Below are 61,380 nucleotides of genomic sequence, written 5' to 3' on the forward strand. Positions count from 1 at the left end.
GATTTTTTAGGGTTGAATACAAGGAAATTGTGCCACTTTATTTTGATTAAACATGCTATATATTCATACTCAGATCGTTAGTCATTTGAAAAACTATCAAAATAATGAAATAGAAGTAAATTGACCTGATTGCAAGATGTATCACTGTAAAACAAAATCGTGGACTAATTCACACGTTCCTTTGGCTAGCTTAAACAAAAATGAATATATTAGTTAATAGCAAGACGATAAAATGGGTGCGATACATTAATTATTTTCTTCGGTTAAAAACTGCAGGCAACACTACAATTTTTTCGTTTATATATCAACAGAAATTACTTGATATATATCCAATGACATTTTACACTATTTCCTTTTACAAAATAACTAAAACAAAATGTTCATGTAAATGAAAAACTCTTAGAATACTGAAAGTTTGACCAAATTGTACAAACCTGTTTCTTCCTTGGTCAAGAAGTGAATCTGTAACTGACAGCAAATCACAGTATTGATAAGAAATTGATCTTAAATTGCAACACGCAACAGTTGTCTAAATGCGCACCTTCTTTTTTGAATAATTACACACCTTCTTTTTTGAATAATTACATACATTACGCATTCAATCAATAATAGTTTATAGACATATGTTTTCGTCATTACAATCTGTTTCAGTTTTTTCCATTTATATAATATTTCTATTGAATTCTATTTTTTGTGATCAACGCATTTTGCAAAATTTAATTTCTTTAGCATTATATTATTTGTTTATTGTTCGTGTCAGTTAGGTTCTTTTTACTACCTGTGACGAGGATGGAGAGTAATATTTTCATTTTGCTAGAAATTGACGGGTAAATGTTAACCATGAATATATTTCATTGTGCAGATAGTGGACATTGTCCCTACACTGAAGGTAATTGATTCAGAATCCAAATCATAACCAAACATTGCTGCGTACTTTCACACCCCGCACAACCAAACGTAGGCACTGACTATAATGTTCGATTGAGCAATACCTCATGTAGGCTCGTTTGTGAGATTGACCATGTTTAGGCGTTTTTATAAACAAACGTTGACCTGGCGTTAATGAAAATCACACACTTTAGCGCCCTTTTACAACTAGATATGTCCATTCAGTTGACGACGTTAATTGGACACGTTTGGGGGAATTAGACACTTGTTTTGTTTTGTTGGTTTTAATTTGGAGGGGGAATTGGACACGTTTCTGAGTGTAACTTATATATATATATATATATATATCGGGTTATATCATGTTGAACACGTTGGAGTATGTGTTTTGACTTTTGGAGCAAATCTATTTTCTCACGTTGACATTAACTACACTACAAGAATATTCTATTATAGAATTAGTGTATGCAAACACCGGGTCTTAGAAAAATGCAGATAATAAAGTTTTGAGAAAAAACGATAGACATATTGTTCAATTGAAAATAAAAAAAAAACTTAAAAGTAACAAAAATTATAAAAAAAGTGGTTAAAGTATCTTTATAGCATAAGAACATTCCTATTTGTTTTTTTAGACTGGTCCGAGAACACAGTTAGAATACAGTGTAGTGTACTACAAGTGAGACAAATAATATCAAAACCATACACTAGAAGCCCGATTTCAGTCTGAAACGGCCATTTTGGTCTGATCACATCTTGATTGACTGGATTTACCGCTAGAGAAATTCGTCCAGATATTTCAGATCGTTTAGTCGCCGTTCAGATCGATAGCCTCATCAGGTAAATCAGTTCGTTAAGGCGTATCAAGACGGAAAAGACTGAATCGTCTAGCGGGTTGTTTAGACCCGTTAAGACCGTGTCAGACCAAAACAGACCATTGATACAAAATTACGTTCAACATGTTCAGACCCTGTTTAGATCCGTTTAGTATACCGGTTTGATAACACGAGTTGCGCCCCTTCTACTCGATAATGCATTTTAGATTAATTTGTATATATGTTTTTTTTTATATTAGGATTTGTTTGAAGTATTATTTTGATTAATTACAAAGAAAAATTAAATCTTCTGTTGATTCTTTATTTTTTTTCTTGTTTTGTCAAGGAACTAATAAATTATTCGTCTATATATGTTGTTTATTTTTTAATAAATGTTAGTTTATATAAATGTATATTGGTAATTAAATGCAAGGACGTATGTTAATTGTATACACACCAGAATGTATGCCATAAACCTTAAAATGTTGTGAACACGGGTGAAAATGTTTTTCGTATTTGAAGATTAGTAACGGAAAATCCTAAACGTAACCTAAAAAAGTTAAGGATCCACAGAAATGCACCGGAGGCAAATTAACACATGCATATTTTGGTTTTATGTATGACATTTGCTTTAATTCGTTTTCTGTTGATATATGTCCTAGTTAACCGTTGAAGCTGTTGCTTTTTGTTTGCATGTGTATTAATTTAGTGAGATTTACTCTATTTAAGTTGGAAAAAAATATTCCCGATATCCGGAAATTCGAAAAAAGACTTCTCGGATCCCGAAACCTGATCATCATACTGCATTCATTCAGTCTCTGTCGGGACAGTGTTAAAGTATCACCGTATAATATGCATTTTCTAATCCATATGATAGGTATACTGTACTTAGTATACATATGGCGTTAACTTAAACAAAATCTATTTTAGTTAAAATGGTTGAGTTCGATGGCACGTGCTAGTAATCAACCGGGTCAACAGGTAACAAAATCAATGATCCGTAACGTAAGAAAGTACATGCCTATTATATATTACAATTACTCTCATCATCATTCTTAATAGAAAGGTGCCGTAGGGCTAAACGTTAATAAAGAATTAATGAATTTGTGTATACACGTATTAGTGATGTCTGATCGTCAGCTTTTATGTTTTCAAGATTTTAAATTGACCAAAAAAACATGAACTGTTCGGAAGTTTGTTAAGTATTCAAAAGAAACTTTTCGCTTCTCTACTTATATAGTTTACAGAGTATTCCTTTAAATTATGTCAGTTAAATAAAGTAGTGTGTATTTGTATTCTATTTATTTTGCTAATTGTATCATTATAATATTCATTTTGTATTTCACTACTATATATACTTTAAGTTGTAGTGTGATTGATTGTTGGTTGTTAAAAGTCCAGTGGCAAATATTTCATGCATTTTCAGGACCAGCTGTAAGTTGAAGACATATATGGAACTCGCCGGTGTAGTTTTCACGTGTTATAATAGATAAAAGAATAATTAATTTCTAAAATATCGAAACATAAAGGAGACAAGGCGCATGGAATACCCGCACTTATCAGTTCTTTTCTCTGTTTTGTCTTAAAAAAATAATGTTATTTTTTTTTTTTATATGTTTAGATAATTCACGATAACTGCGGTGTATACGTGCTGTCAGACGAAAGATAAATATGTGCCCTTTAAATGTCTTTTTTACCATGGATCGCTTGCTTTCGTCGTATTGAATGGAAGCTGCGCTCAAAGTAATATTCTTTGGCGTATAACGACCAACCATGATGTGAACAATCTTCTAAAGATTAATTTTGAAATGTCTGACATTGTACAGTTCGTCTACAGTAAAACTTGTAAAATGCATTTTTTTGTACAAAAAACACTTCATTTAGTTATAAAAATTTTAGTTCGAAAAAACCTTTTTGTTCATACATTTTTTGTTCGATTTAAAGCCAATGTTATCATTAACTACGTTTCAATATTATTTTACAAATATTTTATTATATTCCATCCAAAATAAGAGACTAATTTTCATGTTTTAAAAAATTAAGGTGTTGCAATACTTTTTTCCATGTGTATATATGTTTCTGCATGGGTGATTTGTACAGTTATATAAATACAGATTTAATGTTTTTACAAAATGCATTCATTTACACGTAATGAACGAATTTGGTAATTGTCATTGTTTGTCGGGAATACACGTACTTTTAATAATTATCCATTCATTTGACTGTTTTCCCCCGAGGGCTAATCATAACCTATGCCATATGGCATGGAGAGATTAATAGAATAGTTTGAAAGGGTTTAAGCTATTATTTCGGGCGATATCTATTTGTGCCAAAAAGTAACTCATTTGCGCCACAACTTAATTGCGCCAATACTTCTTTGGCGCCACTTAATTTTCAAAACTATAGGTATCATTTGCGCCAATAAAATAATCATCTAATTGCGCCAATTTTTTTTTTTATTTATATAAAATAACTAAATGATTGACTTCCCTCCTTCTTTATCTGGGCTCGGGATCGGCAGTTTACCGACTGGCGGAGTTAAAGTCATTTTAATAACAAAAAGTATGCTGAATTAAAACGTTCACTTGTATAAATATACACAGTTACACCTTAAAATGTCTCTGTACATCATTTAAACTAAAGGCTGGTATTTGTAGTTGAGAATAGACACATATATAATGTCCTATCTTGAAGCCATGCATGTATAGTATAAAATTGTTTGAAATATTTTGGACAAATTTTATAGATACCAGCAAAAACTTCCTCTGAAATTGTACACAGAAATTTTAAATTTTAAATTAGCTTTGCATCCTAATAAAATGATCCCGCTTTCTGGATCGTTACACAATACAAAGTCATCATCTTTGTTTGTAACAACACCAATAGCATCCACTATTCAGTGAAATTCGGCTGGAATTTAAGTTGAGCCGGTGAAGTTTTCTTCTCTCCATATACATATATACGCACATATTTTAAATCTTTCTTTTCTTAGTTTTCTTCTTCAATTTTGAAGAGCTCTGGATTTATTATTTTTTTAAGGTAGCTTTGACAACATACCATTTGCTTTTCTTTTGCTATAGGTAAAAAAATATTTACAGGTTAATATGGCGCAATTTCATTTAATTAATTGGTAAAAAATAAAGGTTCCGTCGTCAGCATTCACGCCGACTAATTCAGCATTTAGGTTCAGTCTGTGGTTAAAGTTTTGTTTTACATCAAAATCGTTGTCAAACATAATGGAATTTCGGGAAATTGGGACATTGGCTTCTTTATGTCCAAAACACAGTATCCAGGGGAAAATTTTGCATATATTTATTTTCATTTTTCCGTATTTTACTACTAGATGGACTTCGTTTTTCCTGAACAGTTAATTTCATGTTTTGTCTGAGGTTAAAGATTTTTGTGCAGCCATCAATAACCGGTTTGTTTAACCGTACAGTTGCAAGTTAAATGCATAGATCCATGCAGGTCAAGATCATGATAATGATAAATGAATGTTGAAACTATTTTGTTCTACATGGCGCTGGACTTTCACTCGTTTGTTCAAAATGCAACAGTCAGACTGAGAGCATGTATATATCTTATAAGTGGGTGTGGCTTTTTTCCACCTCTTTTCAAACTTGAAAGGAGACCTCTTTCAGTGACACGAGTCTAGAACATGTACATGTGGCAGTTGCAAGTAATAGCTATATAAATATAAAAGAGAAGATGTGGTATGATTGCGAATGAGACAACTGTCCAAAAGAAACCAAAATTACACAGACATTAACAACTATATGTCACCGTACGGCCGTCAACAATGAGCAAAGCCCATACCGCATAGTCCGCTATAAAATGCATTTCAAAGATACTATAATTAGAATGAAAGGTTATAGAGTATATTAAACGTACTTACAAAATATGTCATCTTGTAGAATGTGATTTCACAAATATATTATTTTCAAATTCGCAGTCCAAGTCAACGTAAAATCAGTTACACACATTTTTCATGCTATAAATCCATTTCAACAATATCATTTCAAACACACACTAGCTTGCCTTTTCATTAATTTAAATAATACAAATTCAGCTAAATTTTGTTTATTCCCATCAACAGAGAAATCTCACACTTATCCTAGACGTTAATAATACTCATGCACTTCAATTTTATTAAACAATTTATTGATACGGATGACAACACTTTAAAAATACGGTTACATCAGGGTGTAAAAAAAGTGAATTTGTTTTAATTTGAATTCAAAGATAGATTAAACGGTAGCTTTAATAGTGAAATGTACTATTTTTTGAAGACTCGCCTAAATGTATGTTGCATAGATGTATTTGACCCCAACAATTTTATTAAGATCATGCTGTAAATTATATTTATAAAACCATTCATTTGTAAATACCGCATATATCTGCTAACTGTTTGAATATAGAAACTTGTCGATTTTATAATATTGAGACATATCCGAGATTTTGTATTATGTGTGATAGACAAGTAATTGAAGATGAAAATCATTTTATTTTAGTATGTGAAAAGTAATGAACTTCGAAAGAAATTTATCAAACCATATTGTTGGAGGAAACCGTTGAGTCATAAACTTATAAGACGATCAATGCATTTGAACGGGGACATATAGTTGGAACTCGCTCCTTTTTTGTGTGTGATCGGTTGGGACCCCAATACAGGCTCATAGTATTTTGAAGCATTTTTGAAGTAATCAAATATAATAAACCAGAGACATATATAACTTGTAATTTATGTCTCTAAATGGACGAATGATATTTTTTACGAAAAGAAAGAAAAAGCAAGTCTATCCGAAAGGTGATTGTCTATTTGATATTTAAAAGGAAAATGTATAACTATAGTGTGTTCATTTTAACTTAAACCATAATGCATAGAATTGTCTCTGCATGTTTATAATAGTCACAAGTCACTTCTAGAATTAAAGGTCAGCGATCGATTAAAAATTCGTGCAATTATATTTTGTCAAAATTTTCCAGAACACGTTAAATTTAATATCAGAGCCATATAATACATGTTATATATCTTTGACTATTATGCTAGTAGACTAGTATAGTTTTCTCAGGTTATATTCTCCGTTGATATGTATCTTTCCTTTAAAGTCTTGTTTTTTTTTCTCTAACACTTTAGAATAGTATATACGGGACAACTTCCGAAAATAATCTTTCAAAATGCAAATTTAAAACTTGTATGTCAAATAATTTGACCACATGACAAAAAAATTCTACAATAAACATTGGTCACGCTCGACAGATTTCGATATGAGACAGTCACACGTGCCGTCACAATAGCCAGTGTACACGCATCAGCGCACACATGTATGTCAAATAGGTCTGATTGGAGGAATGTTTCCGAAAACACGCCTACCTCAAACTAATACCCAATCAAACGCCTTTACCAGAAACATAAATAATACTTGGAGATTTGGTTGCGTATTATATTCTTTTATTATTTTATTATTTACTTAATCTTAAATTTTTTACTTTTTTTATTCATTTATTTATCCAAATTTTTGCTTTTTAAATTTTTGTTTTTATTAAACTTTCTTATCATTCTAAATTATTTAAATTACCACATGGTAAACATATTAAATTATTTAATGCCCAAAAAGGCGCAAGCCAGGGCCGACCGTGCAAGGGCTGTATAGCCAGTCAAGGTCGTTAAAAACTTACATTTGTTGGTTGCGTATTCAACATTTGAAAAAGTTTATAACTCTCTTTAATTCGAGCTAAGAAGCAAAGAATATGCCCGAAATGCAAGTTTCCCAATAAATTTCAGCTATCTAGTGATGAAAATAAATAAAAAAAAAAAAAAAAATACAAATTAAAAGTTTTTCGAGTTATATAACTATAAGTCTTTTATCTGGCAAGAGCAGCCCAATTTAGCGGACAAGCAGTCAAGTTATTCTTTTTGCTGTTACTGAATAAATCAAGAAAGAAAATAAATCCCGATATTAATTTGAAACTTTGTTACTGAATACTTTAAAATATTCACATCTCTTGGTAACATGCATGTCGGAACAGAAAATTCTCTTGGGACGTCCAGTAGCATATATATAACGTGCATGTTGGAACAGAAAATTTGGCATATAGTACTTCAGAACGATGTTCACATTATAATACATTATACCCAACAATTGTGATGACGAATTCCTTCCTTTGTTCGAGAACAATTTTATTTAAATAGAAATCTGTGATTTTACTTTGTCCATTACTTCGACGAACCAGAGCAGGTTAAATATCGACCTGTTTTTAATTCAAATTGGTTCTCTTCTTCTTCTTTTGGTATACAATAGTCCATCGACATCCCATGATAACATGCTCAGTGGCGGATCCAGGAATTTTCGTAAGTGATGGCCCACTGACTGACCAAAGAGAGGGACCGCTCCAGTCACGGTTCAGTGATTCCCTATATAAGCAACCAATTTTTTTCCCAAAAAGGGAGGGGGCAAATTGCATGTTTATTTATGTTTAATTGTCATTTTGCTTATTTTCTTTGGTTACATCTTCTGACATCAGACTCGGACTTTTCTTGAATTGAATGAATTTTAAATGTACGTATTGTTATGCGTTTACTTTACTACATTGTCTAGAGGTATAGGGGGAGGGTTGAGATCTCATAAACATGTTTAACCCCGCCGCATTTTTTGCGCCTGTCCCAAGTCAGAAGCCTCTGGTCTTTGTTAGTCTTGTATTATTAAATTTTAGTTTCTTGTGTACAATTTGGAAATTAGTATGGTGTTCATTATCACTGAACTTGTATATATTTGTTTAGGGGCCAGCTAAAGGACACCTCCAGGAGCGGGAATTTCTCGTTACATTGCATTGAAGACCTGTTGGTGACCTTCCGCTTCCTCTTCGATACATTCCCCATTTCCATTCTCAATTTTATTTCTTTCTTATGTTCAATGTAAAAATGTATATAATTTTAAATTGCAACTATCTATAGTTCCGTAACTTTCTATCAAGGCGTATAAAAGAATGGTCGTTAAGTGCGTATATATATATTTTTGTTAAATCAATTTTTCTTGTATGTTTCAAACTGGCCTTTACTTTTGACAACGAGTACTTACATTTCCCCAAATTTACCATTGGAAAAAATGTGTAAGCAAATTTTTATTTTATCAAATCTCTTTTTTGGAATTATTTAAATTTTTATGAATAATATTCTTTACACCAGAAATGTTATTTATAAACAGTAATGACTAGTGTATCACTATCGGACACGCAGGACAGAGATGTATATTATCAAATGATTACCTATGCACCTGAAAGTTTAAAATGGAAAGATTCAAGTTTTCGGTCGTGTACACTGACAGAAGTGAAATGATGCATGAACTTGCAAGTCCGACAGGAAATCGCTTGAATACCTGGAGGTGTCACCTGCCAATACATCTGGGAGTAATACCTTTAGCCATGCTGGTGATCAGACAGGTGAAGGTCTGAATTTATTTAAATAAGTTTATTACATAAAAGAATTATGGACAAATTAGATTTTTTGAAAACAATTTTCACGGAACGTCAGGGTAATACTTGTACAAGACATTAGTTAATTTTATTTACTTTACATTAAAGTAAATAAACCCAAGTCAGGAGCCTGTTATTAAGTGGTTGTCGTTTGTTTTTGTGTTACATCAAGGATTTGTATAGTGAGACACTATACAAATCCTTGGTTACATATTTGTTTTTGTTCATTTATTTTCATAAATAAGGCCGTCAGTTTTCTCGTTTGAATCGTTTTACTTTTTCTTATCGGGGCCTTTTATAGCTGACTAGGCGGTATGGGCTTTGCTCATTGTTGAAAGCTGTACGGTGACCTATAATTGTTAATGTTTGTGTCATTTTGGTCTTTTGTGGAGAGTTGTCTCATTGGCAATCATACCACATCTTCTTTTTTATATTTAAATAGTCTCCCCTTAATTTTTTGTCTGTAGTGTTTTTGTTGATTGCTGTTTATCACATATTTGTTTGTTTGTAGCTCATGTATACTAGTATAAATCAAGTTGTCATCACTGTTGGGTTCTCGTCTGAATTTTTTACATTAACTCTGTTAGAAGCCTAGCTCTTTCCAAGCAGAGCCATTTATAGGGTACTCATCATGAAGTTTAAGTTTTTGGTCTTTGCTGAAGGGTGTGCAGTAACCTATTATATAGTGACTAAAAAGAAAATCACTTGGTCTACATGGTTTATAGTTTAAGTAATGCAAGTCGTCTCATCAAAATTCATACCCAGTGGTGGATCCAGGGGGAGGGTTCAGGGAGTTGGAACCCCCCTTTTTTGGACGATCATGGAATGGGGACATATAGTTGGAACCCCCCTTTTGTCTTGGGTTGGGAACCCCCCCTTTTTTAAATGGTTCGATTCACCCCTGATACCATATCTCCTTAGGCAAAACAAAAATAATGTTTGTTTCCAACATGTTCAATGTAGCTTACAGCTTCTGAGAAACAATTCAAACATTGATGACCTTCTGCTGTTGTCTGCTCTGTAGTCAGGTTGTTGTCTTATTGGCACATTCCCCATTTCCAGTCTCTAATTTCATTACGAAGTATCTGAGAAACAAACCTAACCATGTTAACATTGTATTAAACTGAAATAACCTAAATCACTTAGATTATCCATGAAATAAAATTAAGGTCAGGTCAACCTAACCTGATAGACAAGTAGACCTTGCAAGGTACTCATATACAATAAAATGTATCCAATTACATGTAATAAAATGTAACAGTATATTTTACACTCATTCCCTGAACCAGCTCTTTTAGCTTTTATAAATGTAAAGCTCTATTAAAAATAGCTTACATCATCACCCCAAGACTGTAATACATATTTCTTGCATATATACAACCAACTTTCATGACTTTCATGTAAGGCGAGACAAAATAAATTGATACTTTGAAGTACATGTATTGTTTAATATGTTCGACTACTACATGTACTAGTATAAAATGCCAGTTTCAGAATGAACAGTAATTTAGAAGGTTGTCACCATACATGTAGATTCATTCAGACTATTTGAACTACAAATGTATACAGCAAGCTGTCATTTGACTCTAAGTGCAACCAACAACCGTGCCAGGGCTGTAAAGCTTGTCTAGGTTGGTGAAACTTCCATAATCATGCATATATGACACTAACCAATTGTGACGGACCGTGACAGACCCTCACGAAAGGTCAAAAAGGTTTAACACTCCCAGCTGGTGGTACATGAAGCCAACAGTAGCAACGCCAGCACAGAAATTCTTATTATATCCAAATTCTTATTTTAAATGTATAATTATCCAAGGTGAATTCAGATATATATGATCATGATGATGCACTTGTAGTATTGACAATGATCATGATGATTGTAAGATAATCACTGAAACTATGAATTTTCATTATTCCAATTTCCTACTTTTTTTCCTATGAATTTCAAGTTTGCTATTTGTTCAATTCACAATTTCCTTTTTGTCCAATCAGAACATCCCATCAACATCATGGCATAATGCTGTTAGCTTTATCAACGTTATTTCCAATTGCAATAAGTAACTCAAAATTATGAATGAATCCACCGTTTCGCAATTTACAGCTACAGAGGTGAGGTACCGTATGAGAGTAATTTAGTGACACTATATATTTCCTATGTATATATGATATATATGCCCCTTCATAATCTTGCTGGGAATCATGCTCAAACCAATGTGATATCTTATCTACAAAAAAAAATTACATTAAGAATTAAGTATTTATAACTTGTATTGCATGCGACTTCTATAACATGCATAAAATTAAATAAGTCAATAGCATTAATACTATTTTATATACTACTGTCAATTCAGAAATTAATGTGAGGTTTTTATTATTGCGAAAAATGCGACTGAGTTGTAAACGCAATAACTTAAACGCACATTTTGTGATATTTTATATGAATTAAACAGGATTTTTCACAAAATCGTAAAAATTAAAATCGCATTTAAGTCTAAAATGAAAAATTCGCAATAATTTGCAAGCAATAATTTCTGAATTTACAGTAACTACATGTATTTGATTTGTGATATTTGTAGTAATAATAATTCAACAAATTCTTTTAATAATACTTTTTTATTTCAAAATAGAATTTGTAGAATATTACTACATACATGACAAAGCAATGGTATGCATAGATTATAACATGTTATATTTAAGTTCTACAAAATTTAGAGCAAAACAAATCATTGATAACAATTCAGGGGAGAGTCCAGCCATTTTGAAAACCAGGACAAAGGGGGGTTCCAATTACATGTCCCAATTCAAATGCATTGATCCTCAAAAAGAGAAAGGGTTCCAACCCCTGGAACCCCTCTCTGGATCCGCGCCTGCAATTTAATGAAACATGCCTGGAAAATTATCTTAAATTTCTTATCACAAAAGTGTAAAACATTGTCGTTAAGGACGCAATGCTGTCACATCATTTGGAATCAGGGCACAATATCAATATACTCTTTTTTTTGCCCCCGGCAATTTAGAGGTTATTGCATATGCAAACCCAAGCCTTGAATGTATTCATAACAAATATGTGATAAATTATAATTATTGTACATCACCCACCAGTGGCTATATAAATAGGTGCATCATCATTGTAACATACATGTGAAGATTGGTTGGTTATGAGTTATAAAAAATCCAGTGACAGATATTTTATGCAAATTTTAGGACGTGACAGTTATCAATACATTATTAAACATACAATAAATATGAATATGTAGGGTTACTCTAGTCCAAATAATTATGACGTTTGGCAAGGCTATTTAAATTTTTTTCTGGGACGCCTTCCTACAACGTCCTAGGAAGGCGTCTCAGAAAAAAAATAAAATAGCCTTGCCAGACGTCATAATTATTTGGACTAGGGTTACTCCATCAGGGGGTTAGGTCTGGTAATAGGCCCCCCTCCCCCCCCCCCCCAACCAAACCATTGTGAATACACACAATGGTTTAGGCAATAAACAGGTGTGTATCCAGCCCTTTTTAAAAGGGAGGATTTAAACCATAGTTTATATGTACCTTTTTCAAATCATGCATTGATCTTCCAAAAAGGGGGGGGGGGTCCAATCACAGGAATAATTTTTTTTACAAGCCCAAATTCTTACTTTGCCTTTGAACAAGTTACTGTACAAGAATGTGGTGTATTAGAAAGTCAATTCATACCTGTAGGCACAAATGTAACAAACGTAAACATCTTTCCTTCAAACTCTTGGCCGGATCAATGATTATTCTCATGTCTGATAGGCATGTTTTAAAATATTATTCATTTCTACTCACCAATTGTAATTTCCAGCTCAGCTTATATTGTGCTGTAGTGTCCATCTACCATCATGGCATGTCAACGAATTTGTGTAAAATAAATTTGCCATTTGAAGATGCCGACATGCGACAAAGAGGGTACGGTAACGTTAAATCGTTTACGGGCTTATTTTCCGTTTTTAATCAAACTTGTCAGATTTGATTAATTATCGTCAGAAAATGTCCCTAATGGATAGTAATTCAAATTAAACCAGCTTTATTATGCTGTATTCATGTAACATATATAACCTGGTCTTCAAATGTACTTCAGGTACACTGGCCTTTTTCTGCTATAATATTCAAACTTTATCTTTTAACAAAGTCTTCTGCTGTGTAATATTTTTTTTTATAAAAGGCTCTCGAATTATAGACTAAGTGAAAAATAAAGATGGAAAGTCAAACGCATGAGTCTGGCAAAATTGAACGGACAATGGCATGACAGTAAACGGAAAACGAGAAAAGACATAGATTCTAGTTATATATATATATATTTTTCCCTGCCTCACTCAAATGCAATTTATATAGCCAACATTAAAAGTTAAATGAATGCATTCATTTACAATATTAAAAAATGTTACATCTTAAATTTAATTAAACATAATTATTAAGATCACGCGTTTTCAAGTGTTCACGCACAGGCACTTGTCTCAGAAAAAAAATTCCTATATACCTTATTATAATAATAATTTATTTTCTGAGACAAGTGCCTGTGTGTTCACGGCCGACATCCGTAATTATTTAATACGGGTGTAAAAATGATCTATTGCGTCAACATGACAAATTTTTCACCACCCACGACAGTCTGTAATTGCAAAAACATGTATTGTAATCACTTGTAAACCTTTAATATAAAGGTTCAGGTGCTTACATTCAATAAATACATGTTATTTCGGCAATCTGTTGAATTTTTTTTTAGTCATTTCGCGGCGGTTTGTTCAGCAGTATGACTTTGAGCTATTTTTTAAAATATATACAAAACATGTTAAATAGGATGTAGTAAGAATTCAAATTGAATATTTTTTTTATTTAATTAACATGATTAAAGGGACGTGGTAGACTTTCAGTTAACATAAACCGTCTTCTTTCTAACTTTTATTTTATTTTTAAAAGGGGAGCAACCCCTGATAAACAATGGGAAAGTTTCACTCGTTTTGTGTCCAAATGATTAAAATCTGAACACGACTGGACACGGTCTGACAACATCTTGACGTAACTTTGTATCCATGGTCTGTTTTGGTCTGACACGGTCTTAACGGGTCTAAACAACCCGCTAGATGATTCAGTCTTTTCCGTCTTGATACGCCTTAACGAACTGATTTACCTGATGAGGCTATCGATCTGAACGCCGACTTAACGATCTGAAATATCTGAACGAATTTCTCTAGCGGTAAATCCAGTCAATCAAGATGTGATCAGACCAAAATGGCCGTTTCAGACTGAAATCGGGCTTCTAGTGATAGAAACTCTACCATCTCTAACTCTAAAATTTTTGAACATATAATTACATCCCCCTTACTTGATATTTCATGCATTTGATATCAAGAAATAAATTGGGGAAGTGTATCAAATATAACATGCAAGTAATACACTGTTTACACTAGGGACTATATTCGTAGACAACGAAAACCAAAGGAGGATAACTGTTTCCTTGGACCTAATACATTGTAGGACAGAAAGACTTGACGAATCTTTTTAAAACTTTGCATAACCCAAGCTTAGGCAATTATGAGATAGTATGCCACGTTTCATGGCCATATGACATATATTAGAGAAACTAGGGAATTTTAGTATTGACATTTGAATGTTTATTTTTGACGTATAAATTAAATATCTTCAACTGTCAAGATTTTGGCTTAAAAAATTGAAATTTTGCAAAAAAATGTTTTTAAATGTTCTTGAACATTATTTATTAAGTATTAAAAGCATCTCAACACTCATTTTATTTATCAGATGTATTGTAATTATTCCAAAGTCAACTTTATATGAGCCTATGTCTGAAAATTCAGGGAATCCTTATATAGATATGCATTTTTCTTTGCCAATTTGAAGGTTTTAAAGTTATAGAAAAGTTACAATAAGCATACCACAGGAGTATAAACTGGTCTTGGGCCATGTAGTACTGAAAAATATTTAGAGTCGATTTAGGCGGTAGCCCATATTGACAATGCACACAGAAACTATCAGAAATGAAATTGTGTTACTTTTTGCTCATTTCTATACTAAGGTGTTATGATACAAGAAGTCTAATTTCAAAAAGAAGCTTGCATTTAAAATTTTTGAAAGACAATATGGTTTGATAGCCAGTTTTTTTCACTTTTCAATGGAAAACTTGCATTTAGTTTTAGTCTCAATAGGCATAAATTTGGACCACTTACTATCATACAGACAAAAAATGTGGTGGCCTATGATAGAAATAAGGTGTAATGAATATAGATAAGTGCTTTTTTTACAGATTTAGTGAAATATTTGCGATGGAATACAGATTTCATGTACAAAAATCTTCACATTTTACACAAAGGCCGTTTAACCAGGACCATGAATACAAACTATGCTACACTTTTTTTTGTGATAATCTACTTTTCTCTTTATTCAGAGTTCACAAATGGTTAATTAAATTTGATTTAAGCATAGAAACACAAATATCAGGAACAAAAAAGCTGTCAGCAAGAAAGTCAGCATGCCTCTCAGGCATGAAATGTTAATTGCTTTAAAATGCTTATTATAGCCATAGAATGCCAAAATGGCACATTTTAACTGAATTTCTTTAAACCAAAGATGTAAATCCTTTTAATACTTTGATTGAGTTTGACAAATTGAAACCAGTAAATCATTCAGGAAAGTTGCCAAAGTACAGAATCTAGATTTCAGGTATCCATACCTTAGGCCCGAGAACACAGTCATTTCATAGTGCATTTCTTTTAGACAACAAATTCAAATTACAAAAATTGCACCTGCTCTTTCTTAAAAATATTTTTACAGTGTAGTGTACTACCAGTGAGACAAATAATATAAAAATTATAGAAACTTCTACCAGCTCTAACTCAAAATATTGACAATTCTGGTGTAAAGGGGTTGTACAATTCAGTTTGACAGCTTCAGACGTGATAAAATTTGACCTTTTCACCAGAACTATGCCACTTTCAATAATTGTTTTTAACTATGCAGTCTGTACATAGAGTTCAGAACATCCTCGCACATATACTTTAAATTTTCACATATCGTTAACTCTATATAATGTTTGTCTAAGGGTCATTATAAAATGTGTAAGATTGATTGATTGTTGGTTGCTTAACGTCCAGTTAAATTGTGTAAGATATTCAAAGCTAATCAATTGATTCAAGTACATTTCATGACCGTTTTGTAATCACTACGTCTATCAATTGGTTATGCTGAAATGAATTAGTTTTTCAAGATGCTCAAAATAAAGCTGTATTTTGAAAATAAAATTAACTTGTAAAGGAGAATGTACAAAAGAGCCAACAAGCCACACAAAGAACAGACAACAGCCGAAGGCTAACAGTGTATCGTTAGCACAGCGAAAAAATCCAGAGTCAGATTTCAGCTGAACCCTGAACAAAATAGGGACTTTTGAAAAATCTATGAAATTTGCCATAAAACGGTACCTTTTTCGATGGTCTTATATGCAAGTGAAAGAATTTGAATTCAGTCTTAACATGTAAATATATTCTGTTTAATCACTAAGTACGATTCCCAGTCTGGGATGAAAATCTCGGGGACTGCATATTCGGCACTCCCTTTACACCATTTGCGAGTATGGTCTTGAGGAAACGCTGATAGTCCGTTGGAAAGGGACGATAAATGGCTGACCCGTGTTTAAAGAGAGCCACATCTCTTGCACGTAAAAGACACCCTGGTAGTATTAAAAAAAAAGTAGGCTAATACCGCTATAAGGAAGCACTCGCGCCCGCAAAGAGGATTAATATAAGTTGCAAAACTTGTTTCCCAATCCAATATAAATAAATATGTTCAAACTAACCTAGTACAACGTACATTAAGATATCTAGGCTAAAAACAAATCGAACGCAGCCATGTAGCACAGATTAACAGTTGGACGGGAAAAGGTCAGAGGTATTAATATTTCTATACCAAAATTTATTCTTTAGTTTTGAATAATGGGAGACAACAACCTAACGACACAGACATATCCAAATTTAAAGACCAAATATAGTCTTTTGTTAAAGAAAGATGTGTATATAGGATAATAAGATCAACCCGTTCTATGACTGAAAAAATACGAAGTTATAAAGATAACTCTATAATATCTACAAAGGAATTCCAAAAGGTACATTTAATAAAATATTAATTACCGTTGAATATATCCGAACAAGCCACAGGTGTTGAAGTTAAACAATGTCAAAATAAGGCGCAAGTATTAAAATGTAGGGTCAAAAATATGAAAACAAGGCGCAAGTATTAAAATGTAGGGTAAAAATATGAAAACAAGGCGCAAGTATTAAAATGTAGGATAAAAATATGAAAACAAGGCGCAAGTATTAAAATGTAGGGTAAAAATATGAAAACAAGGCGCAAGTATTAAAATGTAGGGTAAAAATATGAAAACAAGGCGCAAGTGTTAAAATGTAGGGTAAAAATATGAAAACAAGGCGCAAGTATTAAAATGTAGGGTAAAAATATGAAAACAAGGCGCAAGTATTAAAATGTAGGGTAAAAATATGAAAACAAGGCACAAGTATTAAAATGTAGGGTAAAAATATGAAAAATAGGCACAAGTATTAAAATGTAGGGTAAAAATATGAAAACAAGGCACAAGTATTAAAATATAGGGTAAAAAATATCAAAATAGGGCGCAAGTGTTAGGATAAAACATATCACCTGTCTTTTTTTAATTTAATCGGTGTAAATAAAAAGAGATGTAATCTAAACCAGTAGAAGAAGAACACTTCACTTTATAGTTTAAAGATAAAATACTGGTAAATTATGGTTTTTCATATCGGTTAATGACATGAATGATTAGCGTAATGTTTTGATGCGTACGTTTTAGAAATTTTTATTTCAAAACATGTATCGAATAGTCTATTGTTATGTAGTCGTGGGCAAACATGAAAGCATTCGATCTGCATGGAGCTATATTTGAATTTTTACTACATAGAATTTTTCTAATCGTCTCTGCTGTCCATTTATATTTAAAATTATGGGGTTCACTTCAATTTATTTGTTTGACTTTGAATTCAAAAGCAGCATGATGTTGATACGACTATGAATCCCCTGTACTAAGTTCTAAAGACTATTTTATAAAGGATTCAATAATATATAATTTAACACTGGGACTGTGTAGTAGAACGTATATTTCGAACAGAAAATGTGTAAACGAATTAGTGATTTATTTGGATTATATAGTATTGCCCTTCATTAAATCAAAGTTATATAGTAGAGGTAGGGATTTTATCAAAATTAATAACACCTATTTCTCATTAAAATTTTCTTAAGAACATTTGTCCAAAAACCCCGCCATTAATGAACACTGATTTTTTTTAGGGTTGAATACAAGGAAATTGTGCCACTTTATTTTGATTAAACATGCTATATATTCATACTCAGATCGTTAGTCAATTGAAAAACTATCAAAATAATGAAATAGCAGTTAATTGACCTGATTGCAAGTTGTATCACTGTAAAACAAAATCGTGGACTAATTCACACGTTCCTCTGGCTCGCTTAAACAAAAATGAATATATTAGATAATAGCAAGACGATAAAATGGGTGCGATACATTAATTATTTTCTTCGGTTAAAAACTGCAGGCAACACTAAAATTTCTTCGTTTATATATCAACAGAAATTACTTGATATATATCCAATGACATTTTACACTATTTCCTTTTACAAAATAACTAAAACAAAATGTTCATGTTCATGGAGAATACTCAAAGTTTGACCAAATTGTACAAACCTGTGTCTTCCTTGGTCAAGAAGTGAATCTGTAACTGACAGCAAATCACAGTAATTGATAAGAAATTGATCTTAAATTGCAACACGCAACAGTTGTCTAAATGCGCACCTTCTTTTTTTAATAATTACACACTTTCTTTTTTGAATAATTACATACATTACGCATTCAATCAATTATAGTTTATAGACATATGTTTTCGTCATTACGATCTGTTTCAGTTTTTTCCATTTATATAATATTTCTATTGAATTCTGTTTTTTGTGATCAACGCATTTTGCAAAATTTAATTTCTTTAGGCCGTTCTTATGTTCCATAGAAATGGATGGAGAATAATATTTTCATTTTGCTAGAATTTGACGGGTAAATGTTAACCATGAATATATTTCATTGTGCAGATAGTGAACATTGTCCCTACACTGAAGGTAATTGATTCAGAATCCAAATCATTACCAAACATTGCTGCGTACTTTCACACCCCGCACAACCAAACGTAGGCCCAACTTTTGCACTGACTGTAATGTTCGATTGAGCAATACCTCATGTAGGCACGTTTGTGAGATTGACCATGTTTTGGCTTTTTTATAAACAAACGTTGACCTGGCTTTAATGACAATCACACACTTTAGCGCCCTTTTGCAACTAGCTATGTCCATTCAGTTGACGACGTTAATTGGACACGTTTGGGAGAATAAGACACTTGTTTTGTTTTGTTGGTTTTAATTTGGAGGGGGAATTGGACACGTCTCTGAGTGTAACTTATATAAGTATATATATCGGGTTATGTCATGCTGAACACGTTGGAGTATGTGTTTTGACTTTTGGAGCAAATCTGTTTTCTCACGTTTACATTAACTACACTTAAGAATGTTCGATTATAAAATTAGTGTATGCAACCATAGGGTCTTAGAAGAATGCAGATAAAAAAGTTTTTAGAAAAAACGATAGACATATTGTTCAATTGAAATTAAAAAAAATGGTTTACTTTAAAGTAACAAAAATTATAAAAAAAAACTGGTCACCAGGTCACCAGTCCTTGGTACATGAGATAATCAACCAGTGTGGTGTGGGTTGTGTTGCTAAGGTCACCAGTCTTGGGCACATGAGCTCATCAACCAGTGTGGTGTGGTTTGTCACCAGTCCTGGGTACATAAGATCATCAACCAGTGTGGTGTGGGTTGTCATCAGTCCTAGGTACATGAGATCATCAACCAATGTGGTGTGGGTTGTCATCAGTCCTGGGTACATGAGATCATCAACCAGTGTGGTGTGGTTTGTCACCAGTCCTGGGTACATGAGATTATCAACCAATGTGGTGTGGGTTGTCATCAGTCCTGGGTACATGAGATCATCAACCAGTGTGGTGTGGTTTGTCACCAGTCCTGGGTACATGAGATCATCAACCAATGTGGTGTGGGTTGTCATCAGTCCTGGGTACATGAGATCATCAACCAGTGTGGTGTGGTTTGTCACCAGTCCTGGGTACATGAGATCATCAACCAGTGTGGTGTGGGTTGTCAGCAGTCCTGGGTACATGAGATCATCAACCAGTGTGGTGTGGTTTGTCACCATTCCTGGGTACATGAGATCATCAACCAGTGTGGTGTGGTTTGTGTTGCTTAGTTTTTAATTTTCAATGTTGTAAATGTTTTGGTCGGGTACTATTGATTGTCGTTCTGTCTGTTGGTTCTTTTCTCTTTCACACATGCGGCAAATAGTTACCAAAGGAATCACACTTATAATTTAATACGTCAGAAGCGCGTTTCGTCTACATAAGCCTCGTTAGTGACGCTAAGTTGACCTCAGATTGATTTGTCTATTATTTTTTGTAGTCAAAATAATTATAAAATAGCCTTCCAGTACCATCATTGTCGTGAAAATTGGTTGGACTGGTGTGTCACTGTTTATGATGTCCTGTGGCGTCTGTCGTTGATGTAGGTGTTCCTTGTTGATCTGTGGTTTGTATGTTGTGTCGACTATTGTATTAATGGTTTGTGTTGTCATTTATATATTTTAGCATTGATATAAAAGCGGGAGGTTTGGCTAGCCATAGAAACAGGTTCAATCCACCAAGTCCTGTACCAAGTCAGGAATATGACAGTTGTTATCAAATAGTTTGTTTCTATGTTTGATGTCGTTTGTTTTCGTTGCATATCAGTATCTCTTTATAGTAGATGTGTTCCCTCGGTTGTAGTGTGTTCCCCTGATAAATCCGATAATTTCTCTCAATCGATTTATGAATTTTGAACACCGGTATACTACTGATACCTTGATTGTATGTCATTTTTAGTCATATAGCTTTTAAATGTTTCGGTTCTTACCCATTCTTGGCTTGGCAATAGTTGACTCGAAGTTTGTTAATGATGGTAAACCCCCAAAAGATTGATGAAGAGGGATGGAAATTTAAAGTGTTGTTTCCATCTTTTATAACACATTGTTCAGTGGTTTGTACAATAAATTTTAAACCAGAACTTAAAACAAACAATTATAAGAGTTTTTTTAATACAATTATGTATAAACTTATTCATACATTGATGATGTATTTATAAAACATGTTTCAAGTTGATAGCACAGTAATGTATTGTCAATAAACACATTGAACGTGAAACCAAGATGACAACTGCACAGACATATAAATACATTGTTTCCTTTAGATTGAGGCAAAAATTACAAACACTCACATATACATTCAAATCAAAATATTTTAAAAAACATATAAAACATATGGAACATTGATTATTTATATGTTTGTCTTTAACGCCACTTTCAGCGCCATTGTATATATCGTCACAGACAATTGTTATTGGTGGAGCAAAAAGGAGTGTCTGGGGAATGGTTTGTCTTTAACACCACTTTAAGAACCATTGTCTATATCGTCACAGACAATGGATATTGGTAGAGAATATAGGAGTGCCTGGGGCATGTTTCTCTTTAACGCCACTTACAACATTATTGTCTATATCATCACAGACAATGGTTAGTGGTGGAACAAATAGGAGTGCCATGGAAGTGGTTGTCCTTAACACCACTTTAAGTGCCATTATCTATATTGTCACAGACAATGGTTTTTGGTGGAACAAATAGGAGTGTCTGGGTAATGTTGGTTTTTAACGCCACTTTCAGCACCATTGTCTATATCGTCACAGACAATAGTTATCGGTGGAGCAAATAGGAGTGTCTGGGGAATGTTTGTCTTTAACATCACATTAAGTGCCATTGTCTATATCGTCTCAGACAGTGTTTATTGGTGGAACAATTAGGAGTGTCTGGGGAATGTTGGTCTTTAACACCACTTTCAGCACCATTGTATATATCGTCACAGACAGTGGTTATTGGTGGAGCAAATAGGAGTGTCTTGGGAATGTTGGTCTTTAACGCCACTTTCAGTACCATTGTCTATATTTTCTCAGACAATGGTTATTGGTGGAGTAAATAGGTGTGCCAGGGGAGTGTTTGTCTTTTACGCCACTTCCAGTACCATTGTCTACGTACCGATGATAAAATGCCTACACTTTGACATCCACCCGAAAGGACGCAATATCTTAATCGCTGTCCGATAAACGTTAGACCCGGGTATGTACCGATCGCAAATAGCCTACACTTCGACATCCATCCGAAAGGACGCAATATCTTAATCGCCGTCCAATAAACGTAAGACCCGGGTATGTACCGATGGTAAACAGCCTACATTTTGACATCCACCAGACAGGATGCAATATATTAATCGCTGTCCTACAAACGTTAGACACGGGTATGTGCCAATGGTAAACAGCCTACACTTTGACATCTATCAGAAAAGGTTCAATATCTTAGTCGCTTTCCAATAAACGTTAGACCCAGGTATGTACCGATGGTAAACAGTCTACACTATGAAAAAGGAATTTATATTTCTGCAATGCGCAATATATTCTTGTGTTTAATGAGCCTGGCTACCATGACCAGATCAACATAACAGTAGCCCAAGCTTCGGTCATTTTAAAAGAAATAGGGGGAAAATGCAACAAGGAAAATCCCGGTAAGTCCCTGCGGTACCCAATCAACTTCTTGCACTCATAACTGCATTGTCACTTTGCAAAGTTGGTAGTCCATATTTACAGATGTGATTCAAATCAGATCATGACAAAAATAAAGCAAACATCGGATGAATTCTATAAACAAATAAGGCTAACCTAATTCGCCTGTCCTCATATTATATCAGCAAATGAATAGCTTCAGTTGATGATAGAGTTTCTTCTTCTTTTGTAATCTGGGTCACATTTTTTTCATAACGCAAGATTTGTAAGTAGACAGTTGTACCGTTATACTGGTTCTTATGAAGATTATTAAGCAAGCCTGATGAAGAATTTTTCTGCATGACTTTCAGCACTTAGACATTATTACTAAAAAATTGTATGTACTGAAATGGTAGTATATGATTTCTACTCAGTTTTGTTACTGATATGCATTTTTTATCCTTAAGTACTTTGTCATATAACATCAATATTTGAAAACTGCAATTTTATAAATTTGTAAAGTTTATTGTTGCAATTTTTAATATTGCAAATACAAACTTCCTTTTTTATTGAAAAGAAACATGCTCTCGACGTCGGAGAATCAACAAAACAAGAGAATTAATCGTGAACTGATTTTCATGAACAACTGTCATGCAAATCGAAAATATTAGACGGATGTCAACTCTGTGAAGATTTACTGATCGATTACTCGTTGGATTTACAAATGACAGTTAAACGCATACATTCGAATCGTATTCAAATTTTATTGATTTTGATTACCTAAATATTTGATTTTCCGGGAGGCGCTCTAAAAAACATTTGATTAAGTTTAAGAAAGCAACAGCTAACAGGAAATCGATTAGTCTAGACTTAGTATAATTTTGGTAACCGAGACTCGGTGCTACTGATCGATAATCGAGTACTTAAGTACTCGTTGACATCCCTTAAAAGTATACATAACGATTTTCGTTTACGTAGATTATGAAGCAGTTTCACAGTTGATTTACACTACAAAGGGACTTCGGAAATATTCAAAAGATATGTAAACAAAAGCCAAAAGGACGTAAGTACTTTTTCATCCTCTAATAAAACCATTAACAATATTCGAGCACAGGAGATCATCACGATTCACGTCTAAAAAACATTTGCAAGCGTAAAGGAAATCACAACTGAATTTGAAATAAGTGGGAAAAAAACCTGTGCCCTCTTTTGAGTTGGAACCTATTCAAACATACCAGCTTCTATAAATGCCTATAAACCGTTGAATTGATCAATCTTGATAGCTCGAACACCTACCTAACCTCTACAAGAGTCCTAACGATGTATGTTATTTTTCAAGTTATTTGTATCAATTAGTAGTTTAAGAACTGAAAATGTTGTACCGTTACACCATTGACCTAGGTTTTGAGAGGGTTGGCACCTTCAAACTGGTTTAACCCCGCCATATTCTGTATGTGCTTGTCCCAAGTCAGGAGTCTGTAGTTCACAGATTGCCGTTTGTTGCTGTGTAACATATTTGTTATTCGTTCATTATATTGTACATAAATTATGTCGTTAGTTTCTCATTTGAATTGTTTTATATTTGTTATTTCGGGGACATTTATAGCTGACTATGCGGTGTGAGCTTTGCTCATAGTTAAAGGACGGACGGTGACCTATAGTTGTTACATTCTGTGTCACTTTGTCTCTGTTGAGTGTTATCTCTTTGACCATCACATCTTCTTATTTTTAGAATAGAGAATGGAAATTGGGAACGTGTCAAAGAGCAGAAAACAGCCGAAGGCCACTAATGGGTCTTCAACACAACGAGAAAATCCCGCAGCCGGTGACTGGCTTTTGGTGGCCCCTAAACAAAAATATGTACTAGTTCATTAAAAATGGAAATCTTACTAAACAAAACATATAATGAACTAATCTAAAATTTAAAACCGTACAAGGCTAAGAAAGGTTATGCAGAAGCTCCTGACTTGGGACAGGCGCAAAAATGCGTCGGAGTTAAACATAATTAGTGAGATCTCAACCCTCCCCCGATACATCTAGCCAATGTAGAAAAAAACACACACAACAATACGCACAGTAAAACTCAGTTTAAAAGAAGTCCGAGTCCGATGTTAGAATAGGTAACAAAAGAAACTACTAGTAAGCAAAATGACAATAATACATAAATTAACAAAGGCCGACTATCAGTTACTGACATGTCAGCTCTGGACCTCAATTAAACTGATTAAAGATTATGTTACAGCATATGAAAATCAAGGAAAATCCCTCCCTTCAGGGGTTTAGTATCATACCATCATAAAAGATATGAGAAGAACATAACCCGTATCATGCCAACAACTGGTTTTAGAATACATATGTTTATTTCCGATGCAAAGACTCTAAGAGTGAATCAATATTTTAAAATACCAAAATATGCCATCTTTAATGACCTGACATGGTTTACAGGGGCATACGTATTCTTGTTTTAATTTTATTTTAAGTATTTGTCGCAGTAGATTCGCCCTGGATATAATTATATTTCAACTAGATTCTCTGCTTTAAAGATATTTAATACAAGGGATTGCTGTCTCATGAATATCCACATTTATCTATACCATTAAAAATAATGTCCTGGCTCTTGTTACATGAAGTAACTGCTAGTGATTTCATATAGGAAAACACATTGAAAACAAAATATTATGTTCCGACTTGGTAGGTAAAACATTAATTGGTTTGATACTTTAAAAAAAAATTTAAGATGTGTCAAGCCGTTGAAGAAAACAAATCAAATAGCATAAAAAAACATACCCCCCTTGACGTTTAATATCTTTTTGGTTCTACTTTTTATTCTCCACATATAATAAATGTACTTTTAAACACAAAAGTGCACACACTGAAATGTCTCGCCTTCTTTATTTATCATTGATATTGTGCTGATAGTCCTAATAATAAAGCTTTATTACAACTGTCACATAAACTTAACATAAACCAATAAAAATAAAAATTGACCTTTGAACCATGAAAATGAGGTCAAGGTCAGATGAACCATGCCAGGTAGGCATGTACAGCTAACAATTCTTCCATAAAACAAATAAAATTGACTAATATAGTTTTAGAAAAACAGACCAAAACCATAAGCTTAACACTAAGCAATGAACCGTAAAAAATAGGTCAAGGTCAAATAAAACCTGCACGACTGACATGTAGATCATGAAATATTTTCATACACCAAATATAGTTGACATATTGCATATAGTATTAGAAAAAAATCCCAAAACTCAAAAACTTAACTTTAACCACTGAACCATGAAAATGAGGTCAAGGTCATATGACACCTGCCAGGTAATCCTGTACACCTTACAACCATTCCAGACACAAAATATAGAAGACCTATTGCATACAGTATAAGAAAAACAGACCAAAAACACAAAACTTAACTATAACCACTGACCCATGAAAATGAGGTCAAGGTCAGATGACACCTGCTGGACATGTACACCTTGCAGTGCTTCAATACACCGAATATACTAGACCTATTGCTTATAGTATCTCAGATATGGACTTGACCACCTAAACTTAATCTTGTTCACTGATCCATGAAGTGAGGTCGAGGTCAAGTGAAAACTGTCTGACGGGCAAGAGGACCTTGCAGGATACGCACATACCAAATATAGTTATCCTTTTACTTATAATAAGAGAGAATTTAACATTACAAAAAATGTAAACTTTTTTTTCAAGTAGTCACTGAACCATGAAAATGAGGACATTGGACATGTGACTGGTGGAAATTTCGTAACATGAGACATCCATATACAAAGTATGAAGCATCCAGGTCTCCCACCTTTAAAATATAAAGCTTTTAAAAAGTGAGCTAACACCGCCGCCGCCACCGTAGCCGCCGCCGACGGATCACTGTCCTTATGTCAAGCTTTCTGCGACAAAAGTCGCAGGCTCGACAAAAACTAAAGCTCTGTGTTTGACATTAAACATAGCGAATTTGAGCTTGTGACAACAAAGAAAAAAAGTAGTAAACCATGACCACTATAAAAACTTCATAAACATTCCGACCATGTTGGAAAAATAATTTTATACGTCAAACATGTTTGAAGTGAGTGTTTGTAACCATTCTCAATTAAACATTTATATGCAGTCGTACAGCGGATCTGCATATAAATATGTCACTAATGTTGTAAACAGTATGGTGAACAGCAAAACTATATTAAACCAAAGGGCTATATGAGCTTTTCTCATCAACTTGGTGTCCGTCGTTGTCTATGAACTCTCTTTGCTCAAATGGTCACATGAGCTTTTCTCATCATTTTATGTCCGTCGTTGTCTATGAACTCTCTTAGCTTTAAGGGTCACATGAGCTTTTCTCATCACTTTTTGTTCGTCTTTGTCTATGAACTCTCTTTGCCCAAAGGGTCACATGAGCTTTTCTCATCACTTTGTATCTGTCGTTGTCTATGATGAACTCTCTTTGCCCAAAGGATCACATGAGCTTTTCGAATCACTTTGTGCTCGTCGTTGTCTATGAATTATCTTTGCCCAAAAGAGTCACATGAGTTTTTCTCCTCACTTTGTGGCAGTCGTTGTCATTGAACTCTCTTTGCTCAAAGGGTCACATGAGCTTTTCTCATCACTTTGTTTCCGTCGTTGTCTATGAACTTTCTTTGCCAAAAGGGTCACAAGGGCTTTTTTCATCACTTTGTGTCCGTCGTTGTCTATGAACTCTCTTGGCCCAAAGGGTCACATGAGCTTTTCTCATCACTTTTTGTCCGTCGTTGTCAATGAACTCTCTTGGATTGAAGGGTCATATGAGCTTTTCTCATCACTTTGTGTCCGTCGTTGTCTATGAACTTTCAAATCAATTATCTCATCTGAAGCTATGTGTCTAATTAAATTAAACAAAACCACAATCATCCTGTGATATCTTGTTTAAAATTGTGTTTGATGATCTTGCCTTCCAAGGCAAAATTTAAATCTGTTGATTTTTTGGGAAAGATTGCATGAAATTTAATTAAAACTCCATATTCCTGACTTGATATCTATATCCTCCAAGATTGTTTCTTTCTTTAATAATTCAAACAAATAGTGTAGTGATGTGATCATTATTTGTTTCCTATCTAGTTAATGTCATGGAAATTATTGATGTTATGATATATACGTTATTATGTATGTTACAATATAATTTTTATTTGAAATACCATCATGGTAGGAAAGGAAAACGGTACTATTTATTCTGACATAGACGACATTACTATCATTTTTTTTAAATTTACCACGTTTTATGATAAAAACCTGGATAAAATAGTTATGAGTGGTGTCAGTACTTTAGTATTCTGTTTTAAAAATTTAAGCCAAATAGTATCATGAAAATCTTCAAACGGAGCTTGTTTATGTTATCCATGCCCATCGTCATTTCACAAAATTTATGAAATTGTGGAGGTCTTTTCGAATAATTCTCTAGAACCATTTTAATATGTTCCAAAATGTATAGTATAAATACACACACTGCGGTAATTCTTAGATAAATAAAAAAAAAATAATGTACATTTACATCCAATCACAGCGCTCCTTCTTTGACTCCCTTCACCAGCCTTGGATACACCAAAGGCCAATATAATGCTAGGGAAATGTAATAGTACTGTTTTCCCTGAATGATGATAAAAATATGTTGAACTAAAAATGTACAAATCATAAACAAATGAAGACAACTCATACTCATATTTTGAACTCATCTAGCAAAACAACCTAGCAAACTGAAACAGAAAACACAGCGGTCGTTTAGGCAGTCGAAATAGTGCACAACAATTCGACTCAACCAGAAAAAAATTAATGGATGAAGAATGGATGAATAACCTACCATGTCCGATCTATGGTTTTGTTTAGTGTTTTCTGCTTTGTATCAATTTGAATTAAGCCTTTTTGAAATGCTCTTTATAGCTTGTTTTCACTGCTACACAAAAGTCCAAGTGAAAGGTTAGGCACTCACAAACATATTCAGAAGCATGAAGTTCAGTGGTTGTCGGTTGTTCATGTCTGTCATATTTCATTTTGTATATTTGTTTGTTAAGAATTAAACCATAAGTTTTCTCATTTGAAACAAAAAAATATATATTTTTCATTTCTCAGCCCTTTGAATCGACCATTTTGAATGGGGTTTTATCATTGTTCATGTTGAAACGGTTGTCTATTATTTGCTCATATCCATTATCAATCATACCACATCGGCCTATTATTATAATAACAACAAAAATTTCGAAAATGAAATGAATTATATTATCATAACAACAGCCTTTTTGAAAAATATGAAACATTACTACTAACGTGATTTGCAATTTCATATTTTAAATACTCTGTAAAAGTTCGCGTGTGCATTCATCACGAAATTTCAGTATTATTTTTGGACAAGGATTTCTTTAGTTTATTTCAAATTTGTTACTATGTTTTTTTTACATTCTTAATTGTCAAAGGGTGTATTGAAACCCATATCAAACTTTGATGTGATATATAGAGAATAATACATGGCAAAATACGTGTCATATGTCGTATCATCCCGAGACATCAAAATCAGCCCAAGGGCCTTTGGCCCGAGGGATGATATTGGTCGAGGGTGATACGGCATGTGATACGAATTTTGCCATGTATTATACGCTTTATCATATATTTCAACAGAAGAGTATTATATTATATGAACTGATTTCTGGTCCATAGCACTGGGTTACCTTCAGTTCTTCTTTTGTCTTGTTGCAAAGGCCTTTTAAAAGAACTGCTCAATTACTTATCCGAAGCACCTTACAATTTGCGTGCTGTTGTTCTAAAAAAATATTTTGTTTATTATTGTATTTATTTTGTGTTTTGTACTTTTTATAGTTGCATTGTTAGAATGCCAAAAATATGAAAACTTGAAGTTCGTGACGTCACATACAATATAGAAAACTTTACGTTCGTGACGTCACATACCAAACAATAACGTCATTCAAAAAATTGACCTATTTTGAGGAAAATTTTTCTTGAGCAAAACATAAAATAAAACTGACTTTATGTAAAAAAAAAAAAAAAAAGTAGGGGTGTGATAAAGGGTAGGGGTGCGATAAAGGGTATGCGATAAAGGGTAGGGGTGTGATAAAGGGTATGCGATAAAGGGTGCGCATCAAAGTTGCGCGATACGGATTAAACAGCAGGCTAATTATCACATATGCAAAACTACTGTATTTACTACTAAACATATGATAAATAGGAATCCTTCAATCCTTCTAATTTTGTCGACGGTACATAATCCAAATAATGTACTTTATGGTAAGGTTTATCTTGTGGTAAAACACAAAATTAGATGCAGGGTGGTCAAAAAGGAAGACATTATTGTAATTATATAAATCGTGATACCCCCGGATGTGTATGCGATTACAAAACCTAAATATGATTATCTACAACACAATCAACATTATTTCTTGCACGAAAGCGTTACTTTTATTATTATTAACTGTTAACAAAACTTTGAAGTTTTGAATAAGATTACATAAGTTGTATTTGGCAAAACATTTTGGCATTTTTGGTCATCAATGCTCTTCAACTTCGTACTTTTTTTGGCGTTTTTAACATATTTTGATTCGAGTGTCACTAATGGGTCTTTTGTAGACGAAACGCGCGTCTGGCGTAAGTGTAAAATGTTAGTCCTGGTATCTATGATGAGCTTATTTACAACCATTGGGTCGATGCCACTGCTGGTGGAGATTTATTTCCCCGAGGGTAGCACCAGCCTAGTAGTCAGCTCTTCTGTGCTGACTTGAGTAACCATTGATATGTTCATAATAATAAATTCACTGTTAACAAAACTTTGGCTTTTTTGAAAAACTTAGGCTTTTTTATCTCAGGTATATATTACCTTAGCTGTATTTGACAAAACTTAAGAATTGTTGGTCCTCAATGCTCTTCAACTTCGTACTTTATTTGGCATTTTAAACATTTTTTTATTCGAGCGACACTGATGAATTTATTGTAGACGAAGAAAATTGGAGTATGCTTCATAGATGAATTACAATTAATGAGCATCATGTGAAGCTTGCACAATCGAAATAAATGGAAATTCTCAAAATACTATTCATATCACAACTGTTGTAAAAAAGGGGTGAAAAATACTAGAGGGACATTTCAACTCATCGAGCAAAAAGCACAACGTCATAGAAAAAACAAAATGATAGACAAACAATAGGACACACGACTCCACATAGAAAACTAAAGGCAAGCCACAACCACCCCATTATAAACCGGAAGTATTTAAATGTGCTCTGGAAAGGTAAGCAGATCCCGATTTAGTCAATCAGTCTTGAATTTAGGTCTACCAATTTGTCTATTGTTTTTTTCTTAATCGTCTGCATCTTTTTAAAACTTGCCGTTTCAAAAAACAAAACCCATTTCAGAGACATTCTGAATTGCAGAAAATATAAGACAAAAAAATGTGCTCCAAAAATTCAGATCTAGTATGGTAACATGTTCAAACGGACATAAACCGAAATAAACATATGTGGTTTGCCATAATAGGCATCTTTGTATGTCTTTATTGGTTTTATAGTTTCTTTCATAGAGATGAATTTATACATCCCAAGTTTATGAAAGTTTTGATTAAAAGTAGATGGAGGTTAATGTAGAAACGCCCTGCGGAACAGGATATTATTATGATAAGTGTGTTTTTTTCATTGATGAGTAATTGGTTGATACCCCTGCTGCTGGATTTTTAGTTCCAGGATGTATCATCAAATCAGAAGTATCAATTTGGAACTGACATATGAAATATAAAATGAGAAGCTGTGGAATAATTGGCAATGAGACATGACTACACACATGACACAATAGAATATATTAAATAGAAGTTTACTATAGGCTCGAAATAACTAATGTACAACAGTTCAAGCAAGAAAAATAACGACCTGGCAGATTTTCAAAATAACGAAAGAGGTACAAATTTAATATGAAGCAACAAATCGCAACAACTGATTTGAAAGGTTCATGACTTGGTTCCTGAACATATCTAAGAAGTTGTTTTTAACATGTTTGCGGGTACCATGGAACAATTGTGAAACAGCACAACATAGGAACAATTACTTATTTCTGTATTATTGCCAGGTGATTAAACAGATCAGAAATTAAGATTATCTATGTCTCTTTTCTTTAGGGTCACTATTGTCATATTTCTCTGTACGTGTTATTTATCCCTGACTATTCTATTCTCAATAGAAAATATTTTATAAATGGCATCTGGAACTATGAAACAAAGAACACTTCGTATTTAGTCTCTCAATATTTTATTAGAAATGCAAATAACATATCGTCCTCATATAGTTCAGATCTCGCTTCCAACTCGACAAATATCATGTCGTCCTCAGATAATGCATATGGCTCTCTCAAACTGATAGATATATATTATGTCAATCTACAAAAGGGAGAATAATAAAAACCCGATATGATATAATTATTTGTTTTAAGGTAGCCAACTTTTTTTTAAATATACAAAGATATAGTTGTTAAGCAATAATTTGCTTTTAATGGTGAAATACGTGTGATATTTATTCTTTAATATAATACACCATTTGTTTTAATATCAAATAACAAAAATAAGATATAGCTATTATTATACGATTATCCTAAAAATGTTGAATAGAATAGATTATTATAACAATACTAATAATAATATTTATACTATATCATGTATATGTTACATTAAATAATTGAAATTAGGAATTACACGTAATTACTCAACATTTCAGTAAATACCTGTATTTACTAGTCAATTTAGTAATTACATGTATTTACTAACTGTTTCAGTGATAACTGCTATTCACTGATTTTTGTGATATTTTTACAGTTATTTACTAACTTGATATTTTCGTTAAAAATAAAAGACCGAATTCAAGATATTGAATATGAAAGTACAAGGGTAGGGATTTTCACGGCTTTATACTTAAGGATTAAGGATTATAAGGCACATTAAAAGTACCTACTTTTAGCGTTTGTGAATTGAAACTGTAAAATGGTTGTTTTATAAGTTTTAAAACTCCCTAAAAATCAGTTTCGGCATGCAGGACAATTATATTAATCCAAAATTGAGAAATACATATTTAAGAAGTGTATAGGCAACTTAGCAAGCTGTTTTTATACGACCTCAAACATTTTTTTTTATCGTATAATGGTATGATATCGTCGTCGTATGTGTCGTCTTCTGCGTCGTCCGAAGACACATTTGTTTTCCGGAAAATAACTCTTGTTTAAGTGAATGGATCTCTATTTCATTTAATAAGATGGTTAAATACCACAAAAGAAAGATTTTGATTGAAGTTTGGGATAATGGTTCCAACCTTTGAGGAATAAGGGGCCCAAAACAAGCATTTTTCTACTTTCAGGATAATAACTTTGTATGAGTATGTCAAAAGCTCTAAAATTAAACAACAATGCTTATACCACAAGTAAAAGGCTTGAATTCATTTTAGAGGCCAGTTTAGGAATTAAGGGCCAAAAAGGTGCCAAAAACAAGCATTTTTTGTAGTTTATTGCCTATAACTTGTGTGTAAGAGTATGGGTCTCTCTGACATTGTTCTTTAAGGTGTCATATCACAAAAAGAAGATTTTGGGGCGATTGCCCTATTCATGTAGGAATAAAGTGTCAAAAACAAGCATGTTTTTAGTTTCCAGACAATAACTTGTGTTTAAGAATATCTCTCCGAAATTGTACTACCCATACTACAAAGAAAAGGCTTTGAGTATGTGTGGGGTTTATTGCTCAAAGGGGGTCAAAAAGTTTGGAGGGTTCCTATTGTTTGAAGGGGTTCAAATTTTTTTATTAATTTTTCAAATTTCAATTTATTAAAAATCTAAAGAGAAATACATAATTGCACAGTATTATAAAATAGATTTGTAAGATCTTGACATTTATTTTGCGTCATAAACATATACTTTGTCAAAAACTTGATCACAACCCCAAATTTAGTCAGTATCAAGCCTCAATATTGCGCCAAATTTGCCCCAGCTGTTTAGGGTTTAACCTTTAATTTGTCCAATGAATTTCATTTACAAAATATGTTTAACTACAACTTCTTTTGTCAGACATTTACGATGAAGCTGACATTTATCACAAACAAATATATTTAAATTAATGGCGTTAAGAGTCACATTTTGTATTTTCTGTTTCTCGTTTTTTATGAGTTTTTCAAGACCTCTAAACTGAATAGATATAGGAAGATGTGGTGTGAGTGCCAATGAGACAACTCTCCATCCAAATAACAATTTAAAAATTAAACCATTATAGGTTAAAGTACGGCCTTCAACACGGAGCCTTGGCTCACACCCAACAACAAGCTATAAAGGGCCCCAAAATTACTAGTGTAAAACCATTCAAACGGGAATATACCTGCAACAAAATTGTATCATTCTTTCTTCCTGTATAAGAATAGTCTTTTTGTGATTGAATAAGTCAACCAAATGGTTATTTTGATAACTTTCTTAAATTATCCAGGATTTCTACCAAACTTTAACAGAAGCTTTTTAAGAAGGCGAGACACTGGATTCTGCGAAACCCTTACAGCTTTGATAGCTTAATACATCGGTAACCCATCTCCGTCTAAAAGCTGAATTGAAGGTTAAATGAATATGTATTCAATAAGGTCCAATTATTGACTTCAGTTATGATTTAACAACACCAATCATATGTTATTTTTAAATCTCGTAGCAAAAAGGTACATTTTAGGCTGATCACTTTTTAAGAGTACTCACTGATTTTCTAGTGAGTATTGGGCATCAGGAATCACATGTCATTCCTTAATTTTAGTAATGACATGTAATTCCTAATTTCACCCATTTACTGTAACATATATAGATAGAGATGAATAAATAAATTGATCAATAAAGGGTCGTTTCGATCCCGCTTACATGTTTTACACCGCCTCACTCTGTATTTATGTGCATGTTCCATGTCAGGAAACTGTAATTCAGTGGTTATTATTCTATGTATGTGCCACATATTTGATTTTTGTTTATTTGTTGTACATTTATTAGGAATTCAAGTTTCTCTTTTGAATTGTTTTACATTTGACATTTCTGGGCCTGTTATAGCTTACTGTGTGGTATAGGATTTGCTTATTGTTGAAGACCATACAGTGACCTATAGTTGTTTATATATATCTGGCGGTCTCTTGTGGAGAGTTGTCTCATTGGCAATCAAACCAATTCTTCTTTATATTTTGTGGTTAGTGGTAAACATGCTAAATGAAGGTGCAAAGAGAGTGCTAAAATATCTATCAACAGGGTAAAAAAATAAATCCAAAAAATACTCAACTTGGAGGAAATTTCAAATCAGGAAGTCCCTCATTAAATGGCAATAGCAAAAACTCTAACACACAAAAAAAGAAAAGATAACAACTGTCGTATTCCTGGCTCGATATATGCATTTTCTTATGCAAAAAAAATCAATTAAACATGGTTATAGATAGCAAACCTCTCACTCTGTTGCTCTAAATTCCACCATAAACAAATAGACACAACAGGAACAACTTTCAAAATAATGGTAAAGCAGTAAACATTGTCTAACAATCCCATTATAAAAACAAACTAACACAAATGTCATACAGACAAAGCAAACTAAGCGCAAATACAAAATTTCAATCCAGGTATATATGATGAGTTTATTTACTCTATATGATTCCACAAAAACGTTAAAATCTTTCACTATTCAATACTTTACACAAAAAAGTAAAATGATAATGTATTGAATTCCGATGAAAATGCAAAACGGAAAGTCCCTTATCAAATGACAAAATCAAAGGATAAAAGACATCACACGAATAAACAGCAACTGTCATATTCCTGACTTGGTCAAACAATTGAAATTTTCTTATTTTCCTTTTCCCTTTTATTGTCTGAAGGAAATAGTTGTATCCTACGATTTCCATAATTTAATTTTCCTTTTACAACCAAAGTAAATGAGGTTTCAATTCTACCTACCGAATTTCACAAACGGACCTTGATTGTGCACTACAAGGGTGGTAATTCCATTTTGAAGAAGGCAACGGAGACGGAGGAAACAACAAAGTACAGTATGCGCCTGGCATATTTTGCGTATTATTATTATCTGGTTGCTGTGGTGATCCAGGGTACCAGTCACTGTAGTTAAATGGTTCCCAAATCCAAAAAAATCCTTAAAATAATGATATAAACATAATAAGTAAGATTGTTCTCTTGAAATGCAAAATAAAAAAGGACTGAAAATTACAGTTTCAAACTGCATGAATTTCTTTGATAAAACTATAACAAAATAATGTCAGCAGGAATATAGCATGTGTTATGAATGCAAAGACATCATCATCTATCATCAGCGCAGTTGTCAGTTCTTCGGTGTTGAAATGAATATCAACTATATGGTGATTTTTATAAATTTCCTGTTACTTTCGAAAAACTAAGGATTTTTTTTAACCCGGAAATAGATTACCTTAGCTGTATTTGACACATCTTCTTCGAATTTTAGATCCCTAATTCTCTTCAACTTTGTACTTGTTTAGCTTTATAACTATTTTGATCTGAACGTCACTGATGATTCGAATGTAGACAAAACGAGCGTCTGACGTATTAAATTATAATCCTGGTACATTTGATATCTTTATACACCACTGGGTCGATGTCACTGCTGGTGGACGTTTTATTCCCGAGGGTATCACCAGCCCAGTAGTCAGCACTTCGGTGTTGACATGAATATTAATTATATGGTCATTTTTATAAATTTCCTGTTATAAAGTATTTTTCGAAAAATAAGGATTTTTTAATCCCAGGAATAGATTTCCTTAGCTGTATTTGTCACATCTTTTTGAATGCCCGTCAACTTTGTTGTTGTTCGGCTATATAACTATTGCAATCTGAGCGCCACTGATGAATTCGATGCAGACAAAACGCGCGTCTGACGATTTAAATCATAATCCTGGTACCTTTTCTAACTGTGTACACCTTCATTAGAAGATATAAAATTGAGAATGGAAATGGGGAATGTGTCAAAGAGACAACAACCCGACCAAATAAAAAACAACAGCAGAAGGTCACCAACAGGTCTTCAATGTAGCGAGAAATTCCCGCACCCGGAGGCGTCCTTCAGCTGGCCCCTAAACAAATATATACTAGAATGGTTGCAATAAGACAACTATCTACAAAGGTTCAAATGAAGTTGATGTTAGAAATTATAGGCAACCGTATTCAACAATGAGAAAACCCCAATACTGTATAGCAGGTAATAAAGTGACCCGAAATGAAAAATATGAAACAAATCAATTGCATGATACAAATTAATGGCCTAGTTTATAACAAAACAATTTACGAATATCACATATAACTTCCACTGAACTATAAGGTCTTAACTTGGGACAGGCACGTATAGAATATTACCGAGTTAAACACGTTTACCATATCAATAATATCAGATTATTACATGGCATTTTTCATATCGCATGTATTATCAGCCCTAGGTTCAATATCAGCTCAAGAGCCGCATGGCTCGAGGGCTGATAATACATGCGATATGAAAAGTGACATGTTATGATCTTTTTATCATATGCTTCAACGATGGAGAAAAATCACAGATTCATATATTGATCCTTTTACGTGGTTCCCAAATAGAAGTTTAAAGAGTGAAAAGTTCACGGAAGTCGGATTCCAAACTTAGTACATTTGATATGAAATCTTTATATCATATGCCTCAGCAGAGAAGAAAAAACATTTAGATTTTGACGAAACAACAAAAAAATAATTCAAAAATATACATAATGAACACTGTTAGGAAAAGTCAACTTTTTTTTAAAGTAACTTTCTAACGAATTATGTGTGAAACTTTTAAAAAAGACATTTAATTAAAAATTTGATTGTTGTTGTTTCTTTTTTTTTTTTTTTTTAATTATTTAACAAAATGTACTTTCTAGTATCCAAATAACTGTTTTGTACACTACTTTGTAATGTTTTTCAGTGAAAACGTAGCATTGAGGTGTATTTTCCGGAGTTTGCCGAGTTTCACCGGAATGCCATGCGATAACGTTACGGAAAGGCATGTGATAACACTCGAATCATGTGATAAACTTTTCATATCAGCCCGCTAAGCACCAATTCGAAAAATATGGAATTTACGTTAGTTTAATGCTATTATCATACAGTAAAAATCATATGTTATTTAGTCTAAGTATATGATAATATATCATATCAACACGGAAGTGCTGACTACTGAGCTGGTGATACTCTCGGTAATAAAAACTCCAGCAGTAGTATCATCGACCCAGTGGTTGTAAATAACCTCTATAAATGTCCGCATTAAATCAAAATAAATTTAAAGATTTGTTTCAAACCCGAACTTTCTTAGTTGATATCCATATTCTAAATAAACCTTAAAAGACAGAGTCAAATACTATCATTAAAGTCGGGGTTTGTTAAATGCTATACATGTCATAATGAATCAAATGTGTTAGGTATATACCGGTATTCGATATGAAAGCAACTTAAGTACAAATTTAAAAAATCAAATATCTTACAAAAAATCGACATGTTAATACTACCCTTCAACAGACCGTAAAAAATTGACACATTTCATCAAAATTTATAACAGTACATAGGTTAATATCTTTACACATGTGATTTAAACACTTTAATTAAAAACGTTTTCAGAATAGCATACCAAATAAACTGTGTAGTGACATGCAAAGAGTTTATCCCACATATGATCTATTGTTGTGAGCCATGCACTTCATTTCACATTGTTCGAATATACAAATGCGCGCACGATCGGCGCTCATATAACCATATAGAATAATATTCTTAGTTTTTTTTTAGCTCACCGGGCCCTAAGGGCCAAGTGAGCTTTTCTCATCACTTGGCGTCCGTCGTCGTCCGTCGTCTGTCGTCCGTCGTCCGTCGTCCGGCGTTAACTTTTACAAAAATCATCTATTCTGAAACTGCTGGGCCAAATTAAACCAAACTTGGCCACAATCATCATTGATGTATCTAGTTTAAAGTTTGTGCTTTTTTACCTGGCCAACCATCCAAGATGGCCGCCATGGCTCAAAATAGAACATAGGGGTAAAATGCAGTTTTTGGCTTATAACTCAAAAACCAAAGCATTTAGAGCAAATCTGACATGTGTTGAAATTGTTTATCAGGTCAAGATCAATCTGCCCTTAAATTTTCAGATGAATCAGACAACCCATTGTTGGGTTGCTGCCCCTAAATTGGTAATTTTAAGGAAATTTTACTGTTTTTGGTTATTATCTTGAATATTATTATAGATGGAGATAAACTGTAAACAGCAATAATGTTCAGCAAAGTAAGATTTACAAATAAGTCACATGACCAAAATGGTCAGTTGACCCCTTTGGGAGTTATTGCCCTTAATAGTCAATTTTTAACAATTTTTCGTAAATATCCATGATCTTTTACAAAAATCTTCTTTTCTGAAACTACTGGGCCAAATTAATCCAAACTGGGCCACAATCATCATTGATGTATCTACTTTAAAGTTTGTGATTTTTTAAACGGCCAACCATCCACGATGGCCACCATGGCTATAAATAGAACATAGGGGTAAAATGCAGTTTTTGGCTTATAACTAAAAAACCAAAGCATTTAGAGCAAATCTGACATGAGAGGTAAAATTGTTTATCAGGTCAAGATCTATCTGCCCTGAAATTTTCACATGAATCAGACAACCCATTGTTGGGTTGCTGCCCCTGAATTGGTAATTTTAAGGAAATTTTACTGTTTTTGGTTATTATCTTGAATATTATTATAGATGGAGATAAACTGTAAACAGCAATAATGTTCAGCAAAGTAAGATTTACAAATAAGTTAACATGACCAAAATGGTCAGTTGACACCTTTAGGAGTTATTGCCCTTTATAGTCAATTTTTAACCATTTTTTGTAAATATCCATGATCTTTTACAAAAATCTTCTCCTCTGAAACTACTGGGCCAAATTAATCCAAACTTGGCCACAATCATCATTGATTTATTTAGTTTAATAATTGTGTTTTTTGACCCGGCCAACCAACCAAGACAGCTGCCACGGCTAAAAATAGAACATGGAGGTTAAATGCAGTTTTTGGTTATTACTCAAAAAACAAAGCATTTAGAGCAAATCTGACATGGGGTAACATTGTTTATCTGGTCAAGATCTATCTGCCCTGAAATTTTAAGATAAATGGGACAATTCGTTGTTAGAGTGCTGCCCCTAAATTGGTAATTTTAAGGAAATTTTGCTGTTTTTAGTTATTATCTTGAATATTTTTATAGATAGAGATAAACTGTAAACAGCAATTTAAGAATAAAAAAATAAGTTAAAATGACCAAAATGTTCAATTGACCCCCGAAGAAGTTATTGTCCTTTATAATAAATTTTTAACCATTTTTCATAAAATTTGTAAATTTTACTAACATTTTCCACTGAAACTACACGGACAAGTTCATTATAGATAGAGATAAGTGTAAGCAGCAAGAATTTTCAGTAAAGTAAGATGTACAAACACATCACAATCACCTAAACACAATTATGGCATGAACTGTCTGCTTCCTTTGTTTAATTCACATATTCCAAGGTGAGCGACACAGGCTCTTTAGAGCCTCTAGTTTTGAAATATGTATAGAACGTTATATTGTAAAAATCAGTTGATTTCTCTGTTATCTGTGGAACCTTATTAATTGAATGGAAATAAATCGAGAAACTTGAAACAATTGCTAATTTTCCTACCATAAAGTATTTGCTCTATGTGTTGGATCATCAATGCAATAACGTCCATTAAAAAAGCGTATTCGTCACCAGTGTCAACAGAAGTCAAATGTCCACCAAGGACATTGCAGTTAGCCTACAAGAATGAAAATCAGTTAAAAGATTCATCAAACATACCATGTTCATCATTGTTTAAACATGACGAGCATATGTCCAAAAAGACTCGTTACTGAATCAAAAATTAGGTACGAAACTGAAGTGCATTTCGGGATCAAAAATTCAGTTAGGTCTTGCCATTTATAGCTTAAGTATTTTTGTCATTACTGGTATGCCAGAGAGACAGTACTGTACATACACCTCTGATAAAGAGTTAAAAAAAACACAGTTATAATGTAAAAAAAAGCATAATTTTGTTGCAAAAAAATCAACTTGTAAGTCAAAATATTATATTCCATACCTCAGAATTAGACCAATTTCCACCGTTACATTTGAATATGTACTTTGAACCATTAAAGAAGGCTACCGTCTCAGGACATGATATGTTTGCTAAAATTATCAAAACAGTATTAAATGTTTCAATAAACTTTTTAAGTGTACAGGAGCTAATGGTATTTTTGTTTTAAAGCATCTACATACTTTTCAATCTGTTGATCAACGATAATTTTTAATACGCATTGCACTGTGAGTTTTTATAATGGAAAATAATTCATTACTATAAGTGATTTATTGGACTTTTGTAACCTAAATCTACACTTTTCGAGATATTAGGATACACATTTTGTTTATTAATGTTCTGAAAGCGCCCTACTTTAAAACGTGACATTAAAATTCGATTCATATGCTAATAGATTTTTATATACGGAGTTATATTCTCTCCGAACGATATGACATTCTTTCGACGAAGCAACCCGGACGAAACCATGTTTCAATGAAGTATGTTCCAATGCATAAAATAATGACCTATGTGAGCTGATTATTTTTCTTGATAAAAAAGCAAACTTTAAATTACTTCAAAATCATATTCGTCTCTTTTGTTGCAAATTGGGAAAGGAGAAGGTCCGGTAAGGACCGATTTTGGCCCAAAATTTCAGGTTCATCTGGCGAAAGATGTTGACCACTTTTTAAACATTTAAGTGTCTATTTCATTTGAATCAATTAGTGTATGTGAAAGATTTTAACTGATTTAGTCATTAAATACGATCTGATTCAAGCTCAAATATGAAAAATCTACCAAATATGCCGAAAAATGTCACTTTTCAAATGCTTTTTGTCAAAAAAGAAAGTGGCCGCATCCGTGTTTATCCTTAACCTTTATATATGTTATGTCTTGTCATGAAATACAACTTACATTACAATTTTAAGGATGAACACGAATGCGGGTACTTTCGTTTTACCCGAAAACCGACTAAAATTTAACTAAAATGATGGAATTATGAAGATTTCAGTAATTTAGCATGACTTAATGGTGCTAGTACCCGATATATGCGCATTGTCTTGTCAAAAACAGCCCATATTTATGTAGCAGAAGCATTCTACTGTCCAATAAATAACTAAAAGTTTACATTTTAACAATTGTGTAAAACCGCTATATTTTGGGGCCACAAAGAGGTCTTTCCGGACCTACTCCTTTATTTTTTTACAGTTTTTAAAGATGTAAAATGATCGTCTCTGCCCGCATTTTAATTTTAGAAACAAATAGATTGATTTGAATTTTTGTTAATTTGTTGCTATAATACAGAGACATTTATTTATTAAATACGTGAGAAGAATTTTAATAATAACACTTTCATTACATTTGGGTAAAAACCAGACTTTAACATATTCGTTCTTTGTGACAGTTTTTAACTTTTTAACATTTATGTATTCCTTTTACTCTATCAAATGGTCGACTAATACAATATATATTCTATTGAATAACATCCACGTACCTCACAATGGGGTCGGGTGGGGGAGTGGGGTTGGTAAAGAATTCAATTCTGATTATCTGATAAAAATTAATTTAAAATTAAAATTGGTGAACAATATTAACTTTTCCACGACAGAAATTTCTTTACAAATAGAAATAAAAATAGTCTCTCACCCTTTTCTTTTTTTGAAATATTTATCAAATGTTAACTGATCGTAACAATTCAAATGTGTCTTACTTTGTGCAGTTACAGTAGTATTTTTAATAGGTATAGATAATGATTTCTAAGGTTTATATCTAGATTTATTGATTAGTTTAATTTCACATTCTAAATGAGCCGAAGGGCGTATTGAAACCAGGACGGTGTGGTCGGTAAAATAGAATGCTTAACTCTGAAAATCGTTTTACTTTTATTACTTTATGGTATATAAGTCAGATAATGCATATTTAAATGTTTATATTGTCGTGGAACACAACTCGGGGTGTCAGAATTGCCCAAAGAAGGACCTCCATACGGTTGTTTTTTCATTTGATCAATCCTAAAACCCCTCGGTGTGTTCTACGTTAAAATAAAACCTGAAAATAAAGCATGTCAGAATTATCCTGTGTTATGCGTCTTGTAGGTTTTGTGTTAGCGTTTCTTTTATTTTGACAGTGATGCCAGGATTCACTAACGTAAGTTAGATAGTATTTGCTGCTATTGGTATCGTGTCGGCTATTTTAGATACGATGCCAACATTAAGTCAAAAAAGTGTTTTGGAATATTATAGTTGTTATATAATAGTTCGTTTCGATATATGTTCCTTTGTGATTTATTTTTGTTCTCTTCAGTGTTCTGTTGTTAATTTGTTTTCCACTCATAGTTGATGTGTTCCCTCAATTTTAGTTTGTAATCCAGATTTGTTTTCTTTGAACCGATTTATCGACTTTTGAACAGCGGACTAATACTGATGCCTTTATGTGTATTGGTCATTGCCAACGTGAAAATATACCATCTCATCGTGATTATTTGCAAACAGTAGTGACTGATTGGTAAGCTTTGTTCAACTTTATTCGATGTCATCATCGGCAATGTGTCTCTATTCTTGTTTTAGTGATCATTCTATTCAACGCAAGAAGAGTATCTCTTCATTTAAGTCAAAATATGATATGTTATGATAATAACTATAAGATTAAATTACAATGTGTTGTTGAGATAGTTAAACATTGTACATTATTGTTACATATATAACGAACAATCAAAGGAAAAAGAGGTTAGTGTTCTTACTACATTGTGGAATATTCCCATCCCAGCCTGATGTTGTGCACGTTATATTTTGTCTACCAGCCAGGAAAAGTCCTGCGTCACAGGTAAACTTTGCCGTTGATCCAACATTTCTTTCCGCTACAATGACAGTCCCATTTGCAAGACTGTTGGTCGGAATATCTTCACACTGAACTAAAAGAATATCTGCAGTTTTCAAGTTATAACCAACAAACAAACGAACAAACAATTCTCGTATGTATGTTTTGGAATTTAGTGTGACGTTCAATTTAATTGAACTACTACACGTTTTGTTAGACAACGTGTGGGTGTGGAAATTTCTCCATTGTTGGCCGTCGTCTGTTTTTATGTGGTTTTATGAGGTTGTTGTCTCTTTGACACATTCCCCATTTCTGTTTTCATTCTCAATTCTAATGCTATATAAATACTGTTTACTTCATTTTTAACAAATGTTAAAAGAAAAATCTACGAGAGACATATGTGCGCTACGTCTGTTGTTTGAAGACGAGTATTGTAAGATTTTTAACATGCTCTTAGGTATGGTATCGTGGAAAAGGAATTTATTACTATCCTTGAACACTTAGATAAGGACAAGTATTTTATTTGATTTGAATAAAAACAAGTATTTATCAATTTCCCGAACGTTTTGACAGGAAGTTATCAATAATAAACATTAGATAACATAAAAAAAAATGAAAACAACACGTTTAATAATTTCTTGTGTCCGAAGCGATTTTCTGGATTTAAATTCATCAGAAACGACTGAATTATAAGCTCCGGATTTGGGACAGGCACATACATTCATAATATGGCGGGGCTAAATATGTTAGCGGGATCCCAACCCTCCATCTAACCTCGGACAGTGGTATAACAGTACAACATAAGAACAAACTATAAAAATCAAATGCTTAACTCATCAGACGGATTAATTCCTTTTTTTAACAAATGTTGAGAGACAAATCCACGAGAGACAATCAGTGCTACGTTTTTTTGACTAAAGACTATAATTGTAATATTTTAACTTGCATCGCTTAATGATCTGTTATAGAGGAAAATGAATTCATTACTTTCATGAAAAACTAAGATAAGGACAAAAAACTTTTAGTTTGAATAAAAAATTATTTGATAATTTCCCGAAAATTTTTTATCGTAACATTTGTTTTCGATCAATTGACCAAAAGATGTGTTAAGCATAAAAAAATGCTCTTTCATAGTTTTGTAGGGTTCTTGTTAGAAATTGCTTTCATGTTAACAGTGATGCCAGGATTCATTTAACGTTAAATAGATCGAATATCTTCATACTGAACTAAAAGCAAAGATCTCAAGATTATAAAATAAAATTCGGAATGTATCTACGATAACATGAGAAAGAGATTGAATATTTTTACACTGATCTTAAAATATTACTCTAGATTATGAAATAAAATTGAGACTGGAATGTGTTAAAGAGATAACAACCCGACCAAAGAGTAGACAACAGTCGGAGACTATCAATGTTTTTCGTATACAGCCAGACAATCAATTCCGCAGCCGGAGGCGTGTTTAAGCGGGACCCTTAACAAAACTTTGTACTAGTGCAGTGATAATTTATGTCATACTTAACTCCTAACAACATAAATAACTTAAGTTAAAAACATACGAAACTAACAAAGGCCACAATATCCTGACTTTGGACCGGCGCAAACATGCAGCGGTGTTATACATGTTTTGTGAAATCTCAACCTTATACGCATTCCTCTAGCTAATGAAGAACAACAAACACACAACAATACGCGCAATAACATTCAGTTAAAAAGAAGTTCGAGTTCGATAGTCCACAAGAATGAACAAAAGAAACTTAGAAAAATGACAACGATACATATATTAACAAAGGACTACTAGCTGTCACTTGCATGCCGGCTAAAGACATCAATTCAACTGATTGAAAGATTTTGTCTTCATCATATGAATATCCAGCATAATCCCTCCCGTAACAAGTTTAGTATCATACAATTATACAATTTATTAGGAAATGGTAATCCGTATTACAAGTTTAATTCAATTCTTAGACAGGGTATATAAAATCTAAGCCGGGGATGTCACAACATATACCCTTTCTGCGAATTGAATAATAAATATAGTTTCTTCAAGTATTAAACACACCAACAGCCAGAGGAATTTAAGGTAATCGAACACATCAACAGTCAGAGGAATCAAAGGTAATCGAACACATCAACAGTCAGAGGAATTTAAGGTAATGGAACACATCAACAGTCAGAGGAATTTAAGGTAATCGAACACATCAACAGTCAGAGGAATTAAAGGTAATCGAACACATCAACAGTCAGAGGAATTTAAGGTAATCGAACACATCAACAGTCAGAGGAATTAAAGGTAATCGAACACACCAACAGTCAGAGGAATTTAAGGTAATCGAACACATCAACAGTCAGAGGAATTTAAGGTAATCGAACACATCAACAGTCAGAGGAATTTAAGGTAATCAAACACATCAACAGTCAGAGGAATTGAGGGTAATCGAACACATCATCAGTCAGAGGAATTAATGGTTATTAAACCCACCAGATATATATAAATACGAATTTGCGAAAGCAAATTTACAGATCTAACATTGTTGGGTTGATGTTTAGACGAGTTGTATATACATTATGTACACAGCCATGTATCACCATCATTGATGGGGATCCGATGGATACATCTGTTGTAGGGTTGTCACTGACTCAGACGTACTTATGAATATAATTATTTTCTGTGACTGTATCTTACATTAATTTGTAGGATCCTTTACTATAGATAATTTAGCTGATCTGTAACAATAACATCTTCATGCCTTATATATCATGTACTGTAGTACGCCGCTAGATTAAAACTGACGTGGAAAGGTAACACATGCCCACCGAAAAGCTCTCTTTTTGAGAGCCCAGGTGGTCGCGTGGTCTAGCGGGACGGCTGCAGTGCAGGCGATTTGGTGTCACGATATCACAGTAGCATGGGTTCGAATCCCGGCGAGGGAAGAACCAAAAATTTGCGAAAGCAAATTTACAGATCTTACATTGTTGGGTTGGTGTTTAGACGAGTTGTATATATATAAATATATATATCATCTTCATAAAATAAGTTAAATCAAAGCATTTGATGGAACATTGAAGGAAGATATTATTTTGCTAATTGAAGCTAAGGTAGCTAAGTTACTATATAAATATTCTAGCTAATATCTACGTAAAGTACTGCAAAAAAACATTTAGTTTACGACGACTTGCATGATAGTTTACTTACACACGCAACACGTTCTTTTTCGACAACAACTGCCTTTTTCTGACCATCCAGAACCAAACGTACTTTCACAATTGGAATCTTTTAATTTAGCGCACCTTCCCTGGTAGGCCGTACATGGACGGGTTAACTCTTAAAAAATAAGATATTATATTTTAAAATGACTCTACATCGGCGATATATCCAAAAAAGAGGATAAACACAATTGTTTCAAAAATTGATTCTGAAATTAAAATTGATTTTTTATAGTCAAAAGAAATGAAGAAATTATTTGTTATTTCAAGCAAATTCGATATGGTTAATGCACTATATTGATTAGATCAAAATGATATATTTAGTTTGACACATTTTCGAACGAAATTCTTTGCATTCATCTTTGTAAATGAACTTTAAGCTTATGAATTGTGTTGATGCGATATATTCCCCTCAATCAATAATGCACAATATCAATATATGTTGATTATTTATATTTATCAATGTTAATGTTCATCCTTGTTTACAGTTTATCCATTTATATAAAACTTGCTTTCTTCTGTATTCACCTCATGACCTATGCTGAATGCAATAACGATCACGTACCAACAGTTAAACATGGTGCTGAAACATGTATATACAAGCATGATATTTGTATTTTTCATATTTTATGAAATTTATTATAAGTTATCTACGTTCATATCCGTAGATATGGATATTTTAACACCCTGAAGTACCCTAGTACACCCTGAGGCGTTTAAAGTATGCACATAACATGAAAAATATTTATATTAATAATATCACTTGCAATATAGTATTTACACTATTACGCAAATAAAATGTATGTAAACATTCGTAAAAATAAAACTGGATATTGGTACAAATCATAATTTCAATAAAAGTATTGCATTAACAAATTTCCATAATTGATCATTTATTAAGACAACAACATATATACTTACAATTAAAACTGTCCAAAAAGTGGATGATGCAAACTTAGCAAATGTTATAACTGTCCTACACTTTCGCATGTAGATACGTCATAGAGTGAATGCAGAGATTTATATGAGAATGAAATGAATGATGTAATAGTGCTTTGATTTCATTGGCTAAACAAGAATGATGCAATTGCGCTTTGAATCCAATTGATTGTTAAGAAGTACACGTAGGCGTACAATTTATTACAGAAAATTCAAACATAAAATCAATAGAAATATGTAAGCAACATTTGCAACGACCACAAAAAGTACATGTATGTAAAAATGAACTTTCAATTAGAATAAAAACATAATTACTTTTATAAGAACCATTTAACATCGATCGAGATTGTATTATTAGTAAGTTAAATTGTACTCGAGATTTTATTGAAAGATAAAAAGAATCAAACATACATAACAGTGTAAATGCACATTGTGACGTGCGATTTGCTAACTGGTAAAATTATAGGTCACATTATGTCGTTAAAAAAGATAAGTAAGGATATTATAAATTTCAGTTAAGCGCCACTGAATACTTTTGTTTGTCTTACCATGGAAGTATTATATTGACATGAACTACAACGATTAATTAGCATTTAATTATAACCCGGGTAGTCCTGTAGAAAAGATATAGAAACTGTCTAATTAGAACGCTGTCGTTAAATTCTGTTGTGACTATCTGCGATGCCGCGGTCATAAATTGACCAGAGATACTTCTTATCAATCACGTGGTTTTAATCGAGACAGCTTAACAATATTACCTGTCGGAAAACACCTTTACTTATTTCATTTGCGTCGGTAGACCTTTATTCGTGAACAACTTATTTTAACAAATCGACTGATGCATAAAAAAATGAAAATCAGCTCAGAATTAATTATTCTACAACGTTTTGAAATAGTGAGTGACATTATTTTATTAGTTTGTGGGTCAAGTTTAAATCGTGATTAAGGTGTGTTCCGGTTATCACCGGTTACCAATAAATATATTTGATAAATATTAAAACTGTGTTGTTTAGAGTAATAGATATGGTTAAGTTACTGGATAATCCTGCAAAGTAGAAATTTTCAGTTTACAATACGAACATTAATCGAGCAAGTACGGCAATCAACAAAATACAGCAGAAGAAAACAGAGATCTAACTACGTTATATAGCTAATTATGTAATACATTTCTGTCCCCTAAAATATGTTATCACTATCCGACCAAATGAAACCGTCCAAATACTGGTAAATATTATTGAACAGTCGCACAAAAATTTGTATAATGTAGATATACAAATCTTTGAGTCGCAGTACTAAAACAAATATCACTGACACATCGGGATTCAGCTGAACATTCGTATATACCAACCAATGATCTTACCCTGGATTTAAAGGGAGCTAAATAATTCCTACATTTATCTCAAATCTCTTTAGTCTTTTGTTTTTATCAGAACGATCATTTACAATTGTCTTAAATATGCAGGAAATATGTGCCACTTAGTGGAATAAACAGTAGTTATCATACAATCATAACTTGCGATATATATTACATATGGTCCAATTTCTACCGAAAAATAGATTAATAAAATGGGGCATTTATCCAATACATTTGGGACAAATTTCCATCGTCAATGCGTTTTTCTATAGAATGAATGCTGACTCGCATTAATCCATCAATCACTCAATCGGCACACATATGCAGATGTAAGGTAACGGAATCTACCGAGGTTTGCCGATTGCTGTTTCCTTAGAATTTATCACAACTTTAGTTTTTTGGTCTATTTCCGTAATCCCGAGAGCAACCAAGAATGACAATATTGTAGGGCACCACACGCTGGTATGTAAATAACGTGCCATGTTTCAAGCTAATTAACATGTCAACAAATTGCGCGCGGCATCGCAGATAAAACATTTGAAGTCGGGTCGTAGTAGTTCCTGTCAATATAATACTTCCATGGTCTTACCAAGTTTTAAGTATGATATGTTTGTATCTGCTTCACAAACATGTAAACAGTTACCAAAAGTCAAAGTTAAACCGATAGATTTTACTTAATGTGGCTGTACTTGTAGAAAACATAGTCAAACAGTATTTCACTTTCTACATTTACAGTAATATTATATTTAAAGCGCGAAAATCAATATGAGATTCTAACTATCCTACTACTGCCTGTTGAGACTTTTTTGGGGGTACTGTACAAGTCGTGTCTTCTTGACTGTTCATGACGTTAATTTACTAAATCCCTGGGATGTTTTAAAGTTGGATATTAGTCTTTGATGCATGATGTTTTAATTATTAATTGTGTTTGGGTTTTAATTAGCGGTCAGAAACTGCGAGTACCCTTAAATCGTTATTTCTCGTTAATTTGACCTGTTGATACTATTTTAATGGTTTCTTGTTATTTAATGTTTACTTTTTAAGGGTTATATCTGTTCTATATACCAGCTCTGATAAGTCTTTGATATGCATATCAATTGTCATTCCTTCGACAAACAGGACTATATAACTATCAAATAGTTCATTGTTGACGCCGTCCAAAGCACTAGATAGACCTACGTTCGGAATGCTGTAACGTTAAAATTTTGATGTTCAGGATGTGTAGTCTAAAAAAGCGTTTTGACCCATACGACCAAACCAGATCTAACAAATTACAAATACTTAGCAAGTATAATATTTTTGTAAATTATTAGAGGAAAATGTAAGAAGAGTTTGTTATGAATCAAACCACTTCCGAAACACCGGGGTTGCTGGAATGTTGCTACATAGAAATGGAAAGTCACGATTGGGAAGCTGAAAACATCTCAAAAAGATGTACGGCAAGATATGGGGCTGACTTTACTGTATCTGTAGTATCCATTATCATTAGTTCGATGGGATAGATTCATTCAACATAGTCACCAAATTTGGTATTACTTATTGAGAGAATATCAAATGTATTGCGGGGCATAAATTTAAAGAATATTTTGTCTGTTTTTTATGCATTTTGTTCTTCTAAAATTTTATAATTAGCTATGTCTAAGTTACAGATGGTTGCATTCCTAATCTGAACAAAAGTTCACTTGACGCATATGTTTTGCCTGCTTTCCACCTGCACTTGAAATTTGGGAAGTTAAATTTGTTGATGTTAGATAAGACCTAGGTCTGCCGTGTTAGGACTGATGCAGACATATTGATCAATCTTGGGCAGACGTGCAAGTTAAATTTGTTGATGTTAAATTAGACCTAGGTCTGCCGTGTTAGGACTGATGCAGACATATTTACAAATATTGTCCGGACCGGACTTGTAGAGGTAATCTAAAGACCAGTCAGACATACAGGTCTAACCCAGACCAGACCTGATGGCTGGTATATGCCTATATTTTTTAATATAGATAAAACCGTTGATTTTCTGTTTGAATGGTTTCACACTTGTCATTCTATGGAGCCCTATATACCTTTGTGTTCGCTGTTAGCACAAGCTCCATGTTGAAAGCCGAATATTGACCATAAAAGTTTACTTTTCCAGATTTTAATATTGATAGAAACATGTTTCATTGGTACCCATACCACATCTTGTTATATCTAATAAAGATTTGTCTAAAGTCAGGTGCATCTGACCTTTGTAAGTCTTGTTATTTTTTGTCTTCAAATTTTAACTCATTTATATGTATTGGAGTAATGTATGACATCAATTTACACAAAACTAGTACACATTTTCAGGGGCTAGCAGATGATCATCTCCATGTGCAGGATTTTGAATGCACAGAAGACTCGTTGGTGGACTTCGGCTGCTGTTTTTGTTTTGATCGGGTTGTTGTCTTTTTGACCCATTTCCATTCTCAAATTTATTTGTATATTAGATCTGAGCATTTATCAATACAATAAATTATTGCCTTGTTCTTTTTCTTGTATAGAACATTAATATACTCCTTAGACTGTGTGAAGATATAATTTACATTAATGGTGTCTTTCTTCATTTCATAAATTAAATGAAACCTAACATTTAAATTGTCATAGCACAGCTTTACTTATAACACTTTTAAATTGAAACACTCTACCATATGTTTGGATACACGAAGAGAAAATGAAAGAATGAATCATCGGTTTCAGATATTTACAATTCAACGAAATCAAGATTTTTTTTAATCTGACGTCATTACAAACACCATAGTAAATACAATGTAATAGATTATTAAATAAATCTTCGCCAGGATCCCTCACAGACAAGCTTGATAATGCCATACGTTCATTTGTAGACTACTATAGATACGGTATTCAAACATCACCTTAAATACCGATTAACCGAATAATCTGCCGAACGGTTAGGCAAATCTGTTCGATTTGACAATACTTGTTTTAACATTTCATGGTTAAAATAGCGGTTTGAGTATGTTTACTGTTGGTCAAGGTATTGAAGGTGTTTATTCTGCGTCTGTTACCATGATGTCAGGCTTGTCATCAACACAACACTTGATGTTTATAACACTTTTAAACACATTAGGATACAAGCCACACCGGAAGCAGTGAATGCTCTATAATTAAGATAAACATGTTGTTATTTTCAACACTTTGTAATAAGTAAACAAGCGCATTCAATTTATTGTTTTTGTTTTGCATGTACAACAAATCTACCTCATATATGAAACAAAGATTATATACGATGAATATTTATCATTATCATATACTTGTATACAATATCACTAAAATTTTACAGTTCAATAACATTTGAAAATATCAAAAGGCTATGAAAGGATTACTAGGTTTATTGACCAGATTCTTAAGAATTTCCATAGCGGGCTGATAAAGGTACCTTTATTGACTGCTTCCGGAATGTTATCACATGCCTTTCCGTTAATTTCCGTGACGTTTATCACATGCAACTTCGTGCATTTTCGGAAATTTGATTGAAACAACAGAACGCGGAAAACGGCACTGAGTGATAAGACTTTTCCCAAAACAGTTGAGGAGCAAAAATGAATTAAGTTAAACTTGTTTTGAAAAACATAAATGAGGTGACAATATTATTGAAGAACATAAAAAAAAACAAATAAAACGCTTTTTTTATCAATAAAACAATTAAAGTAAAGAATTTGTTTTGGTTGTCTGTAAATATTTTCTGAAAGTGCAAAGACAAACAAAATTAAATTTTAATAGTTCTTGTCTGTATATCTTCTGCTGAAGTATATGATAAAAAGATAATTACATGTAATTTTTCATATCAGACCCTTTATCGGCCCTCGTTCATGATATCAGCCCTCCAGCAAGCGGCTCTTGGGCTGATATCACAACCTTGGGCCGATAAAAGGTTTGATATGAAAAATGCCATATTATAATCTATACTTATCAGATCACAATTCATTGTATTAGAACTTCAACATAGATTAACGTTAAATTCTCTGACAAATATTAATCAAGATATTGGGAAATTCAATAGATCAATGCGTTCAAATAACACACACAACCTATAGATTGTGTGTATTTTTTCAACATATGAATTTTAATTGAGATGTGCATTTCATCCAGGTGGAAATCTAACATTCATATACTTGATAATAACATGCTTATGTGTTCTGAAATCTTCTGTTTAGTATTAAATCGATTTGTTCATTTACAATATGAAGTAGATAACTAATACCATGAATTGAACATTAAATTGAATAAAAAAATAATCAATAATATCAGTACCACTCATCTGTTTTTGCGGCCATTGCATGGGTATTAATGCAATGATCAAGCTTAAATTTAGACGTCCTTTTTTCAGTACATTTGAGTCTTATTTTCTAGTCATATTGAAAGAATGAAAATGTATTTCGAATTGTAGATGTTGTTCTTTGCGCGTAAAGAAAACAAAGACACAGACACGATTACCAGTCAATGTAAGGTATCTGAAAGCTGGTGTTAAGTCAACAGTTACAGTTATACTTGACAAGGTTTCTAAATCGTCATTTTGAGCTGTACACGGTTAAACAAAAGTATTCAAATAACAAAATATATGAAATTTACATGTTCATTTGTATACGACAACATATTCATACTTTATATTAACATAATACTTTGTACTTTTTCAACAAATTTTGCAGACACAGAAAGTTAATAATTATCATAATTATTCACAAATATGTACAGAAACTATTACTAATTACATGTATTTTTTTCGGTTTTACAACGTGACAAAATAATTCAACGACATTTTAAAGTACTTTATGCGTACCCTGTACGTGTATGATATACTATCTTTACTTTTAAATTTTGTTTCTGCAAATTATATAAAGTGATCAACAATTATTCAAATCCCGGACCATTCATTTGTGTGATAATATCATATATTCCTATTTATTTAAGTATTGTTATGGGCAGGATGTATTTGAAATACTTGAAAAGGAATCCTTGATGCAAAAACAATGACAGATATAACCGAAATGAAAAGTTACGTTATACCTAGCCTATAGATCTTTGAAACCATTGCAAATCCTTGTAGAACACCTACGGGTGTAAGTCGTGGTTGTGGTTTAAAGCAAACCTATACAAGATTTTTACAAAGTAGCACACAAGCATCTATCAAATTGAAAACACATGCATTGTTTCGCGTGTCTGACGTAAGATATATCACATAGGAAGAAATGTTGTCGTTCAATGTTTCATAAACAATTTTATGATTTCACATAGGAAATATTGGTATACAGGGTTAACAAATCAAAAGTGTGAGAGAATTAATTTCAAAAATAGATCAAGGTTTACAATTTTCCAGACGGTCTAAATTTCTCAGAATCCAAAATGGTTAACACCCCATCACAATTAAACTAGTTTAGTCGTTTGTCGTCCAACGTATTTTCTCATTTATAGGAGAACTATAACATAATGACACTTAACAGTTTATCCGTATCCGGACAACGCCCAAGACAGAGTGGACAGTCTATGATTGTCCGGTCATGTTTTTATCTATTCCAGTCATTGCCAATGTTAGTTAGGTCATCATCAATGTTTTTCAGGTCGAGTTTTCGTATACTTTAAAACAGATTTCGTTTTTTGTTCTCGTATACTTATGTTTCAGTCGCATCAAATTCCATTATGTTGACGATGACATGTGAACAAAATGTCACAAATAGGGGTGCAAGAACAACACGAACCCCTTATGGTGATTACAGGTGTTCCGGAGAGATAGGCATATCCTACTCCACATGTAGCACCTGTCGTGCTGCTAGTGTTATAACAAAGCCGGTAAATGGTCTAACTCGGTATGTCGATGCGTACACAAAACAGACATAATCGGTAAAATAGTCAGAATAGGGTTACAGCAGTCATCAATATGTAAACCTCTTGAATACCATTTTACAAAAAAAGAACCACCTACACCTTACAAATATATCAGTGTTCATGTGTTGTCAATGCCGGAATGGGGAAATAACAAAATAGTAACCTTAATAAGGGAGCTTTCACTGTTTTCCATTTATTGTTGCAGCCATTGTATAGATCTCTTTGTATACACCAAGTCTTTATGCAATGATCGTGCTAATATCAGAAGTCCTATTATGTTTTCAGTTCATATGAGTTTTATATTCAAGCTATATATAAAGATTCGAAATGCATAAAGAAGCATTGAGCTGCTATATATATGTATTGTTAGCATTTGTAACTGTAGATTGTGTCCTTATCGTGTAAGGGAAAAAGAACACGGACACGATCACCAGTCAGTGAAAGGTATCTTAAAGATGAAGTCAACACTCACAATTATACTTAACGAGGTAAATGAACATCATCTTAAGTACACGCTTAGAACACTGTTCGAATACGAAAATTTATAAAAGTTAAATATCCATTTGTATACTATAGCAGATTCATATAAATATTAGACATTGGGTTTTTTTCAACAAATTTTGCGGTCAAACAAAGTTAATAATTATCAAACTTATTCACAAATACGTAACAGAAAAATCTACTTATTATATGTTATTGATTCGGTTGTTATTTCATAATTATTCACAAATATGTTCAGAACATTTAAACTACTACTAATTACATGTCCTTTTTTTTTGGTGGTACAACTCAACAAAATTCAAATAATTCAATGACATTTTAAAGTACTTTATAGGTACCCTGTACTTGTATGATGTTCCTCTTTTATTATTAAAAATTGTTTCTACAGATTTTGTAAATTATTCAATAATGATATAAATCCCGGACCGTGGGTTCATTTGATCATATCATATATTCCTATTTATTAAAGTATTGTGATGGTCAGGACTTATCTTAAATTCTTGACTAGGACTCTCTTGGTTCAAAAACAAAGACATATATAAACAAAATAAAAAGTTATGTTGTACCTAATCTTCTCCTCTGAAAACACTGCTTCGAATTTGTCCGATGACTCTGCATGACAATAAACCAAACATGGCCGACTTGGCAAAAATAGAACAGAGGAGTAAAACCAAAGTGCCAGAACAGAAAAAGTAAAATCACAAATATATACTGAACTAAGAGGAAAATATAATCGAAAAGTCCATAATTTATATGGCAAAATCATATGACAAAACACTTCAAAAACGAATTGAAAGGAACTGTTATATTCCTGACTTAGTACAGACATTTTCAAATGTAGAAAATGGTGGATTAAACCTAGTTTTATAGCGCTAACCCTCTCAGTTTGATGACAGTCTCATCGAATTCCGTTATATTTACAATGATTCGTGAACTAAACAGACATAATAAATAATTGTTCATACTGATGAAATCTACCTATATTACCTAGTTTCATCTAAACTGTCAGACTACCTCTTATAGAAGATTTTTTCCCTAAATGTTCTTCATGTTTGCCCATTATCTTGAAAACGAAAATAGATAAACTTAACGAGAAACTTTGAAAAGCAAAATTGATCAACAAGACAAGATCTACAAATAAGTCACAAGGTCGAAATCGTGACCTGTCTTCTGGTTTGAGTTCTTGCTCCTAGATTACAATTCCCTAATGTCCTAACATCTAAGATCAAAATAATTACATGAGTCAGTGTTATATAACGTAATAAACATGTACATGTAACATGTTTATAATGAAATGATACATGTAGCAAAAACACGATACAATTAAAATATAGATCTTGGCTTTTATTTAGATATACTCATATGAGATGCGTATAATTTTTTACTTCTGAATGATTTCGCACGCGACTTTTCAACCAATTGCTCTATATAATATTACAAGAATAAAAATACAATATTGTCGTAAAATATTAAATTAATCAAGTTGTATGAGCTCAAGAAAGCAGGACGAAAAGCAATTGGCTCCCGAGGTCTACTCCTATTCCGAAGCAACTAAAATATTTTTTTTTTATTTCCGACACTAAAAATATTGTTTATATTCTGTCATTTGCATCTGGCATTTTAAACTTAGTTGTAGAAATCAAAATACTTCAAGCTATATATAAAGATTCCAAGTGCATAAATAAGCATTGAGCTGCTATATATATATGCATTGTTTGCATTTGTAACTGTAGATTGTGTTCTTATCGTGTAAGGGAAAAAGAACACGGACACGATCACCAGTCAGTGAAAGGTATCTTAAAGATGAAGTGAAGTCAACACTCACAATTATACTTAACGAGGAAAATAAACATCATCTTAAGTAAACACTTAGAACACCGTTCAAATACGAAAATTTATAAAAATTAAATGTCCATTTGAATACTATAGCATATTCATATAAATATTTAATAGACATTGGGGTTTTTTCAACAAATTATGCGGTAAAATAAAGTTAATAATTATCAAACTTATTCACAAATATGTTACAGAAAAATCTACCTATTACATGTTATTGATTTGGTTGTTATTTCATAATTATTCACAAAAATGTTCAGAACATTTAAACTACTACTAATTACATGTCCTTTTTTTTTGGTGGTACAACTCAACAAAGTTCAAATAATTCAATGACATTTTAAAGTACTTTATAGGTACCCTGTACTTGTATGATGTTCCTCTTTTATTATTAAAAATTGTTTCTACAGATTTTGTAAATTATTCAATAATGATATAAATTCCGGACCGTGGGTTCATTTGATCATATCATATATTCCTATTTATTAAAGTATTGTGATGGTCAGGACTTATCTGAAATTCTTGACTAGGACTCTCTTGGTTCAAAAACAAAGACATATATAAACAAAATAAAAAGTTATGTTGTACCTAATCTTCTCCTCTGAAAACACTGCTTCGAATTTGTCCGATGACTCTGCATGACAATAAACCAAACATGGCCGACTTGGCAAAAATAGAACAGAGGAGTAAAACCAAAGTGCCAGAACAGAAAAAGTAAAATCACAAATATATACTGAACTAAGAGGAAAATATAATCGAAAAGTCCATAATTTATATGGCAAAATCATATGACAAAACACTTCAAAAACGAATTGAAAGGAACTGTCATATTCCTGACTTAGTACAGACATTTTCAAATGTAGAAAATGGTGGATTAAACCTAGTTTTATAGCGCTAACCCTCTCAGTTTGATGACAGTCTCATCGAATTCCGTTATATTTACAATGATTCGTGAACTAAACAGACATAATAAATAATTGTTCATACTGATGAAATCTACCTATATAACCTAGTTTCATCTAAACTGTCAGACTTCCTCTTATAGAAGATTTTTTCCCTAAATGTTCTTCATGTTTGTCCATTATCTTGAAAACTAGAATAGATAAACTTAACGAGAAACTTTTTAAAGCAAAATTGATCAACAAGACAAGATCTACAAATAAGTCACAAGGTCGAAATTGGACTTGTCTCCTGGTTTGAGTTCTTAATCTTAAATTACGATTGTTTTACAATTCCCCAATATGTCCTAACATCTTAGTTTAGAATGATTACCTGAGTCAGTGTTTTATAACGTAATAAACATGAACATGAAACATGTTCATAATGAATTGATACATGTAGCAATAACACAATACAATTAAAATATAGATCTTGGTTTTGATTTAGATCTACTCAAAATAAATTTTTAATTTCCGACACTAAAAATATTGTTTATATTCTGTCATTTGCATCTGGCATTTTAAACTTAGTTGTAGAAATCAAAATACTTCTTTGGTTTTTGTCAGAAAATTACACAGTTTCAGCCCGGACTGCAAGGTGGACCCAAAAATGAACTGTCACACAAGAAAAGAAAATGTTCATTATTCACGATTAAATTTGTATAACATTTAAACGGATTAACATAATTCTTTATTTATACAAAACCTGTACAATAATTAGACGGTTGCAGGATATATCAACGGTTAATCAATATAACATAAGGTTTTAAAAATTGCTAAGTGAAAACAATGGTAGGACTACTGAAAAAACATAAATTATGTACGATTTGTTGAAAGTCCTTTTTTTACTTTTCAGAAGATAGCTCGTCGTGGAATCTTCTTCAAGTAGGTTGTGTGATAATTGTGAACATCTTCGCATTTCAATCGCTGCAGTCACGTGGTGTCCAGATAGCGACAAATACTTTTTTAGGAATGAAAGGACCATCGCGATGCTGCAAAAATTGCGAAATACCACAAACCTATATCACTAACTGAGTTCGACAAGATATCGTCATTTATCAAGACACAAACTTGTGTCTATTGCACGGACCATGATCAGATATTGTGTTGTGGCAGTCATCGCCAATGTTGTTGTATTGTGTGTATAAAAGAATCACATCTGCATTGTGAAAAGCCTGATATAATTCAAGACGTTGCAAAAAATGTCAAAACCTCTTCAGTGCTAGACGATATTGAAAATGACTTGAAGTGTATAATGATCAATTTGGATTCTTTAATAAAAAAAAACCAGACAGGACAACAAGAATGTACAGAAGTTAGCAGGTATAGAAGAAATTAAAAATGTCCGCAAATTGATAAACGACAAGTTGGATAAAATGGAAAGAAAATTGGAAGATAATCTTGCCTCTGAAGTAGAAGATCTTGGTTTGGAGTTGGATCATCTTACAGAATTTACATATCCATCAAATGCGCATACACTGCAGGAGGAACTGGATGTTGCCATTAGTATCGGGACCGATCTTCAATTATTCTTAGGGCTGAGAGCGTCAGAGCTTCGAGTAGAAGAAAAACATTCATATTTAGAATCACTGATCACGTACTTGACATAACTTCGAATATGAGAGCAGTATCTGAAGGTAGCAAATCATTTGGTACAATTTCACAGTCCAGAAAACGTAATTATTTGGAATTGGATTTAAGAAAGAAGGGACAAGCACAACTTTTATTACCATCTGTTTATAAGTTGCCGAACATTACATTTTCGGAGAAGGAACATTTTCAGTTACCTACTGGGTAGATGGGCATTGATGTATTAGGGTGTATCGTAATGCATAAAAGACTATTGGTTTTTACAGATAGCAATAACAATCGGTTGATTATATGTGACATTGATGGTACTTTAAAAATAGACATACTAACACTGTTCTCAACAAGAAATATTACGTTTACCAATAATTCAACTGTTGTCAGTCCTGCGAAAAAGGAATTTTTAAAACTGATGATAACTGGTAAAGATGTCGCACTTGTTACGGTATAACTTATCGAAATGAGATTTTAACACTGCCAACAAGTGAATCTTTATTATGGACGACTTTCGAAGGTCAAATAAAAAGCTCATTTAAATCAGATTGTAAAGCACATTGTTGTGTAACAGACAATTGTAGCATTTCTTCAAATTTTTGAGGTAATAAAGTTTCATGTTACAATACAAACGGCGACCTTGCTTGGGTATTTCAATATCCAAATACACAAAACCCTTGTGATGTAACCGTGGCGAAAGATGAATGAGTCCTTGTAACAGGATCAAAATCAAATAACGCCTTTATTATCTCACCTGATGGGCAAAGTGTTAAAATATTTTAAAAACTGTAGACAAACCTGTTGCATTACATTTTGATAAAACGTCAAAGTTGATGTTAGTAGACTTTCTAAAATAAAAACTTATGTAACCAATAAGTTTTAATTGCTTTTTCATTTCGAAAATAAATGTACCAGCCTATAAAGAATAGGGACAAAAATAACGTGTTTTTTTAGCTTAAGTCCTTGTTTGGAATGTGCACGTGGTCGCTGCGTTAGTAGTCCTCCTTTTCTCTTACTTAAATTTCCAATTCATATAACAAAAAAGTAAAAGACAACAGCAAAGTTACAAACGAATCATTGTTTCCTGCTCTTGGGTCGGGTTGTTGTATCTTAGACACTTTCCCCATTTCCATAAAGACATCAAAGTCATATGAAATGAGGAGTGACCGGTGAAAAATAATGTTAAGCTGATTCTTGAACCAATGCATACATATATCATAAACTTAGTTTTCTGTGCACCATTTTATTTTTTCTCATAAATTTCGTATAATCGTCAAAA

General features: G+C 32.8%; 1 protein-coding gene across 1 annotated transcript; it reads right to left on the reverse strand.

The window, feature by feature from the left end:
• Positions 1–32,235: 32,235 nt before the first annotated feature.
• On the reverse strand, positions 32,236–59,640 carry LOC134694453 (C-type lectin mannose-binding isoform-like). The gene is made up of 7 exons (XM_063555465.1): positions 59,592–59,640; positions 47,086–47,214; positions 43,813–43,983; positions 41,097–41,185; positions 40,661–40,775; positions 35,898–36,090; positions 32,236–32,337 (listed from the first exon to the last, which is right to left on the reverse strand). Exons 1-7 carry the CDS (start codon positions 59,638–59,640, stop codon positions 32,328–32,330), a joined length of 756 nt encoding a protein of 251 aa, XP_063411535.1. The 3' UTR covers positions 32,236–32,327.
• Positions 59,641–61,380: the final 1,740 nt, after the last annotated feature.

This window comes from Mytilus trossulus, chromosome 13 (assembly GCF_036588685.1).
Source record: "Mytilus trossulus isolate FHL-02 chromosome 13, PNRI_Mtr1.1.1.hap1, whole genome shotgun sequence".
NCBI classification, from domain to species: Eukaryota; Metazoa; Mollusca; class Bivalvia; order Mytilida; family Mytilidae; genus Mytilus; species Mytilus trossulus.

Coding starts and splice junctions, on each gene's coding strand:
- LOC134694453 (XM_063555465.1), bottom strand. CDS start 59,640: ATGACTGCCACAACACAATATCTGATCATGGTCCGTGCAATAGACACA. Junction 43,984..47,085: donor AAAAAGAACGTGTTGCGTGT/GTAAGTAAACTA, acceptor ATATTCTTTTAG/TTCAGTGTGAAGATATTCCG. Junction 41,186..43,812: donor TGGGAATATTCCACAATGTA/GTAAGAACACTA, acceptor TGATAATTTTAG/CAAACATATCATGTCCTGAG.